The following is a 72,089-nucleotide window of genomic DNA, read 5'->3' as shown; positions in this document are numbered from 1 at the left end:
AAATATTGGCAGTTATTAAAGAGGTTGTGTTTCAAAGAGAAGAGAAATTAATGTTGCATGCAATGCATTAAATGCTTCTCAACATTTAAAACTCACCAGACATAAGCATAAGAAAACAAATACAATGAAGAGGTTTCAAAGTTGAATGTGTGATAAGTGCCTAATTTTTGTAATATTTCATATTGAAATATAGGCATCTATGAGTATTAATTTCTAATTTATATATAAAATAATCCTTAATTTATGAATTTATATCTTTTACATTTTTTATGATCTTTAATTGAATAAGAGCATTTTATTCTCAAATTTGGTGTCAATTGCAGGTTTCTAGAGAAGAATGGAGATTTGGACTAAATAAGAATGATATATGCTAAAATGAGAAAGTTGGAAGGCTCAAAATGCTTAAAAGAGAGAGAGAAAAAGTCCAACCCAACAGGGAGAATGTGTCAGATTAATTGGGCTAATTTTATGTTTTTATGAACAAGCCCAAAACGCAACGTGGGAAGTCACCTAACCCTAGCAAATTAGGTTAAACAGGGGGCTATATGCACAACCCTAGTGTGCCATATTGAGACGAAAACATCATTGAGTGAATTGTAACCAAATGGGATAATGGAAGGTGCTAGACGTATGTGTGGCTAATTGTATTCTTTGGGATTGGGAGTAATTTGTTCAAACCCTTATGTATTGAGGTGATATTTAATTATGATATAATATTTTGTTCTTGATTGATTATTGATATTGTTGTTTTGCTTTTAAATATTTGTGACATGTTTGAGGATCTTAAATCTGTCTCGGAAGTATTTTTAGAGTTTTGACCTAAACCATAATACTTAACATATGTGAGTGCTAGGAATAGAATTGAAATGTTAATTGCTATTAACATCTGAGCTTGATTCTAAGTTGTTCTTATAATTATGTGAGGGATCGTTATTTAGGAAAAATTATTTAGAATTTTATATGCGAGTAATCAATATAAATGACTTTTATACGAGCATTAATTTCAATAAAAGAACATAATGTTAACATGTTAATCAAAATACGTAAGAGTGAGACAGATGAAACTTAATCCCTATTTTTCCAACTTGAAGCAACCAATTCTTTGTCTGTTTTCTTATTGATCATCGCCAACACAACCACTTTCAACACACTTTTTATTGTTTTGTTTTATGTTTAGCAATTATTATACACTACAAGAAAATCATGAAATAGAAACCAATTTTTAGAGACCAAAATAATTAGTTGCAATAGTAACTAAATTAGAGACCATTTTAGAAACTAAAAACAAATTGATTTCTAAATTAGTTTCTATTATTGTTAAATAGTTTCTAAATTGGTATCTAATTAACAACCAAAGTTTTTGCTACCAAATTTAGAAACTAAATAATTGGTAGTTAAAACCTTGGTTGCTAATTAGATACTAATTTAGAAACTATTTAACAATAATATAAACTAATTTAGAAACCATTTTTTTTAGTTTCTGAATTGGTCTCTGATTTAGTTACTATTGCAACTAATTATTTTGGTCTCTAAAAATTGGTTTCTATTTCATGATTTTCTTGTAGTGATACTTGATAATTCACTGTTCTTTGTGGGATCGATATCTGTCATTCGAAATAAATTATTACTTCTGACAACACGATGGTGCATTTATCGTAGAAAGTCATCCAGTTTTTGGCACGTTGCCAGGGAACAAGTTTGAATTTTTTAGTAAAAATTCCTAAATATTGTTAATATTCTAACTATTTTTATTTTTTTGTTAGTAGTTCTTAAATTGTTTATATTTTTTTATTGTGTTTATATTTTGTTACTATTTTTATTTTGCTTTATATACAAATTTTGTTTTATTTGATCAGATTTCATTTTCTTTTAATTTGTGGATTTATTTTTAATATTTTAATCTTTATTTTTGAATTTATTTACTTTTATTTGTTTTTATTTATTTTCATATATATTCAGCTTTTAAGTTATTTTTAGATTTTTGAATTTATTTTTATTTTATTTTATTTTCATATTTATTTTATTTTATTTTTCCAAAAAGAAAGAGAAAGTTAATTTTTGCATGTGAATATTTTTAAAGTTTTTTTAATATGTTTTTTAATTGTTTTTATGTTAATATTTTTTAAAAAAAATTGTTTTGTTTACCGTATTCATTTTATTTTATTTTGTTTTTTGGTTTTATTTTGATTTTGATTGTGATTTTGATTTTGATTTTATTTTGTTATGTGTATTTTTATTTTTTGTGAATATTTTTCTTATTTTTTTTTTATTTGTTTTCAAAATTATTTTATTTTATTTGTTTTTAACTTTTTTTAAAAGAAAAAAAATATACTCTATTTTTTTCACTAATATTTTTAGGAAGAAAACAACATGACAGAATAACAAGCACCACCTCCTAGGAGGACACTTGGAGATTATGTCATGTACCAAGGGACAAGGCATTTTTCTAGTATTGCAATACCTGCTACCGTCAAGGCTTTGGAAATAGAACCCGATTTTCTCACTCTCACTAGTTCCTTTGAATTTATAGCAATGGATCATGAGGATCCATATTCACATTTGTATACATTTTATGAATTGGTGGGAACAATGGGCTCTCAATCAGGTGATCTTGAAAATGTTTATATGCACTTGTTTCCTTTTTCATTGGCAGGAAAGGCTAAATAATGGCTCAAATCACTTCCAAATCAGAGTCTCACTAGCTGGGAAGATGTAGAGGAAAAATTTCTACAAATATTTTTCCCAATTTCTTATCATCTATGAGACGATGCATTTGTATAATTCGATCTCTATCTTATTAGATGTAGCTACATGCCTTATTGGTTTAAACACTTTAATAAAAAAAATGCACGATGTTGGACTTTTACTCTAACACTTCATAATAGATGACACAAATTAAGAAACTTACAAGAAATATTACTCTCAGATGAAAGGCTAAAGTGGAAAAGTAAATATATTAAATATAACAAAAATAGTGGATAAAAAACATAACAATGAGGGAAGTTTTGTAATGGAAAAAGATGTGACAAAGAAGTGTACACTTATTTTATTTATCAAAATGTGTATCGTACTCACAAAATATCATAATAACATTTTTAAAAAAAGATTAAAGTCCACTATCTTAAGAATTATTACCAAGTTATAAGTTAGAGAAAATTACTTATATGAGTGATCATGGTTTGGAATTTTCAAAATTCAAGCTAAAGTTAATCCAAATCTATATGGATTGGATTTAAAATCTAGATACATTTTAACTATATCAAATTGATTTTAATTTTTTCAATCTAATTTAAATTAGATTAAAATTAGCTTGCACAATTTTTGAAATTGGATTTAAATTTATATTTTAATTGACTCGATTTGGACAGACATAACTTAACATGAGTTAGCATTGTTAAACAAAGTCTAGCATGGGCTTAACTTAATCCATTGTGACATAGGGTGAACCTAACACATCATGACTCGGGCTCACCTTGACCCATCATGACTTGGACTCAGCTTAACCCATCATGACTTGGGTTAGGCATGATGTAGCCTAACATGGGTTTAGCTTGACCCAACCTAACCCAATTTTGTCCATCCCCAACCTAACATGTTTGGGCCCAACTTTCATTGGGCGTCACCCAACTTGCATTGCGCTTCACCCAACCTGACCTAACCTTACATGACTTTGATCCAACTCTACCTTTCTTGATTTAAACCTTACTTGACCTAACTCAATTTGACCTGGCTTGGACTAAATCGACTTAATATAGCCCTTATTTGACTCAGTTAACGTGGAACCAACCTAATTTGGCCCAATGTGCCCTAACGTGAACCCAACATGATTTGGCCCAACATATAATTGATCCTACTCGGCCTTACATGGGCTCACCCTAACTCGCCCTGACGTGGACTCACATCGACTTTGCCCAACATGGACCTAGGCTTAACCCGTTTCTAATTACATAAAATGTATAAACAACTTCGAAGGTCCAATAAAGACACAATACAAATTCTAGTCTCAAGTCTTCTTCTTGGTATTTAATTCATGCACACATCAAAAAGAACTTTTTTCAAAGTATTCTGGTGGCAAATGAAGTTATTGAAGATGTATAAAGGGAAATAAAAGGTTGATCAGTATTTGAAGTGAATTATGAGAAGGTGTTTAACATGTGAACTGTAACTTTTTACTCAAAATGCTAAAGAGATTATTATTTTTTTGAAAAATGGAGAACATGGATCAAGGGGGTGCTCAGATTCTAACATATTATCAGTTTCATTAAACAAGAGTCTCATTAAACAATTTGTAATGTATATAGGCTTGAGGTAAGGAGATCCACTAGCCTCCCTACTTTCCACAATTTCAAGAGATGAGCTGAGTAAGTTGATGTGAGAAGTAATAAGATACACTTTAGGTACAAAGTAGGGATGAATAAGGTTGTAGTGGATATACTACAATACATAAACAACACCTTTGGGAGGTGGTACAATGGAAAATGTGGTTCACATGAATCTTTGAAGTAGTTTTAGGGTTGAAAGTAAATTGATTAAGTGTTTGTTCGAAGACATGAGAACTATTAAACACTTTGATGACATGTTAAATTACATAATTACGAAAATTCCCTTATAGATATTTGGGGTCAACCCAAGAAAGAAGAGTTATGGAAACCCATTATTAAAAAATCTAATAATAAACTATATGAGTGGAAGCATAATTTTGAGCGAGAGAGAGAGGGAGATGTGCATACTCTTGAGCAACCCACTCAAGAGTCTTTCACTAACAAATATTCTACACCTCTTTAGGTCACAAGTACTCTCAACATCTTCAGGTTCTTCAAGTATTCTCTACCTCACACAATATTTTTAACCTTTGTATCTTTAGAAATTATTTTAACCTCTCTAGATACAATGTCTGAATCTCCCCTTGAGATAAAGGACCTCTCAATACAATGGAAAAAACTTGTGTTTAGAGAGAGCAATGAAAGCTCACTAGGTATACTTTACAATGGTGAAGAATTTACAATGGTTTAGCACACTACACAATTCTTACATGTTGCTCTCAATTAGTAGATAAGAAATTGTATACTCACTTCTAAGACATAACTACAAAAAGCTTTTACGTACACTTGAGTATTTTGTATGATGCACGCAGGAACACTGTTTTTGTGTTCTTCACCCGTGATGTCTTTTTATAGACTTCTGGAATGTGTATGTCGCAACTTTTAGGGTTTCTTCAATTTTTCATATAGTCATTAGACGTTTGCTATAAAAATAACTTCTTTGATTGATCTTTGTGTTTAAGGCTTTTCAGTATATGCTCAATTTGTCACATTATTCTTTCTTCTTCAATGCCCTAAACGCTGGATATGCAATTTTCTATTCTGATCCTATATGCGCCTTTTGAAACTCCTGAAATATTTTAAAATGTTTCTTTACTCGCATTGATGTGAACGTTGACGCTGAATCAACCTTTGGATATTCTTTTTCTTATTTCGTTAACCATTTTTAACGTGTTAGATGCTCAATAAAGAAATTTTGGCTTTAATGACATCTTCATGTTTGTATGTTGTATTTGAATTTCAAATACTTTCTTCATTAGTATGAACTCTATCTGTTGAGTTTTGACTATCTCTGGACTTGTATATATCCATTATGCACTATTCATCTTCTTCTTTGTAGTAGACGCACAATATGAAATGTTCTAATATTAGCTTTCATTGCATTTTTCCACGTGTTTGTGTTTTGAAAAATCTTTCTTTCTAAATGGCTTTGTTTTATATTCTTGATATTCCTTTATATTCATTCATGTGATTTATGTTTGTCAACTTCTTCTTCTCCTTCTAGCTTTGTGCTTGTCTTCAAGTCCCTTTAATAATTTATGGGAACAAATAAGTATCAATGAATAATAAATCTTACCATTTAAATCATAGGTATCACAAAAACAATATCTCTTGATTATATAAAATTTCTATGACAGTTAACTTTGTGTTTAGAAACATTCGAAGTTAACATTGATTAAGAACGTTGAAGCACAATTAATTTTGACTTGGATATTATTCCATTAATCAAATTTTGGAAAACCTTTGATAAAGAAATAATTTAATTTCTATTTTTTTGAAAGCTTTTACAATAATAAACTCTTTAATCAAATTTATTCTAAAACATTTAATCCATTAATCTTATTTGAAAATAATGTTTCCTAAAATAAAAAATGTCAAATAAGATTTGGAAAACATAACCGCAATGTCATAAAATATTCCAAAAATGTAAAAAATTAAGCATAAAATTTTTCCTATTTATAACATTCCATGTGACGCTTGGATAATACGTATATCGTCTTATATGTGTATTTTTCAACATGCGTCTGATACTTATAGGTGTATGCATCTGCTATGTGTTGCTTCTAAAGTGTTTCAACACTTGGATCATCTAGTATGATCATACTTTAGCTTCATTGTCTAATGCAATTTCTCCACGAGCTTCGTCTGATATCTCTTTTGTCTTGATAAGCGTTTCATCGTATGTGATGCTATTACATCTGATTAACTTTTATGCACAACGATATTTTTTTTCGATGTTCTCTTTGGGTGAATCATTTATTTCAAGGATGAACATAAAGAGTGGATCATTTAATAAGTTTTTATCAATGTTTCATCTAATAGCCTTTTTCTCTTGTTGTATTGTCTAGTGAGTCTTGCTCACTTTCTCTTTTACCTTTTTCTAATCTTGTACTACACATGAATGGGATTTTTCATATCACGTTACACCTTACAGTGCCCCAAAGCTTTGTATAAACATTGTTGTGTTCAAACCAACAAACTAGGAGAGTGAACTTAAATCATTGTATACGTTGAAAGACATTATCGTCTTTAGTGAGAAAAATTGTGATAATTTAATCACTCAGACATTGAATTTGTCTTGAGCGAGAAGTGACTTGTTTAAAGAATACTTAGTTAAGTCAAGAGTGACTTGTGGTAAATAATACTTGAACGAGGTTAGTTAGGACTGACTGAAAGACAAACAAATACTCGGGTTATGTCAGGAATGATTTGTGAAAGAATACTTGGGTTGAGAAAGAAATATCTTTGTGAAAAAAATGCTTGTGTGTACTTCACAACGATAGTCTACCTAGTAGAACTTGAACAGTAAGAATTGAACGTAGTTTATGTAATTAGACAAACCGATATAAAAATATCGAGTATCTTTTCATTTTCAAATTTGTTGTATTACATGTTATAATGGTTAAACTAATAAATAGAAGAAATAAGCTTTTAAAATTAATCTTGCAAATTTTTTTGACAAATCATCTCATTTTCATTCACGTATTGTTTGTCCTTACATGATCAGACGATACAAGCGAAAAACTATGAATTTTTAGAAAACACAATTGATGTAGGACCATCAAGCCACAATAACTTTTGGCTAAGAAGATAAAAGAAAATAGAGCTTTGATTAAAACATCAATTTCCAATAGTCTTTTTCATTTTCTTAGTCTTGTAAATTTGTATAGAGTAGTATAGGTTTATTTTGGCTTGTAAATTTGTATAGGTTTATTTTGGTCATGTATTGAACTTATTTTGGGTCATATATTGGACCAAGTATAGTAGGATGTAAATAGGATATGAGAGTCTAGCTAGGGTTACATTTGGGTCTCTTTGGGCCCAAAGCAACCCTAAACCGTCTAGGGTAAAGGAGGAGACACATGGACGTGATTTGGCACAATGTTGAAAGCGTGGCAGCTAGTTGGATGGAGGCGTGGACAACATGCATGTACACTTGGCAACACACCAATGAGAGTTTTCTCATCCATTCACAAAATGTCACTTGTATCTCCATAAATGGAGAGGATTTGCTCCAATTAGAGAATGTCACTTGTCACCATCCTATGAGTGGATAAGTTTTTTCTTAAATTTGACACCAATTAGCACTATAAATAGAGGCGTTAATCACTTTTGAAGGAGCTTAGAATTGATATAGAAGTACTTTCAAATTTTTAGCACACTTATCTTTTAACTCTCTCCTAATTAGCACCATTGTGAGTGTTTAACTCACCTCTTCTAAGCCTTAACTTTCGTACTCCAATTCATCTTCTCCACACGATTTTCTTCCTCCATTGAAGCCACAACAAACTTCCATCAAACCACAGCAAGACAACAAAATCAAAAGACACGTGCTGATGCAACTAGGAATTTCATCAACAATTCAACTCTTCTTTCTTATATTATTTCCCAGTTTATTATCATTGATTTCTCTCACTTTTTATTTTTATTCTCATTGTTTATTGTTGTATTTTTTTTATACTTTTACGAAGGAAGTAAAAATCGAACACTAGACGATTAGAATAATGATCTCATTAGCATAATGTTTAACATTTTTATTTTAATATTCTATATTTTGTTTAGAGATTATATTGAATAAATATTTCTTTATATATATATATATTATTTGGAATGTTAGAAATTGATTCATAGAATGTGTTAGAAAGAATATGATATTGTTAAAAACGATTGATGTGTCAAAGAGTTAAGCCAAATAACTATGAAGAATGTTAAATAAGAATTGAATTTTGACTTTAATACATAAGAATGGAATTTTAACTTTAATAAGATGCTTATTTATTTTACATCTAATATGTTAATTGTGTCAAATTATTAGTGCAAAGTGAAACAATAAGAAAGGGTGAATTGTTTTTTAAAGGGTATTTTACATTTAAAAGTAATTTTGCATGTGAACTTAACTTTTGAAAAAACAAAAAATAGAAAAATAATACTGTATTTTTATACTAGTTTGTTTCTACCGCTATTATGTTTATATATGCTTTAATCAAACTATCAAATTTCATTATTGCTTAAATCGAGTATAATTCTTCTTCTTAAATTATGACTTTGAGCCTAATTTGAATATTCTTTCACTCACTTCTTCAAACAAATTACTAAATCATTCTGTCATAATAATCTGTTCCTGGACACTATCCTAGGAAATGAAGATTGTTTGCTTGTTATATGTTTCTGCAAGACGGACATGAATATTGCTTAGAAGTTTTAAACTTACTGTACCAATTTATTGAACAACAAAAAAAAAAATTAAAAGAATATATTTATTAGAACTCAGTTCCAGGTAACAAAATAAACTATCAACCATCTTAAAAAAAATACATAAACCAAATACGGGCAAATTGAAATAATAATAAATGAATAATTAAACAAAAATGTTTTTATTTTTATTTTATTTTTTATTTATTTTTTAAATGTTTTTATTTACATTCTTCGTCTTTTTTTGTTTTATAATATTTTTTATTTTTATCAATCTTATTTAACTTTTTTTTCTCTCTGCAGAATATTTTTGTTTGACTTGGTAATTTAATCTTATTCATTTTGTCATTTGATTACCATATTTTCATTTTTCTTGAAAAATATAAGAATCTAAAATGAGACAATTTCCCCCATCATATATTTTTTTTATATGCATAAACTTTTAAATCCAACTTTAACTTGAGACATATTTGCTTACGGATGTCAATATCTAAAAGTCATATTTGTCTATGGATATTTATATTTGGAAGTGTCCGCTCTTTGTCTATGGATATTGTATATGGAAATGTCATGTTTGCCTACGGATATTGTCATCCGAAATTATACTCTTTGACTACAAATATCTTTATCTGGAAGGCATCATCATGCTTCTAGATATACATATCCGTAAGCCAAACATCCTCAGCTTTTATTTTTTGACAGTTTGATGATTTTGGTACTTTTAATGGATTAAAACCCCCTAAATTAAATCAATTTAAAGAATATACATAAAATCAACATTAAAAGGTATCTATAATTTCAACTTCTTCTTGTTCAATATAATCTTCAAAGTCCTCATTTGGAACCACAACGCCTTCTTCTCACAAGTGCAGTTCGTCGCACACGGTCCACATTAGAAGATCCTTCTCCTCTAATTCTCACCATGTTTCTAATCATAAAATACCATCAAATCAAAAACCAAAATCGCACATACACTGACTTCTGGATTTCACATCTGGAACGACTTGAAAACACTACCTTCCGGATTTTCTCATCCGAAACTAATACGGATATCCATATCCAGAAGCAATAAATCACAAATAACATTTCAGACATAACCATCCAGAACCCCTCTGGATATACACTTCCAAAACACAAAAAACACTTCCGGACATACATATCCAGAAGTCAAAGAATTTATGAAACTTTCATGTTCTGCACTGCGTATCCTTTACCGTTCTGCACTGCATATCCTCCTCCGTTAACGACACATCCTTCTCGCTACGCTGCCACTCTCCGTCGTTGTCGTGCCTCAAGGAACTCTAGTGTGTGTATAGACTTCCGGATGGATATGTTGAGTTATACCCTAGCCTCAATTATCCAGAAGAATGAATTTCCTACGGTGTTGGGTGCATCTTAAATTTAACCTAATTTTTACTTCATTAAGGGTAAGACTGTCATTTCACGTGAACCTATTGAGTGCCAATCTGAAATGATATGGTGCAGGGAGAATTTGCCCTAAAATGATTTCATTTGAACCATTTAACATATAGTATCACTTATGACCAAATGAATTGCTTTTGGCACCTTCAATGCTTTTTTCCGCACCTTTATGGATTTGAAAATTTTCAATCTTTTTCTATCAAATAACGATGTAGATTCATGTAAGCATTGATAGTTTGTGTTATTGTCTTGAGTCTTCATAAAGTAGCTATGGAGAACTACATTTTGACACAACATTCAGGTGGAACGAGATTGATAAATGCTTGAGTTTTACTCTTTCTGTTTTGGTTTTGTGCAATTTCAGACTTCTGGTTTGAAGTTCTTTCTAGATTATGCAAACTAGAGACTTATAAAATCCATAAGTTTTGTGTAATGTGTATTATGTAAGCAAAAAATGACTTCTTTTGAATTATGAAATCTATAACGATAATTTGGTATTCAAAATTGTATTTTAGATTGTGTAATCTAGAATACAATTTTGACTTTCAAAATGTGTAATTCATAATTTAAAATTGTTTTATAAACCGAAAGTTTATTATGGATTCCATAATCTAAAGAATTTTTTTTGTATAAAAAAAACCTCTCTAATTTGCGCAATGCAGAATAAACTTTTCTGAATTTGGAAGGAGTTTTTAACTAAAAGCCTTATGGATGGTAAGATTCGTAACTAATTCATGAATTGTACAATCTAAAAAATTCTTGGATCAAACAATCCAGAGTATACACCAAACAGAGAACAGAAAAGAAACTAACGATATGAACCTCACACATTCATCTTTCACAACATTAACAACGAGAATGGTGATAGGGGTGGTCGATAACGACAATAACGAGAATGGAAGAGACAATAAGCGTAGTGGTGACAATGGGTGTAGTGGCGGCACTCAAAACTAGTGTGAGAGAGTCTGGGAAAGATGAGAGAACCTCCGTGACAACGAGAATAGGAAACATGAAATGGAGTTAGGTTTTTAATTTTACTTAATGTCTTTTTTTTTTTACACACTCCACATAAGAAAATCATGGGGTGAAAAAAGGAATTCACTTTATCCAAATGCTAACTCCATTTTTTTTTTTCACAAAATAGTAACTCTGGAAATCTCATTTAGGCTATTTCTTCTTTCACCTCCATACCTTCTTTTGACACCCCATAACTTATTTAATTCCATAAATACTCTTATGTAAAATAGTTAAATTTTATGGAGTTTTTTGTTGTCAAGGTGAGTGGGGTAAGTGCATGAAGAGCTTGGTAAGGCCTTGGAGGTTGCTTTCGTCGTGAGTTGTAAGGTGGTTCATGGTTGTTTGTCGTGGTGGTAATAGTCGAAGATGTACATTTATGGTAGATTTTTTCATTTTTGGTATAGGTTCTCATGTGGTTTTGATTGAAAAAAACACATTCTAGATTGGAGAATCTGGAACCTATTCCCAAATTTAGAAACGACTTTTGGATTCTTCAATTTGGGATGTAATTGTTAAAAAATGCATTCCTAATTATAGAATTCAAAAGTTATTCCTGAATCAGTAAAAGACTTTCAGATTTTAGAATCCATAATGTATATAGAATTTGGAAGTCTTTTCTGAAATGTATTTGTTAAAAACTATATTTCGAACTCTAGAATCTGAAAGCCTTTTCCAAATCTAGAAAAACTTCCAAAATATGTTTAAAAAATGAAAAAAACGATAGGAAATTGAAAAAACCAATCAAATACTAGTGAAAAATCAATCTTTTCTTACATAAAACTAACACAAATCTCCAATATATAATGATTATACAATGACCTACAAAACGCTCTCATACACTCTAAAAAAATCACCACAAAACTTCAACGAACACAAATGAGGTGATGGGGCGCCTGGGTGCTGCAGGGTGAATGAGGGGAAGAATGTGGGATTAAGGATTTTTTATTTTTTTATTTAAGGAAAAAAATGTCTTTTCATATAACCTATGGCGATGACAAAAAGAATATGAAGGTGCAGGAAGAACCTTCTCATTTAACTTCATAACCTTGGCCCAATACCTATCTATTTTGACTCTTTCTTCCTACACCTCCATACCTTCTTGTGCCACCCCCATACTAAATATGAAAATACCATTTTATCCTTTTTTTTCACCCCTTGGATTTGAAATAATTAGCCTATGGATTATGTAATCCGGATAAATTCTGGATTACATAATTCGGAAGTCAATTTCATATTCAGAAAAGACTTCCGGTTATGTAATCCGGAAGCTAATAACACATCTGAAAAAAAAACTTCTGGATTACATAATCCAGAAACTAATCTTATGTATAGAAAAGACTTCCGGATTATGTAATCCGGAAGCTAATCACAAAAGACTTCAGGATTACATAATCCAGAAGCTAATTTTGAATCTAAAAAAAGACTTCCGGATTATGTAATCCGGAATATTGAAAAGGGTATTTTTGGAATAAGAAAAATTTATGGGGGTGGCACAAGAAGGTATGGAGGTGCAGGAAGAAGCAGCCTCTATTTTTAGTGAATAATATTTGGATTTAACAAAAATTAATACCCAACCGATTTTAAAACAGGTTTGTATCATATTTTGAGTCGTCATCTAAACCCATTATAATGTTATACACTTTCTTAAAATGTATATTTTTGAAAAATTATGCATCATATTAATAATGAAAGTTCTTGGCATAATAAATAATATTTACGCAACATAATGTTATGTTTATGTTTAATTATAGTTGTATATTTTAAATTTTATAATATACTTATTTACCATGTTATAATTAATATATTAAACCAAAAGGTTGAATTAATTTGGCTTTATCTCAAATATTATTGGATTTTAATTGATTTGATTTTAAACTTATATAATTGACGTATCAAAATTTGACGTAAATAATCCAAATAGGAATGCTCAATAAAAAATGAGGATAGTGTGTAAAAAGCTAAGGATCATATTGAAACAGTCTCACAATATTGTAATAAAAGCTGGTGGTTGAAATGAATAAAAGAGAGAAAAAAACATGTGATCGACTCAATTAATTGGTGGTTGAGTGATGTTGCTTCTAATTATGTCAAAACATTATAATTGATGTAACTACAAAGGAAAAGAGAAATAAAGAAAAACTTAAAGTAAATATAAAATTGAAAGTACATTTTATCTTATAAATAACCCAGCTTTAATTTTTATTTTTTTTAAATATGGTATAAAAAACCAGGTTTGACAAAAAATATTGAATTTGTCAATTGAAGTAGGGAGTGAGTTTTGCTTTTAAATAAATGGCTATTATACTCTCTTTTTTTTTATTAAATTTAGTTTTCATGAATTTAGTATTTAGTTTTGGTTTGCGTCTAAAGGGGTGGTAAAATTTTGTTCATATTATTTTACCAATAAATGCAAAATATAAAATGTTATAATTATTCATAAATATAATTTATGAAAAATAAAAAATTGAACAAATAAACCCAAACTATGCATTAAATTTTATTAAAATAATTTAAATATCTCCTTAACAATCTCAATAAATACCTTTCTTTTCCTTCTTTTTGGTATAGTCATGTAATAGTTGATATATTGTTTTTTGACATGAAAGGAGACTATTGGACCTGGTCATCTACCCGAAGGGGAGATAGATGAACTAAATAGAAAGTGTTTATAATAATGTATTTTTCTGGAATAATTTTTTTAAAAAAAAAATTTAAAAAAGTTTTCCAAAATAAGAACAAATTAGTTGAGATATTTTGATTGTTTTCTCTATTTGATGGAGTGTGAAAAAAAAACACCCTACAAAGAGTTGATTTATTCTAATAGTTTTTAGTACACTCAATACAGTTAGTATATATCATCAATTTCTGTCAAAAACAAAATTCCACTCGGTTCACATTTTACTAAATAAACTAATTTATCAGGTTAAAACTATGAAATTTTGTATCATTTCTTTTACTTATCAATTTCAGTTAAAAACTTACCTTAAGCCCAAAAAGAAATTAACAATTAACAAGTCAGGAACTTTCTTCTTTATCTCCATAGTATCTCCTCTCACTCTCATAATAAACAAAAATGACTAATAAGTCCTTAACATAATTATCTTAAATACATTTTGAATTATACCATCTTATTTGAAATATAATTTTGAATCACGTAATTTAAAATAAAATTCTAAATTAAATAATTAAAAATAAGATTATATAATCCATAATATATTTCTAGATTACATAATTTAAAATAATTTAGAATGTAATTAATCTGAAACAAATTAACCTTATATAATTTCAAATTACATAATCTGGAAATATTTTAAATTATAAATTTCAGAATATATTTTGTAAATGATTAAGGTGTTATAACAATAGTATGTGATCCGATCGGTCATCGGTAGTCGATGACGTCAGCATCAGAGAACCACGTGGACCACTCGCAGGGTGACACGTGGACCAGGTGGCAGAGAGGTAGGGGGACGATCGCCAAGAGAGGTGATCGGTGGTCAGTAACCAAGTTACCACCGACAGATCAGGCGGCAGAGAGGTCGGGGGATAGATCACCCAGAATGGTGATCGGTGGTCAGTAGCCAAGTGACCACCAGCAGACCAGTTCCCAGACTCGCGCCTGGAGGCAGAGCGCGAGTAGCGAATAAACACTGATCAGTCATCGGGTGTATTGTCATCGGGGTCTCGTGTTACACGCAATTAAACTGGGACTAAGGTTCCCAGCGAGAGCGTTACGCATGGACCTCGCATGAGCACACCTCAAGGAATCATGCACGAGAGTGGCCTGAGGGAACTAGTAAGCCAGTCGGTGATTGGTGATTCCCTCAACCCATTACGTGCGTGTCATCCTGAAGGGTAAGTCGCCTACGCAGAGAGTAACGTTTGGTGAGTGCGCCTAGACCAGCCACACCCGACGCTCTCCAAAGAGTATGCAATTTACCCAGATAAGAGAAGCATCCTAAGTTACTCCGCAAGGGCGTAACTTAGGCAGACAAAGAGAGGCGCTAGAGCCCTTCCAGTAAGTGACACGTGTGTGGTTAGATGTGAGTTGCAGGCCTCCACGTGTCATCATCTGAGAGGGGTGCGGTCCAGACAAAAGAGCACTCCGTACCGCTAAAGGTACAGACAGGCGCAGCCAAGCGCAGACATGCGCAGACTCTCACGCTCCCCATTGCTGATTCTGAAGGTACGCTTTCTCTGAAAAGCATGACAGGGTTCTGACACATGCCAGAAAAGCATAACAGAATTTTGTTATGCCCAGAAGCAGGGAAAGGGAGATAAAAGGCAGAATCAGAGTGAGAGTGAGGGGAGAGAAAAAAGATAGACGAAAAACAGAGTGCAAGTTTTTTCTCACACACACATTACTAGTTCCCAGTTTCTGGTGGTTCTGTTGGACTAACTTGATCGTCGGAGTGCAAACGGCCGCTAGAGGCGCCGTCTGTGTATTTTGTAGGTCACACTTTGAAGACATCTGAGAGAAAGTTCAGAGCGTGATTCTTCAGGAGACACAGTCGCGAAGACAGGGCTGAGAGTGTTACGAAGCGATTCACCCACGTTCGAGTTGCCGGCAGGATCATTTGGCGCCCACCGTGGGGCCCGAGTGAATCGTTGTCCCATATATACCACAGTTTTAAAGCTCACCAGAGTTTTATCAGTTTCTTTGATAGAGAAGATGCCTAGAAACAGACAACCATCACCTGCGCCATCCGCTGATGAAGGAGCTGTGACAATGGCGCAGGTCCTGGAAATGGTGCGCACGCTGCAGGATAACGCTGCAGCGTCGAAAGTCGAACAAGAAAGGATGCAGACGGAGTTGGCTGCGTCGCAAAGCAGGAACGACGAACTGAATCGTGTCAACGAAGAGTTGAGAAGAACGCTGCAGGCGCAGAGGGAGCACGTTGTTGACGAAAGGGTGTCTAGGCAGCCCTCACCTCCAAGGGCATTTCCCATGCCATTCTCCCCTGAGATCATGGGAACCATGGTGCCTCCCAACTTGGTGGGGGTAAAAGCGTCGTTCAAGGGGGTAGAAGACCCGGAGGCGCATCTGACGGCATTCCACACCCAGATGATGTTGTCTGGGGGCTCAGACGCTGTATACTGCAAGATGTTCATGAGCACATTGAGCGGAATCGCCATGGAGTGGTTCGTGAGTTTACCAGAAGGGCATATCACGTCTTTCTCTCAGTTCTCGAAGCTCTTCACTGAACAATACATCGTCAACAAGGCACCTGCAGTGGTGTCCTACGACCTGTTCGACGTGCGCCAATACCAGGGGGAGTCGCTGAAGGACTACCTCAACCGCTTTGGGGCACAAGTGGTTAGACTACCCAGCAAAGATGAAGATATGCTTGTGCACGCGTTTAAGAAGTGAGTGCTGCCTGGCCCTTTCAGCGAGTCTCTCATCAGGAGCCATCCCAGCACCTTTGCAGAGATCCAACAACGTGCGGTGGCGCACATAGTGGCAGAAACAGAGGTTTCTGAGAAGAGGGGAAGTGTTGCACCACCCAGACCGCGTGGAGGGCAAGGAAAACCACAGCAAGCAAGGGTGCATGAGGCCAAAGAGGGGAAGAAGGTGCGGGAAAAACCTCGTCCCTATGCACCAGGCAAAGACCAGAGTAAGGGGCGTGCAAGGGAGAATAACGCGCCCCCGAGATACAACTTCATGGTGGGATTGGCGGATCTCATCGCCCTTCCTGCCGTAGCAGCAAGACTACGAGTACCAGAGAAGACAAATAAGGTACTCGGAAGGAAGAAGAATGAATGGTGTGAGTTTCATCAGGCCTTTGGCCATACACTTCATTCCTGTTTGGCGCTGGGACACCAACTGGCAGAGTTGGTGAAGTCTGGTTTTCTAGCAGATTACCTGCGTGAGCCGCAGGGTGATCGCGCGTCAGGATCCCAAACTGGAGAGCAACAGCATGAAGTCCCTGTGCATGGGGAGGTGCAGACGATCGTTGGAGGCTTCTCTGGTGGGGGATGCACAGCTTCACAAAGAAGGAGATACACTCGATCTGTGATGGCGGTAGATGTAGTGAATGAGAGTCATTACCCTGAGGTGGACATTATCTTCAGGAAAGCTGACCTACGGGACGTTGTCCCGCACGACAACGACCCTGTGGTCATTTCTCTCATCACAGCAGGAAGACGGGTGCATAGGGTACTCGTAGATCAAGGAAGCTCGGCGGACGTCATATTCTGGCCAACATTCAACAAGCTGCAGTTGTCCCCTGATCAGTTAAGACCGTATACTGGTTGTCTCTACGGTTTTGCAGGGGATCAGGTAGAAGTGCGGGGATACATCGAGCTGAGGACAACGTTCACTGACGGAACGACAGCCCGCACTGAAAAGATAAAGTACCTGGTGGTGAACGCCCCTTCTGCGTACAATGTCCTGTTGGGGAGGCCAACGCTCAATAGACTGGGCGCAATACCATCAATGAGGCACATGAAGTTGAAACTACCGTCGATGGAGGGAACCGTGATAACCATCAAGTCGGATCAGGCTGAGGCAAGACGCTGTTATGAGAACAGCTTGAAGCAGAAAAGAAGTGTATGTCATGTCACCACGAAACCACCACCAGGCGTGCGCGAAGAGCGATCGGTGGTCAGGGAGACACAGGGCGCTCAGAGGATGAAGGATGCTGCGGTGGGGGGCTCCCAGGTAGTCCAAGTCGAAGAAGAAGAGGAAGGCGCGATCACCCCTCGCGAGTCAGGGATCGCGAGGGCGGTCATCGCCAGCGAGAGAAGGCCCCACCCAGCTGAGGGATGGGTCGAAGTGGACGTCGGGGGAAGAAAGTTCAAGTTAGGGGGATCCCTCGCTGAAGAAGAGCGAATGCTGATCATGGGTGTGATTGAGAAGCACATGAATGCCTTTGCATGGTCAGCATCCGACATGCCAGGAATCGACCCCGATTTCCTCTGCCATCGTCTATCGATGGACCCCATGGTTCGACCGGTGCGACAGAGAAGAAGGAAATTCAACGAGGAGAAGAGGAAGGTGATCCACGACGAAGCGCAGAAGCTCCTTGTCGCAGGGCATATCAGAGAAATCCAGTACCCCGAGTGGCTAGCGAATGTGGTACTGGTGCAGAAGGCCAGCGGCAAGTGGAGAATGTGCGTGGACTTCACTGACCTCAACAAGGCGTGCCCCAAGGATTCTTACCCCCTACCCAGTATAGATGCTCTAGTTGATAGCGCCTCGGGGGGAAAGCTACTCAGCTTCTTGGACGCTTTCTCAGGGTATAACCAGATCAGGATGCACCCAATGGACGAATGCAAGACCGCGTTTATGACGGAACGGTCTTGCTATTGCTACAAGGTCATGCCATTTGGGTTGAAGAATGCGGGGGCTACCTACCAGAGGCTCATGGATAGGGTGCTCTCGCCCATGCTGGGAAGGAACGTACACGCCTATGTAGATGACAAGGTGGTTACATCCCAAGAGAAGAAGCATCATGCAGCTGATCTGGAAGAGCTATTCACCACCATTGCCAAGTACAGGCTGAAGCTCAACCCTGAGAAATGCATATTCGGTGTGGAGGCTGGGAAGTTCTTGGGTTTCCTCTTAACAGAGCGGGGAATCGAAGCTAACCCGGAGAAGTGCGCAGCAATTGTGGCAATGAGGAGCCCAACGACGGTAAAGGAAGTGCAGCAGCTCACCAGTCGCTTGGCAGCCTTGTCCCGGTTTATGTCCGCTGGAGGGGAGAAAGGTCACCCATACTTCCAGTGTCTCAAGCGCAACAGCAGATTTCTCTGGACGCAGGAGTGCGAGGAGGCCTTCATTAAGTTGAAGGGGTATCTGGCAAGCCCACCAGTCTTGCGAAAGCCCCAGGTAGGCATCCCTCTTCGTCTATACTTTGCTGTTACGGAGAGGGCAGTCAGTTCAGTCCTGGTGCAAGAGCAGGACCAGGCCCAGAGGCCTGTTTACTTCGTAAGTAAGGTGCTGCAAGGCCCTGAAACAAGGTACCAGGCCCTCGAGAAGGCTGCTCTGGCGGTGGTATTCTCAGCCAGAAGACTCAGGCATTATTTCCACAGCTTCACAGTGGTGGTGATGACCGATCTGCCTATCCAGAATGTATTGAAGAAACCTGATGTGGCAGGAAGGATGGTCAAATGGGCAGTAGAATTGTCAGAATTTGACATTCAGTACGAACCCCGAGGACCGATCAAGGGGCAGGTGTTCGCGGACTTTGTAGTCGAGCTATCACCCATCGCGACACCTGCAGAAGGGCTAGATTTCCGATGGGTGTTATCGGTGGATGGCTCCTCTAATCAGCAGGGAAGCGGCGCTGGAGTCATCCTGGAAGGACCAAACGGGGTACTGATCGAGCAGTCCCTCCGTTTCGCCTTCAAAGCTAGCAACAATCAGGCGGAGTATGAGGCCCTGATCGCAGGAATGTTGCTAGCAAGGGAAATGGGAGCAAGAAATCTGCTGGCCAAGAGCGATTCGTTACTGGTCACCGGGCAGGTTACCGGGGAGTTCCAAGCAAAGGACCCCCAGATGGCAGCCTACCTGGAGTATGTGCAGCTCCTGAAGACGTCCTTCGCCGAGTTTGAGTTAGTGCATGTGCCAAGAGAGCAAAACGCCCGAGCAGACCTGCTTGCCAAGCTGGCCAGCTCAGGCAAGGGGGGGAAGCAGAGGACTGTCATTCAGGAGACCCTGAAGGTGCCGCGCGCGTTTGTATCAGACAACCAGGTGCTTCATGTATACAAGTCAATGGAGTGTCCAACGATCGGTCATCGGTCGTTGACTCAAGAGACGCTAAGAGCACCGAGGGTGAGATCGCGACCCTCAAAGATCGGTGAGTCGATGGAGGTCCACGCGGAGTAGGAACCCCACACCTGGATGACGCCATACCGGCTATACTTAGAAGATGGTGTACTCCCGCTCGATCTGGCAGAGGCAAAAAGAATAAAGAGGGGTTCAAGTAAGTTCACTCTTATAGATGGAAGCCTATTTAGATTTAGATTTTCTCACCCTGTGCAGATCTGTGTACACGGCAAGCAATGCACCAGACTCATGTCTGAGCTGCACGAGGGGGTGTGCAGAAGCCATGTGGGTGGTCGCGCTTTGGCAAGTAGAGTACTCCGCGCGGGGTACTACTGGCCAAAGCTGAAGGAAGATTGCATAAGGTTTGCTCAGCGATGCAAACAATGTCAGCTGCATGCAGATTGGCACAAGGCACCCCCTGAGGAGTTGAGGTCCATCCATAGCCCGTGGCCATTCCATACATGGGGGATTGACATCCTAGGACCTTTTCCCCTGGCGACAAGGCAGATGAAGTTCCTCATTGTGGCCATCGAATATTTCACTAAGTGGGTGGAGGTAGAGCCAGTTGCACACATCACCGCACAGAAAGTCGAACACTTCGTCTGGAAGAATATTGTCTGCCGCTTCGGAATACCCAAGAGGCTGGTTTCCGACAATGGCACCCAGTTCACCAGTCATCAGTTGAGGAAGATGTGTGAAGAGCTAAAGATACAACAGGTTTTCGCTTCAGTGGAGCACCCACAAACAAATGGGCAGGTGGAGTCAGCAAATCGAGTGCTGCTCAGGGGGCTGAAGCGAAGACTAGACAAGGCCAAAGGAGGCTGGGCAGAGGAGGTCCCCAGAATTGTGTGGTCTTATCACACCACCCCACAGTCCAGCACCCATGAGACACCCTTCAGCCTTGTCTATGGGACAGACGCCATGATTCCTGTAGAGATACAGGAGAGCTCCCCCAGATTCTTGAACTTCGTTGCTGAAGAGTCCAATGAAGAGCGTAAGGTGAATCTGGATCTGCTAGACGAAGTGCGAGAAGAGGCCAGAGTCAGTGCTGAAGCTGTGAAGAGGAGAGTAGAGCGGAGGCACAACTCTAAAGTGAGGCCCAGGCGCTTCCAGGAAGGTGATCTGGTGATGAGAAAGGCGCATCAGAATGACATGCAGAACAAGTTATCCCCAAAGTGGACAGGCCCGTACAGAGTGGTGGAGACATTAGAGAACGGAGCCTATCGCCTAGAGACTTTGGAAGGAGGAGCAATCCCCAGAACGTGGAACGCCACCCATTTAAAATTTTATTTCAGTTAAAGTTGTACAGTAATGGCGTTCTCGCGCTAAAAGACACATGCTTTGTATGTGGTGGAAACAGTTGAACAGACAAGGGGGCACTCTTTTCCCTAAAGAGGGTTTTTAACGAGGCCACCCAATTAAAGAAAAATTTCCAGCATATCAAGTGTGCTCAAGTATTAAAGTTAAAATCCTCCTTGCCCCAGGTGCAAGTGCAGGTGATTGGTTAGGCCCTACTTGCCCTAGGCGCAAGTACTGGCACCGATCTAAGTCTTCCTCACCCCAGGTGTGAGCGCAAGCAGTTAAAGGTTTGAAAAGCCAGGGGTGCTAGTAAGACCAAGGGAGGGAAAGGAAAGGTTTTGACAAAACGTCCTTACCCACTTGGCATACACCAATATTGGCCCAGTAAGACTCTTAGTCAGAAACCTTTCTCACCCCAGGAGTGAGACAGGGAATGAGCGACTCAACCCGCCAAAGGGTGATGACCTTGGGGAAAGGAAAAGGGGTTAGCGAGAAACACTTTCTTTCCCCAAGAAGAGGCATCACTTTGAGCGATCGATGTCAAAGTCCTTTATGCACTTAGCGCTAGAGCGACAGAGGAAGCTAAGTAAAGACTAAAGAGCGATCACTGATGAGTTGTCGGTAATTGGCTAGTAGTGCAAAGCAGCGCACGAGGACTGTTAAACACCAAGCTGAGGGAATAGCCAGTCGTGATCAAGCAGATCGCGCTAAGCCTAAGCTGGTCAACGCTTAGTCGCGCGCAAAGAGTAAGAGAAGCAGATCGCGCTAAGCCTAAGCTGGTTAACACTTAGTCGCGCGCAAAGAGTAAGAGAAGCAGATCGCGCTAAGCCTAAGCTGGTTAACACTTAGTCGTGCGCAAAGTAAAAGACGAAGCTTAAGATCGCGCTAAGCCTAAGCTGGTTAACACTTAGTCGTGTGCGAAAGGAAAGGTAAAGCCCAAGATCGCGCTGAACCTAAACTAGCTAACAATTAGTCGCGCACATAAAGATAAGTGAAGTTCAAAGAAAATACAAAGAGAAATTGAGCAGTTAAAATCAAGGTATATCACCAGAGATGTTCATACAATTGTCAGTTACAATGAGTTGAATGGTGCAGAAACGTAAGGTTACAGAATGAAGCTTTGTACAGAAGAAGTCAAATTTACAAAAAGGAAGAGATTCAGGGAGTAGGAGGCCTAAGTTTTCCATCTACCACCGAGTGATGAATGCTGAATTGTGAAAGGTCCAGTTCTGGGAGGACGCATCGGACTTGCTCGAGCGCCAGCTCGAATCCATCAATGAGGGAATCAGCGCCCACGTTCATCAAGTCCTCTTTCTCCGCCTCCAGACTTCGCCTCGAAACCTCTGCAGCATCCCTCTGCGTGGTGAGGGCAGCAAGGGAGGAGGCAGCTTCAGACAGCTTGCCCACTGCCTCCTCAAGCTTCCTTTCAGCAGCAGCAGTTGCCTCTTTGGCAGACTTGAGCATCTCCACCCGCTGAGAATCCTGTTGGCGTAGGGAGGCGTTCTCAGCCTGTAACTCCTCCACCATCTAACTCCGTTCGCGCAAGGAAGAATTCTCAGCCTGTAGCTCCGCCACCTTGCAGTCCAGAGGACTAACAGTCTGCCCCATCAAGATCTCCATCTTGATGGTCTCCTGGACCTGCATCAAATACTCCCTCCTGGCCTTCTCCACCATGCCTCGCATCAGCTCAACAGACCCCTGAGCGGCTTCAAGGTCACTTTGCAGCGACTCCTTGTCGTGCTCAAGTTCCTTCACCCTTTTTTCTAGGGCCTTCTGCTTGCGATGCTGGGTGGAGAACTCCAGCGAGAGCACCACCTGCTTGGCAAGGTGTGCATCTATCTCCTCCCCGCTCCAGTCGACGAGCTCCCCGTTGCTGATGTGCTGTCGCACCATGGAGATAACTCTGCTGAAGTTCTCATGGTTGGCTCCAGTGTTGCTTGGGCGCGAGCCAGACCCACCATGTTCAGCATTTGCGGTGGAGATTGTTAGTGGAGGCGGGGCACACTCGTTTTGAGCAGAAACACCCCCAGCAGGGTGAGCGGATGGACCAGGTGATTGGCCTGCTGGGGGGGAAGTTGGCGGTTGAGAGATTGGGGGCGATTGTTGGCAAGGAGAAGGTGGGCATGCGGGCTCTGGGGCAGGTCGAGTAGAGGGAGGGGGAGGTGGTGAACCTTCCTCTACCTCCACCACCTCGATCTCTCCAGGCTGGAGAGACGAGACCCCCTCAACCACTGGTTTCTTCCTCTGGCGGTGAATGAGGGGGGAGCCAGAGCTTTCCTCTTCCACTGAGGCAGCAGCAGCAGCAGGTACAAGCGAAGAAGCCTTCACCAGTCTTTTCCTTTTCTTCCCTTGCTCGGGGCCTCCGGCTGGCGCGACCGAGAGTGGAGGGGCTTCAATTGGCTCAGTGGTGGAAGAGGAAGAGCCAGTCCCTTTGGCCGCTCGGCGTTTAGCAAGCTCTAACACCGCCAACCTCCTATCTTTCCCTGACATTGAATCTGCATAGGCAAGAAAGGGGAAAATTAGACAGCTAAGAGACGCAAGCAAGGTGAAGCGTATAAGAGCATGCATGAGGAGGTATAAGTGTCCTAAGGGGCGGCAGAGAAAGAACTACCTATATATTTCTTCAGGGAAACCACATCAAACTCATCCTTGATGAGGCGAGCGGAGTCATACTTAGCCCCCAGGAGCAGCCCACACAGCTCGCGCTCGTAGGGGGCCATGGTCTCGAGGTCCTTGGGTTTTTTAAATTGAACCTGGGGGACCCAGTAGAGGGGGTACCCCTCGAGCAGATGAGGGCTTTGTGGGGTGGCGGATATCATGTAAAACCTGCCCTTCCAGTCTTTGAAGGATTGCTGGTACAGGCCCAGAAGCACCCGTCCAGCAACCCCGTTCAGGCTGACCCAAAACCTATCCCCTGGTTTCTTCGCCTCAAAGAAGTAAAGGAACACCTCCACCGAGGCGTTGTGCCCAAAGTGGTTGCACAGGATCTGAAACGCCCGGATGAAGGCCCAGGCGTTGGGGTGGAGTTGGCAGGGCGCGACGTTCAACTCCATCATCAGCTCTTTCTCGAAGAAGGTGAAGGGGAGTCGCAGCTTCAACCTTTTGAAGATCGCGGAGTAAACAAAAACGAAGGGCACCCCATTGGTGGCCCTGTCGTCAGCGCAAATGGGCATCCCTCGGGGAGGGATGCGGACTCGGATGTGGAAGTCGTTTTCCCTGTCTATGGAACACGAGGGTTCGTCCGGGTCGTGGCTCAGAAGTGAGTTAAGATGGTCCGCAGGTAGCAAGATGGACGTTTCAGATAGCAACGCCAGAGGGGCCCAGTCATAGACCTTGGCGTTGTCACGGAATGAGGTGACAACAGGCGGTGGCGAAGCTGGTGCACTCGCGGAGGGCTGTGCACCAGAAGAAGAGGCAATGACACGAGCGGTCTGCTTCAAGCGAGCCATCGAGAGATAGCTGCAATGGAGGAAAACGAAGGGTCAGAAATAGAAAGGGAGAGAGTGATGGATGGTTCGGTGAAAAACAGAGAGAGGGAATGAGGAAGAAATGCCCAGGTAAAGGAGAAAGAAGGGGAGGCAGAAGTCAAAGCGGAAACACGAGAAAAACCCTAGCGCGGGTTGAGAAGAAGAAAAACAGGGAAGATGGATGCATGATAACTAGAATGATAAATGCAATCGGTAAAGATGACCAAAAAGGGGCCAGGGAAAAGAAAAACCATACCTTTGAATGATCGCAAGAGATTGGGAAGCAGAGAATTTGAAGAAAGATGGGTGCGCAGAAGAGAAGTTCGCAGAGAGTCTGGGAGTCGAATGAAGAAGATGAAGGAACAGTGGAAGGGCGCGCCAATTTGAATGAAAGAAGCGCTAGCGACGCACAACGCTGGCCGTCGATGGCGCCACGTGTCGCGAGATTAAGAGAGGGAGTCCAAACGTTAAAGAAGCAGCACGTGAGGTGGCACGTGAGGCGGCCCCACTTGCCACGTGGACTGAAGGCACGACCACTTAGTCTCTTCACTGAGAACGAGTTCTCGACTCGAGACTGGGGGGCTTGTGATCCGATCGGTCATCGGTAGTCGATGACGTCAGCATCAGAGAACCACGTGGACCACTCGTAGGGTGACACGTGGACCAGGTGGCAGAGAGGTAGGGGGACGATCGCCAAGAGAGGTGATCGGTGGTCAGTAACCAAGTTACCACCGACAGATCAGGCGGCAGAGAGGTCGGGGGATAGATCACCCAGAATGGTGATCGGTGGTCAGTAGCCAAGTGACCACCAGCAGACCAGTTCCCAGACTCGCGCCTGGAGGCAGAGCGCGAGTAGCGAATAAACACTGATCAGTCATCGGGTGTATTGTCATCGGGGTCTCGTGTTACACGCAGTTAAACTGGGACTAAGGTTCCCAGCGAGAGCGTTACGCATGGACCTCACATGAGCAAACCTCAAGGAATCATGCACGAGAGTGGCCTGAGGGAACTAGTAAGCCAGTCGGTGATTGGTGATTCCCTCAACCCATTACGTGCGTGTCATCCTGAAGGGTAAGTCGCCTACGCAGAGAGTAACGTTTGGTGAGTGCGCCTAGACCAGCCACACCCGACGCTCTCCTAAGAGTATGCAATTTACCCAGATAAGAGAAGCATCCTAAGTTACTCCGCAAGGGCGTAACTTAGGCAGACAAAGAGAGGCGCTAGAGCCCTTCCAGTAAGTGACACGTGTGTGGTTAGATGTGAGTTGCAGGCCTCCACGTGTCATCATCTGAGAGGGGTGCGGTCCAGACAAAAGAGCACTCCGTACCGCTAAAGGTACAGACAGGCGCAGCCAAGCGCAGACATGCGCAGACTCTCACGCTCCCCATTGCTGATTCTGAAGGTACGCTTTCTCTGAAAAGCATGACAGGGTTCTGACACATGCCAGAAAAGCATGACAGAATTCTGTTATGCCCAGAAGCAGGGAAAGGGAGATAAAAGGCAGAATCAGAGTGAGAGTGAGGGGAGAGAAAAAAGATAGACGAAAAACAGAGTGCAAGTTTTTTCTCACACACACATTACTAGTTCCCAGTTTCTGGTGGTTCTGTTGGACTAACTTGATCGTCGGAGTGCAAACGGCCGCTAGAGGCGCCGTCTGTGTATTTTGTAGGTCACACTTTGAAGACATCTGAGAGAAAGTTCAGAGCGTGATTCTTCAGGAGACACAGTCGCGAAGACAGGGCTGAGAGTGTTACGAAGCGATTCACCCACGTTCGAGTTGCCGGCAGGATCAGTATGTTATGTTGATAATTCTATATATTATAGGGTGGAAGAAGAAATTATGAGAGTCAGAAAAAAAAAATTCAACAAAGCAACGGGTTATCAAGATTCAACTTCACAGTCTATGGAAATTGGACCGATACGGGAGTTACTCATAAACATTAAAATTGGGCCTAGGCCCAGTTATTTGCTCTAACAAGTTTTCAGCCTGACACAAAAGTAAAATAATATTTTGTTTAAGTTGTAAACAAGTAGTGAAAATGTGTTTAATTTTTCTGACATAATAAATTGAAGTTTAAATTTTTGTTATACTTTCCTCCAAAATAAAATGCATACGAGAAAAAAATATTATGCAACAAGAACAACAAAAGAAATATTATATATGAGATGCATGCTTTTACCATAAAAACATCAATAATCCGGGTACTGTTTTAAACCAGTAAATCGGTTCTGCATTTATATTTGTTAACATTAAAATAATTAAGAAAAAGTTATTATTTTGCGGGACTAAATTAATATCACGCGATCATACAAAAATTTCATTTGAAGTTCATTGCACTTGTTGTTTTAAATCTCACATTTATAATTATGTCTCTGTAGTTTTTCAGTAATGGACTGATATCTATTACGTTTCTTTTTTAAAAAAAAGTTACAACTAAATATTTTAAATAAAATTTCTGCTGAAATATTTTAGTACAAAAGTTAATTAAAATATACTTATTAAGTGTGATAAAGTTACTCGTATTCGAGGTTTAATACTTAAAAAAGTTTTTTTCACTTTGTTTTATTTCGACAGGTAAAGTGAATTAGAAAAAAAAAATGTAAAGACAATGTTAGTAAACAATTCATTAGTACCCATGTAAGTATTTCAGCCTTGATCTCCTTAAACCTTTGACATCACTTTTTGTAACAAAAGAGTTATGGTTGGAAAATTAACAAATTATACTCAATAGGATGATTAATCACTAATTATTGAATGTACTCATAGAAATATATAAGTGAGAGATAGGATGAATAAAAATAAAAGCATGAGATTAGTGTGTTTAATTTAAGAGAAAGTAAAAATAAAAAAATTATATTTATTAGAATTGAACAACTATTAAATCTCGATATCAGATATGGATCAACCGATATATATATGTAAAATACATCAAAATAAAAAGGATAATTAATATACACCCAACTATATAAAAAAATCAAGAATACACTCTTAATCATAATTATATTTAATAAGTACAGTACAATAATAACACACTTATATATAAAAATAATTGTCTAATATAGATAAAAATTAGAAGAAAAACAAAAGTATATAATTTAGGAAAAAAAGATAATTGTAGGTGATGAATCTGGCAAACATATTGTTTATTTCTTGCTCTGGTATTTTTGTGTGATAAAAAAGTGGGTAGGTTTTCTTTTGGAAGGCTGACAGTGATATGATGAAGATAAATATGTGTTGCAGAGAGTTTCCATCACTCCTTCTTTACAGAGTCACTACAATGTGTGTTGCCTGGCTGCACACAAACAAAGGGAATCATGCTTACCATAACATGACAAGTTTCTACACACACACACACCTTTTCTTTCACTTTTTCTGCGTTTACTTTTCTTTCCTCCTATCTCATCCCTTTTCTCTTTCTCCCTTACATTCAATCATTTCCATCACCACATTGCCTAATATTTCTATTTTTTTAATCAACACATTTTTATTTTATTTTTTATTAATATGTTAGGCTAAATCGAATTTGATTAATGATAAGCTTAGAATTTGATTTTTGACTTTTTAGAATGTAAGATAATTTAAATTAAAAAAGAAATAAGACGGGTGAGGGAGTAATTGATGCGTTATCAATCTCATTATCCAAACAGAAATAATGGTATTTTTTAATTTGAGTTTGTTTTGTTATTTATAGTAAATTATTATTTGTAGTGTGGTTCATAAACGGCGCAGAATCCGCGTCATTAATAAAATTGGTGGTGGTGCGGTTGTGAATTCAATTATTGGCAAAAATTCAACCAACCAATTTGAATTAAAATGATTATGAAAGAATATTGAGATCCTCGTCATTAAACAGTATATTGTGTTCTTTTGTTCTCTGTTTCTAGCCATCGACATAGCTTCATCTGCTATTGTTTCCGAATCTCACTGCAGATGTCACCATGTGGTTCATCTGCCCCCCGCAAAAAATAATAACATTATTTAATTAGCTATCTATCACTGATTTCAGCTTTTAAACAAACTAATTCATAAAAGTACTCACACTAGTGTTTACCAATGATTATCCCAACTTCAAAATATAATTTATTAGAAGCATGATTTGACGAAAAAGAAAACCAACCAAATGAAGTTAATTTTTATGAGTTAGATCAGACATCAAATTTCTTTCCACACCTAACTTCAATTCATATCCGATCAAACTCGGATTGTATTAAAAGGTTTTTTTTTAGCAAACAATAAATAAATATAAATATAAAAGGAATAAAAGGGTGTTCCAACTCTTATATAAGAAAGAATCCAGACAACATTTCTGAGCGCTCTAAGTAAAGGTAGACATGAAAAAACAAAGCACAAAAAACTCCTACCTTCATGAAAAGTACCATGTAAAACAAAAAACGTTAAACGACTCCACAACAAAGGAGAATTTAGCCTCTCAAACAAGGAACCAAAAACCAAAGCATGACAAGAAACAGAACGTGCACCTACCGGGCCAAGCAAAAGGAACAAAAGACCAACCTCTAAATCCACGCGACTATCAACGTTTTGCTGCCATAATAATACAAGTAGTTGGGTTATGACCCAATCTGAAAAGGAGAAATACATCCTTGGAACCTTGTTTTTTAACCAAGCTCACGACTGTACTTGAACCATAGAGAAGATTTCACTTGCATCCACTTTTGCTTGGTTAAACACAATCTCATTCCTATGTTTCCAAATGCACCAAATGATGGAAACCCACATATCTTTCCACGACTTGTTACCTTCTTTGCTAAACCAAGTACAATGAAATTGTTCAAAGTGTTCATTCATAGCAAAATGGTTTACAGAGTTGACCCCGATCCAATTGTGACATGAATTCCAAACAACATTCGTAATTGGACAAGATATCAGTAAGTGGGAGGTTGTTTCCTCCTCGCAACCACAGAAAACACTGAGAATCTACAACGTGAACTGACCTTCTAAGCAAATTTTATTTTGTAGTTATCATGTCTTATAATGCCCTCCAAGCAAAGCATTATGCCGAGGGTGGAATCAACAAACCCCACAGGACACTAAACATAACATTAAAAGCACCTGTGGTAGAACTAGAAATGGTTTCATATGCAGATTTGACATAATACTTACTATTTTGTGGATCTCTTCATAGCCATTTGTCGTCCCAACCAGATTTCAAGGTTTGACCTTCCAGAATAGACATGAATTCATCTACTTGGTCCTTCTCCCACTCAAACCATTCTCTTCTCCACCTGAAATCCCAACTTCAGGTGTCGTTATGCCATTTGTCAAAGCAACATAGGGAGCTATCAATGGTGAGGGAATTATTAAACAATCTTGAAATCACACTTTTAGTTGGGAGTTATCAACCCAAACGTCTTCCCGCAATTTGATTTTTTCACCGGACCCTACTGCCCAATCCGTATTAGAATCAAACCAATTGATACCCTGTCCATCCTCACATGCTTTATTTAAGTCACACCACCATCTAGATGCATGCCTTAAGGTTGTAGGATCAGATAGGTTCCTCCATGAGCCATATTTAGAGACAAGAATATCTTTCCATAAACCGTGCTCAAAAGACCCAAGTGTCCATTTCCATTTACCAAGTACGGCTTTGATGAAAGAATCTAATTGTTTTATGCCTAACCCTCCCTCCACTTTAGGTTTGCATATGTTATCCCATTTAATCCAAGCAACTTTATTGCCCTCAGAATCCCAACCCCAAAAAAAATTGCGTTGAAGCTTTGTAATCTTTTTACAAATAGAGGATGGGACTTTAAAGAACGAAAGATAATACTAAGGAATAACATTCAATACAAAACGAATCAAGCAGACACGATCAACAAATGATAGAGTTTCACCTTTGTAATCACCGGGTCCCGAAAGTTAGCTTTAGAAGGGTTCCCCCCAATAGGAAATCCAAGATAAACAAACGGTAAATTCATAATGGTGCAATGGAGTACCTCAGAGAACATTTCTAACACATTTTTATCCACTCCAATAGCACCGATTTTACTCTTAAAGAAGTTAATTTTAAGCCCATAGCAAATTTCGAAAAAACGAAGCATAGCTTTAAAAACACAAAAATTATGGATACTCAGATCACACATGATCAACGTGTCATCTACGAACTAAAGAAGCTTCACCTCCACTTTTTTGGCACCGATTTTCAGACTAGAGAATAACCCCTTTCTAGCAGCATGATTTACTAAACCTGAGAGCCCTTGAGCAACAATAAGAAATAAAATGGTGCAATTGGGTCCCCTTGTCTGAGACCAGTCAGTTTGAAATCCTTAGTTGGGCTTCCATTAACTAAGATAGAGATAGAATAAGATTCCAAGCACTCTTTGATTCAATGCACCCATTTTTCGCAAAAACCCATAATAGTCATCATGTAATACAGAAAATTCCAACTGACATAGTCATATGCTTTTTCGAATTCAATTTTTATAATCACCCCACTCTTATTTTTCCTCTTCAATTCGTCCACAACCTCATTGGCAAGAAGAACATTGTCTAACAAACCTCTCTGAGATAAAAAAAAAAAAAAAAAAAGCTAACTGCGATGAGTCAATCACATTCTCCTGAACTTTCTTGATTCTGATAGACAAAATCTTAGCAACAACATTGTAGATGCTTACAACAAAAGAAATGGGTTTATACTCATCCAAAGATTGAGGATTGGAAGATTTGGGAATGAGATAGATCAAATAAGCATTACAGCCTTTTGGGAAACAACCGTGGGCATGGAAGTCTTCGATTGCCTCAATAAAATCCTTTTTAATTATATGCCCAAAGTGCTTTATGAAACTAAAACTTAGCCCATTCGGTCAAGGCTTTTGTCACTCCCACATTTCCATACAATTTCCTTGATTTCTAGTTCCTCGAAAGGTGCAATCAGCATGCAATTCTCATATTCTGTTATCTTTTGAAACGGTACATTATCGAAACTGACTACAAAATCGTCGAATGCTGACATCCTATCGGAGAAGAACTTTAGAACTTCATTTTTTACTGTGCTTGGTTCTTCAATCCACTTATCTTGGCAAAGCACCCCATGAATACCACTTTTCCTTCTTCTCCATCTTATCATAGCATGGAATAACTTAGAATTAGAATCCCCGTGCTTAAACCACTGAGACCTGGATTTTTGTTGGAGAAGGGATTCATTGATTACTTGTAACTAACTCAAGATTTCCAAGCGATCCTCATTCTCAAAGTTAGCAAGAAAGTTGTTGTCATCCTTCTGATCCAGCACTTGTATTTTATTCAGGAGCTCCTTTCTTATTGTTTCCGTATAACCAAACACCTCTTTATTCCACTTACTAAGGTCACCTTTAAGCATTTTGAACTTATTTCTTAGACCCAGAACTTGATTACCTTTCACCACGTACTTCTCGCACTTTTATTTCACAAAGCCATTGAACCTCTTGTCCTCCTTCCAGATGTCTAAAAACCTGAAGGGTTTAGGGCCTCAGTCCACCACGTGAGATTTCAGAATTAAGGTACAATGGTCCGATAATTGTCGCCCTATAACATATTGTTTACTATCTGGCCAAATTTGTAACCATTCATTTGAAACTAAGAATACGTCAATCTTGCTCTTTGTCTTGCCATTTGGTTTGTACCAAGTGAACTTTCTCCCTACACAAGGGATATCAAGCAACTCCATCCCCTCAATGAAACTATTGAAACTACATATCTCCCTACTATCACATCTTCCATAACAAGCTCCCATACGTTCTTCCTTCTCCCGGATTTGTATACTTTACATTTCTATCACAATATTCATAAAAATAAAAAATAACTTTTTGATAAATAAAAATGAAAAATATCTAACATTAAAAAAAATCATTTTTACATTAGGAGACACTGATTTAAATATGATTTAAATAGGAGAGAAACCAAGTATTAGAGCTAAAACAAGAGATAGATAGAAGAAATTTAAATAGGAAGTATGGGGATGAATGGACACGGAAGGGTGATGGACAAAAAGTGTATTATGTGAAGTATGCTTATAAGAGTACATACCATAGTTTTGGAAAATAAAAACAATACCATTTGCATATCTTTTTTTTTTGGAGAGTAATACAAAATATGGTACCTACTAGGGATAACTTACTGATACAATTCAAGTAGCCAAGAAGATGACCAAAGACTCAAGAGACAATTCACATTGTGAGCAGTCATCTCAGCAATCAAGTCAAGATCCCACTAAATATCAGACGAACCTCACTTGAAGAAGAACTTGGCATAAACCAAAATATCAACTGTTATTTCTTCTGTTCTTCTTAAAAGACAAAAACATGGTTGTAAATAAATTTCTAACTCTACCCACCTCGTGAAAAAAAATCAAAGAGAGATTCAACAACTAAAAGAAAGATCGATTAATTTTGGCTCACTTTTAGGGTTCAAATAGCAAAATAGGCTAGAGTAGGTTCTCATAGCATAAAAGGGAGTGTACTTAGCAAAATGGGCTTGTACCAAGCCCATTTTTTCAAGATACGACACCTAAAATTAGTGTTTTTAACCTACCTTCTAGAAGTTATGCCTAAAGGTGCGGTTTTGACCATGGTCAACACCCTAGGAAACCCCTCTCCCTTGCCATTTCTACCCTTCACCCATCTTGCCCACTAAGGCACCCCTTCCTATAAATAGGGTGTCTTGCCTCATGTATTTTCAATTTGATTTTGAAATAGAAAAGAAAATCTGCAAAAATTGTGAGTGAGACTTGTGAGCTCTCATGTTGGGTCTTATCTTGGGTAGGTATTATCTCAAGTGGCGGCTCAAGTTATATAGGTCTTAACTTGAGTGAGTAATATCTCAAGTGGTGACACTTGCATCACTCATCTTAGAGCCTCTTTGCTCCAAGTGGCGTGACTTTCTTTCTTTCCATAAGATCTCTTCATCCCTTCCTCTTTTATCTTTTATTTACAACTCCTTCCATTCCATACATGTCTTCTTGTAATCTTTAATTTGTCCTTTGCTTTGTTATTCTTCTTTACTTATTTCTTGTCTTAATTTCCACTACATCATTTGTCACCATATTATTGTCTTTTTCTCTTTGCCCTTCTGAAGTGAACATTCACACTTACTTAACCACTTGGTTAAGTTCGTGTCCAATGGGAATCTTCTTAGGATTCTCACCTTAAATTGCTAAATCAAAATCATAAACAAGAGCAACCAATTAAAATGTGCAATCCTAAAATCAACTCACATCACTTACATAGCGGAGGGGTTCAACTAGGTAATAAGATATGTCTTTTCTGTGATATAAATAACGAAACAATTAGCCATCTTTTCTTAACTTCCTGAGTCATAAGAAGTGTGTGGGAGTAGTACAATGTATGAGTTTGATTCACCTTAATTAAAAAAAGAGAACAATATATGAGTGGGAATCACTGCAACACTACTTACCAAAGAATGGCTTTAATCATTTCAACTTGCTTGAACTGAATTGTACTTGTATGGACTAGTATGACCTATATAACACCTGGAATCGATTAAACAATTGTTGAGTTGTCGGTTGCTCATTGTTCTTCAATACTTCACTCCTTTATATTTCAAAGCTCTTTTTCCTTAATGTCGTAGCACTCGGTAAGGGTTGACCTGCAAAAGGTACTCCGACGATCAAGTAAGTACTATGTATAGAAAGAATATAGTGAGAACTAATTAAAAAACGCACCTTACTCCAATGTAAAGGGTTTATTTATGGCATTTAGCCATGTGTCATCTAAATGATAAGCCGAATCTATCATGTATCAGTGTTAACTAATTTCTAGGATGACTATCCTGATTTCTCAGACATTATCCGGATTTAAAGGGATGTGATCCTGATTCTTAGGGAGTCTTCACAACTACTTTAACTGTTATTTATTATAATTGTGCTTTAAATATGTTTTTGACCGATCCGTCAGGCACCGAGGCCGAGTGACATGGCTCGTTCAGTAACTGACCGGTACATGAACTAAAAAGAAAACAAAGTATGGGACTATGTATGGATAGCTATTATTTGGAGTATTTGGGTGCACAGAAACAACATGGTCTTTAGGTATCGTAAGGTTGACGCCGAGGAGGTTTTTAATTTAGCCTAAGTGCATGAACATGGATAACAAACAAGTATCCAAAGGAAAAGTTTTCCTACTAGAATTTAAGCCTAATTCTATCCATTAAGTTAATGAGATAATATTCTAAAAAGATGGCAAAGGAAAAATGTTGTTGTGATACCATACAGGAATGAATTATGAGGGCTCCAAAATTATTATGAGACCATTTATGCTAAACGATGCGATTAGCTGAGGGTTAATGGATTAATACGATGAAAGTAAATAAACTTTATTAATGCAAAATAGGACATAGGGAGTTAGTACAAAAATCTTACTATAATATGCAAGATAAAAAAGATACAAGTAACAAGATGTTGAGATGTAGTTTTTGTAGTGCATGAAGTCTTGTGTGTGCTATGTTATGAGTACTATTTTTTCTATTTTCCTTCCACTGTATCAAATATAGTTACAACTACAGTTGAACATCGATAGGTTATACATAAACAAGAGCAGGTGGATAAAAGAAATTGGGAAGCAAAACAGGAAAAATTACAATGATGCTCACAAACAGGAATCTTTTCTTACAAAAGAGGAAGGTTCTAAGCTCCTAAAGGTCTCATCATCCTTGTCTCATTATATATTTTTGTTTGAAACCTTGAGGAGAATACAAGGGTTTAAAGTCTTTGATTTTCTACAAAAATAATTTTATATGTTAAAAGCTACATTTGATGTTAGTTACTATAAAAGAGGAAGATTTCAATCAAAACAAAGTACTTTTTCTATAGGAGTTTTGTTCATTTTGAGGATAAAAGTCATGGAGTGTCTGATTAAAACTCTTTTGTGTAATGTATATTGTAAAAGGGTTAAAACACCCCAAATGCTTATCTATTTACTTAATTCTTTATTTCGGAAAATAACTTTCCTACCAAACTACATGAATGGAAAGAAAACTTTATTTATATTTCTCTTATACTCCTTTTTTTTTATACTTTTCCATATAAGAATTTATCTTCCGCACTTCTTGCAGGGACAATCGGGTTCAGAAGGGGAGAAGGAGTTAAATAGAGCTTGAACTCAATTTGCGAGTCTAATAACAAAGTAAAAATAACGTCTAACATGCAAAAGGAATAGAGAAGTAGGTCCAAATTTAGATTGGTTCACTCTATCACTTGGACTACGTCCAATCCCTTTAAGCAAACAACTTAAGATATTTTCACTAATTTCATCACCTCTACAGGACAAGTATTCTACACCTCTTCAAGTACAAGTACTATACATCTATCTAAATACACGGAGTTTCAACACCTCTTCGAGAACAAGTATAAACCTCTCTAGGACAAATCATAATCTCCCATTGAGATTAAGACCTCTCAAAGTATGAGAAAAACACTCTCGAAAGAGAGAACAATATAAGTTCACAGAGTATACTTCACATTATGAAGAATTTACAATGGTTAAGCACACAACCCAACTCACTAGACGCCCTAATGTAGTAGGTACAATTTGTATAAGGCACAACTTTCTTTTATATTTTTCTTATGTATCACTTATTTGTTCTTCATCGTCGCCTTCTAGGTATCTATATACCTTTTTAGATGATGAATGTTTGAGGCATGTGTATTGTTCTTCATCATATAGTCATGAGACTTCCATTTGAAAAATTCTACATTGAAGCATTTCTTGCGCGTCTTGAACATGTGATGTAATTTGAAATATTTTTTATTTTTTACAAATGAGAACATTGATGTTTTAATTCTAATTAATTCGTAATTTGTTTGAATATGCATTGTTTCTCTTTCTTCGTGTCATTATACATTTTATAAGTAACTTCAACTTTAATGAAATATCTGCACCTTGAATAGTTAATATTACATATTTGACCTTTGAAATGTTTCTTAATTCGTAGAAAATTGAACGTTGAATAAGACATTTCAAAAGGAATCTTTTGTTGTAAAAGTTTCAATGTGTCTTGATCATTGTTTAATTTTCAAATCTTTCTATGTTTGTAAATCTTTAATTATTCAAGTTTGATTTGGCTCTCCTCACTGATTACACAAATCAAGTATTGTAGCTCATTCGTTTTTCTATTAGACGCTCTATAGGAAACTTTGAATTTAAACTATTTTATGCATCTCAAGTGATGTAAGCAATTTCTGGAAACAATTTGAACAACACAATCAATAATAATCATCATTTAAATAAATGAGTATCATTGAATCATATTCTTTTAATTTTTCAGAATCACAAATTATAAAAAAAAAACCCTTTATTTCAGAAATTTCACTATTAATATATTTTTCAAAAGGTTTCAGACTTTAATCATAATTTATTTCATCAAAACATAATTTTTCGAAAAATGTTTTAAGAATGATTTAAATATACTTTTGTTTCCCCCTTTAGTTTAACATTGTAAATTTGAAAGCTTTCTAATATTGATTTTATCTTAATCGTTAAGGTGTATCAATACATAAAATAATTTAAAATTATCATACAATATATATTCAATTACAAAATTATTAAAACAATAAAGATATACAATTTTTTAATTGCTCTATTTTACATTCAGAATATGAAAACTTTTCAGAATTAATTAATCAGTTCTTTTGAATGAAAACTTTGATTTGTATGAATTAATGTTGGCAAAAGGATGTTTGAAAATAGTCAAGCAAGGTGAGAAAGCCTTATAAGAATATTAAAATTGAGTTTAGACATTTCTCGATATGTTAGACTGTCTAACGCGTAAAGATGAAGTGATTGTTTAGTATGTAGAAAACAAAGTGTCTGCCTAATGCGTTCATGGTGACTATTTCGTCTAACTCGTCTTGTCCTTTGGAATTGTCCAACACGTTGAACATCCAAAGATTATCTAACGAGACAATTTAATGCATCTTGGTACAATGAGACCGTCTAGTAAGTCTTTTTACAATGAGACTATCTAGTGTGTTACTTTATTCCTTTGAACATATAAACTATCTAATGAACTTAATTATGAGAGATCAACTAACAGTTCTAATATTGTAAGATCGTCTAACAGGTTTAGTCTTAATAAATTGTCTGGGTAAATTTGTTAGAAATCTTAACTCACCTTATAAGATTTATTAACATCAAAACTAATAGATTATCTTAACATAAAAATGTGGCTTTAGAGTATCTATTAGGTACTCAACCGGCTAGCGTCTTAACATTTCTTTCATCTCTACATTTTTCATTTTTTTTCTCTCTTAAGAAATAAACATATACTAACTAATCTAAATGCACAAATGCGTAATGCGTCATGAAGTTTTGTTGTGTGATAAGTGAATAGAAAATAGATAAAAGAGTAGAAATAATGTAAGAAAATGAAGCATAAAAAGAAGAAGAAAAACCGATGCAAATATTTGCCTAATCTCCCGGGATTCTGTCAGATGGTTCAGTTCTTTGTTGTTGTAGTACTAAAAAGAAGTCATAAAGATTGAGAACAGAAAAAATAAACTTGGACTCCATGTATCCACACTCATCAATTTCACAACCTCAAATAATTGTGGATGATGAGATTGGATAATGTTGGTTCTTGACTTAGAACGATCGTACCTGTTTTTATGAAATCGAGAGAATATAACAGAAGGGACTAAACAACTACCCTTTTCTGCATTTCCAACAGTTTTATGGGCTAGTCTAAAAGATCCCTCAATTCCTTTTCTTTTTTTCCACAACAAAATTATATAATATTTCCATATCCTTCACCTCTGCCTTTTACGATTGCCAAACCAACTCTCTATGGATCCTTTTATACTTTCTAAAATCAACTAAATTCTATGATTTTAATTATGCATGTTTTTAAATTACTTAAATATTGATATTTTAAAATAAAATAAAATTGATTCTCTCCTCAATTTTTATACGTTTAAGTAGGTGGGTTTTTCAATAGGATACAATTTCAAATAGAAAATGATGATTTGAAAATTTTAGGTTGGAGAAAATTGGTGGAAGGACTAAATATGATTTTCAATAGGTAAGTCAATATATTCATTAAAAACATGTGAAACCTCATAAACACATGTTGACCATGCAAAGTCTGAGAACAGGGTAAACTAAACATGAAAAATTGAAAACCAAATAAAAAACATTTTGTCACAACACCCAAAACTTACTGGTTTGAATATGGCAGCACCAAAATTACTTGAAATGCTATCTTCTACCAAAATTGTCTACATTTAAATTATGTGCATCTAAATGTGTGGGGACATTAAGAATGATTAAGGTATAATACATACATAACAATTTTGATAAAAAAAAAACTTAGAAATGATTTGAAAAATACATAATGTATGTATAGATATGTATAGGTATGGTATGAGATTGGAAGTATTTTGAGAAGCAAAGGAACATCATCCATGGAGTAGCCCCCATGATGGGTTTGGATCTTCCCTTGTTCCAATTGTAATCCTTTTCGTGACAATGACGCATCATGTGCCTCTTTCTAACCTCTTATTATTCTTTTCCCTATAACTCACTTCTTCAAAGGTGATAATCTTCATTGAAACTTGTGCTTTACTTCCTCATCCATTCCTTTTCCATTACTATATTATACCACCTCTCTCTCTTGCATATTCCCCAAGTTGATTAGCCACTATAGTTAACCATCACTTTATTCCTTCTCTAATACCTCTTCAAACACTTCTCTTTCTTTACATTGCTTCATTCTTAACTTAGCTTCCCAACTTACCCTCCATCATAATCATCCACCATCACTAAACTTTTTTTCTCATTATTTTATGCCCACGCCACCTTTTAGGACACTTCGAAGAGTAAAGACAAAGAAACGTAAAAATCAAGCCATGGGATTAATTACATGCGCAGGCACAGATCCAACATCACATGCTAACTAAATTATTATTTCACATCCACTCATCATTTTCCAATCTCTACATACATTCTACGTATATATTTATAAATACACACACACACACACTAGTTACCTGAATTTAACTCTTGCACTTTCCCTTTACCAATGGGTTGCCAATGATTGAAGCAGAGAAACAAGATATTTCTATTTGTTACTTTGGAGCTGCTCTTTTTTTTCAGTTAAAAAATACGTTGCAAATTTTACATACATACTATAAAATAATTTTGATATCCTTTTGTAAACTAGAAAAAGTGGCTGGTAAAAAATGATAAGAAAATGTTACAAAAGTGTTTTCTTTTATAAAACCTATATCCTATATCACACTAGTTAGATATAGCTACAAAAAGTTTGCTTGAAAAAGGAGTTATTAGAACTTCGAAATATTTCTACAGTGAACTTTCGGATAAAAGGTTAATTGTCATCATAAATCGAACTTGGCATTACCTTTATCTAAAGAATTATAAAGAGAAGACGTTATAAATAGATGTCGTATAAAAATGAGAAGATAACGTAGACCACTGCATCGTTTAAGGCTTATTTTAAGGACATTTAGACATAGACACCACCATTAAGTTAGCTGGGCATCTCTGTAAAGTTTGTAATAATTTTGTAGTTTCATAAAAAAACATATAAATAATTTTTTCTCTTCTCTTCATGGTAATGGTAATACCCTACTGTAATATCATTCTCAGTCTCTGCTCATTAATTGTCCTTTTGTCCATGCTTGCTAGTTAAAGCAAGAACAAGATTAGTTTCACTCTCTCAATGTATTTGGCTAGTTAAATGTAAAGCTCAAGTCTATTTTGTTAATAATTCAAAAAAAAAAAATTCACAAAATATTTTATAATTGAAAATATAGATAAATTGGTCGAAGTCGATAAATATTCAAATACAAACAAGATGTGCATTGGAGAATTGTTTAAATTTTGTTTAAAAATAATTATATATTTAAATTTGATCAAATGTTATAATATATGAACTGTGTTTTAATTTTTTTTTTTCCAGCTTATCATGTTATTTGAGCCAAATATTAATCACTTTTAACACTAACTATTTTTTACTACAGAACTGAATACAGCTTGAATAAAGTCTCTTTGTCAGTTTCCCTCGAATCAATAGCATTTTTGCAACTTCACTTATTCATAAAGTTCAACACAAATTCCGGTGTAAATACCCAATAGAGAGTCTCTAAGAGTATATTTTTATAAAGTTATTTTATTCAATCATTCTTTGTACTAATTATTTTTTATTAATTCAATTGGTAAATTAAAAAAAAAAGCAAATTGAATACACAAATTTTTTAATTTTTTTAGAACTATTTGATTTTTCATTAAGTTCAATTCAGCAGACAACATTTTCTTAAATATAAATAAATTATAATAATATACTGCATAATAAAAAATAAATATATGATTTAATAAAGTTTACTGAACACTATTAAGTTAATATCTGCATCTCAAATTTGAAATAAATTTTATATTTGTATTTATGTAGTCTTATGGTTAGTATTTAGTTATATTATTTTTATACATGAACTTAAATTTCTTTAATGAAGGATCAAGTGATTAAAAGAAATTATAAAAATTTGAAGACAAGATTTACTCAATTTGTTTTAAATTAGCAACTAAATTTAATGTAATTTAACATATAAAAAACACTTTAAAGATATTAATTGTACTAAGAGTTACTTGTAAAGAAGGAAACATATATATTCTTGCTATTATCTTATAAAAGTCCTAAGTGTTTTTAATAAATATAAATTGTTTGAAAAAAAATATCAATTGATATCGAGTGTGAATTTTACACTTATACACTTAATAACTCTCACTATAACATAATCCCAATCAATTCAACTATTGACTAATATAAAATTACACGTCTGATCATATAGGTCGAATTTCATTTAAAGGAGATATTGGTTAGCTATATGTTTTTAGGAAAAAGTTTCTTATATTTCAAATAAGATATTGTTAATCAAAATAGAATAAAAATATTTGTATAAAATTTGAATTCAACAGTTGGATTAATTAATTTTACACTGTATAATAGATATGTATAACGCCTTTTTTTAAAATACCAAAAACCCATGTATAAATAAAACATATGTACACCTATTCGCGCACACACTAGTTTATAAAATATTTTATACGCGTATAATATTCTATTTACAAATAATTTGTATAATCGTAGTTAGGTGGTATATGATGTAACATAATAACTTATGTAGAAGTTTAATCGCATTCTAAAGTTTTGGAGGAATATGTCTGAATTTGTATATTTTAACTTCAATATATATATAACCAAATCATTTTTGTTGCAGAAAAAAGTTCAGGTAAGTATATAAGGACTCGAGATCTCACCAAAATTAGAACATATCTCATGGTCTTAATTATACTTACAAACTAACAAAATTTTAAATTGACAAGGAAATGTGAACTGTTATGAAATACGAGTCTAATCTATCTTCCGTATACATAAATAAACGAGAGAGAGAGAGAGAGAGAAATAATTCACATAATTAAGAATTATATAAGTGTGATTTCCTTCTCCGTTTAAAATTGAAATATTATGAGGTCAATATTTGTTTACGTAAAGCAAACTAGTTTACCCATATCGAGAAAAGTAGTGTTAGCTTAAAAATATTATTAGCATGAGATTTTATTGATATGGGGATCTTAAAAGAAATATTAAAAAGAAAATGAAACAGAAGAAATGTTTTAGTTATTGGGTGATGAGGTGGAGATGAAATGACTTAGTAACGAAAAAAAAGAAAACAAAAAGAGTCTCCCAGCTTGACGAGATGACAGTAAATCCTCCAGTGGGGTGCGAAATATGTAAGAAAAAAATGATTGAATTCCACGCTTAGTGATAGAATTCAAATATGGCGTCTAATAAATATAATTGGGATATATAGTGGGAGAAAATTAGAATTAATTTGTTATAAAAAGACAAAAAAAAAAGGTAAGAGTTAAAAAAAATAACAAGTCTCACCGCTTTCTCTTGGATCTCCTGTTATTTATTCCATTCCTCAATCTGTATCGCAGACAAAATAAAAACTTCTTTCATCAATCCCAAAGCTGTAGCAAATACTTGACCTTATTGTACACATTCATGCATAATTGTCAGACCACATACGCACATAGGTAATTTCTCAACCCTATCCAACTAGCACTCATCAATTCCATTACGTAACACAACCCACCCACCTCATCTACTCTGTCTTCTTCCACTTTCCCTAACATTCATTTCCACCCATTCAATTAATCTAACACTTTCTTCAATCAACCCACAACATTCATCCTCCACACCGCCAACAATTCAACCCCAAATTCGCTCAATTCTCGCTTCTATTTCTTCGATCAACACCGATCATTCACCAGATTCGTATATAAGAAAAAAAAAATTAAAATAATCCACACAGACAAGAACGGAAATCCCATCAAACCAAACCATGAAATCGAATTAAAAGGAAAGCAATTGCAGATTGTAAAAATTGGAGGATTGCAGAGAATTCAACGCTATGTTGATTGGATTAATGAACATATACGATTTGGGGATCCAATATTTCACATCTTATACAAAGTGAAATATATATAACATATAAAAAAACCAAAATTAAAAAAAAAAAAGGAAAGAAAAGAAGGAAGAAATTGACCAAAGAAGTGGGAATTGGATAAAAAAAATTGTGTAATTTACGGAGTTTGGCAGGGTCCGAGGTGTGGGAGTTCGAGGAAGCTAAGGTTGAAGTGTTCATGTACAAGTGCAGCTCCTCTTGGGAAAAGTGGATCTGAAAAACGCGTCCATGTCCTCCTTATTCGTCACATCGAAGAACTGAAAGTCGTCAAAAAGCTTTCTTTTGCAGGAGGCGAAGGCCTTGGGCTTCCGCGGCGCCGGCGGGCACGTCATGATCGCCGGAATTTTGCTCTCCTTCGATGTCGGAGTACGGTAGCTCTCGTCTTCTTCGGCGACGGCGGCAGCGGCGGTGACGGCGACGGTTTCCTCTTCGTGGCTTTCGTTCTCCTCTCGCGTGACGACGGAGGAGACGAGGGCGTCGAGGTGGTGGTCGGAGGGGACGTCTTCGATTTTGACGGCGGCGATTCGGAGCTTGGGCAAGTCGTGGTGGAGGTGGAAGTCGGTGGACATGGTTTCGATGTTGGTGGGAAAGCGGATGAGAAAAAAATTTACTAAACGTGAAGTGCGTGAAACTGCGTTTGTTGGTGTTTATATAGATAGGGTTGGGGGTTGAAAAACTTTACGGAAAGCTTTCAAAGCGTGCATTAGAAGGGTTTGAAGAGAAGTAAGAGAGAGAGAGAGAGACGGGTAGGATTAGAGCGAGAAACACAGTAAAGAATGGTAGGAAGAGAAAGAGAGTGATAAGTGTTTTTGGTTGGGGTGGGGTAAGCCTAATGGGGTATCTCCATCACTAACTCCTTTAATTTCACACTCACGCAACTTTATTACAGATATTATTTTATTATTCACCACTTTTATCTCACTCTTTTACCCTCAACTTCTAAAATCACTCTCTTCTCATTTAATTGCTTTTCACTAACTCTTCCCTAAATTAAACTCCACCACTTTCTTCTCTCTTCTCTCTTCCACTCTCGTTTTTTTCATTATCTACGTTAGGTTGGACAATTAATGGTTTAGCCATGTGAACCTAGAGTTAGAGACTTGCCAAACTACACGCAAATTAAACCACCCTTAACTAATCTCATTTATCGTCAATTAATATTCTACACTAATAACTCTTAAGTGCATCTAATCACTTCCTTAAATCCCCCTATAGGGAATATATATTTTTTCATAAAATACAACCTCTACTTTCTATGTAAAACCCACTTTAACAAGGAGGTTAATTACAACAATAATGAGGTTCAATTGTGTTGCTTTATTTGGATACATTAATAATAATTTTAAATAAAAGAAATCGTGTTTGATTCTTGAAATGATATCCTCCAGGACTTGTTACCATTTTTACCACCACGAATAAACTTGTTTCTTTCTTTTCTGGCCTTCATACCTTGTAAGAAAAAATTCACAGGTGGGGGCATTTTTATGTTCCTTGAAATAGCAGATAATTTGGTGAAGGACAAATGGAAATGCTCCGCGTGTAAATATTTGAGCCTTTTGGACAATGATACCCTTTTGTATTATATATATTCGATAGTGTTGGGTGCAGGAGATAAAACAGAGTTTCCTGAACGGATGTCACGGCCCATTGCTTTTACGAATAGTGAATAGTGGAACGTACATGTTACGTTATAGGCAAAAGGATAGGTATTGTCGCATGGCCCCGTCACCACGCTCTTTCCAAGGCGCGTCATCAACAACCTCCACTCGTTTTCCTTTTTATTTCTCTGCTTAGTTTTTAGGCAAAGTGTTGAGGGTACGCTGTCCGTTTTTCTTTTACTTTTGAGTTCCATCATTATTCACACTCATGCTTATTAAGCTACATATATATTTTTTTAAAATATAAGGGTCTTTTCAATATTGGAAATAGAAGATCCTCATAAACAAATGTCTACATTTAGATTATATCAAAACTCAATTGTACTCTTTTATAAACGGGGACTTCATAATATAGACCACATCAAGTAATAAACATCACAATCAATCAATTTTTTACATCTGTTTTCCTTCATTTTTCACATTTCTAAACACCCAAATCGTCCATTATGTAATTTATAAAAATTGTATTTCTCATTTCAACACTAGTCTTCATTAGATACACTTGATTTCCAAATTTTAATCCCTCAGCCTTAACTTTTATTGGAGTGAGAGGGGAGATGAGTAAATATAATCATACATACCTCTGTCATTCAATCTTTGTTTAAATTAGTTTTATATTAGCCATCCGTTTAAATTCTACATTCAAATTTCTTCATCTCTCATTTAACAAACTTTTCCTTTCTTTCGTCTTAGAAAATAAACTCTTTTTTTCATTTGTACTTACAATTGGATTAGACTACAATTTTTTAATTGTCATTTAGTTACCCATTGTCTGATAATTGATTGCTTTTCTATTTACGGTAAAAATTATATATGGATTCATTTCTAATTAGCTTCCAATGAAATGATACTAATATAGTTGTGTATTTCTGTTATATTAGTTAGTTTATTTTTTTTCTTTGTATTTTTCTATATAAGTTGGTGTATATGAGATTTATGACTTAATGAAGATCAATTCTTTTATTTTTTTTAATATGTAACAAAAATTCTGGGTTTTATTATAATTTTTTTCTTGTTCTTTTACAATATACTCTAAAAAAATGTACCCCTCCTCTTTATTTATTCACACTTTCAATACTTTCATGTTCATCAAATTAGATGAAGATAACTTTCTAATTTGGGAACAACAAGTGTTTGTCACTGTTAGAAGCTTGAAGTTTACCAAGTTCTTGAAAACTTAAAATTACCCTCCCAAATTTATTTCTAGTGACTGCTCTCAGTAATGTCATTAACCAGAAGTTTCTTTAGCATGAACAGTAAGACTAGTTGCTCGTTGGGTGATTGCTGACTTCCATAACTACTTTGTTTCTTATTAAAATGGTTGGTCTCACCACTTCTTTTCATATATGGACTAAACTTTGTGTCTACTATGTTATTCAAAATAGAGTCAAGATCAAGAAACTCATGATTCAAATGAGAACATTCAATAAGGATAAATTTATATTTATCTATTCACTTTATATAAAGAAAAATGTGGATGCATTTGTTGCCCATAGTTCCACTCATGATTATGTTGAGGCCATTTTAGATGACTTATTTGAAGAATATGATAACTTTGTCACTTTTGTCCTCTTTAGGGTTGATTCATATACTGTAGAAACGGAAGCTCTTTTATTATCTCAAGAAGAAATATTTGATAAATACAAGACGAGTAAGCACTACATTATTCAAGTCAATTATGCCTTAGGTTCTTGGTCTTCTCAACATCAATAAAACCACAAATCAAGATTCAATGGTTCCTTTAACAAAAGAAATCAAAACTCCTAAAAAACAATGTTTCGAACAAGTACTCACGTAATAAGACTCTGTCAAACACCTCTAGTTCTTGGCAAAATAATAAACTCGGGTGTTAGATTTGTGGCAAAATAGGACATTTTTCTCTCACTTGTTGGCATGTGTATGATAAGGAACCTCGATCCGCTATTTCTATTAGTCATTCTAAATTTTCAAATACAAATGGTGATGATAATACTCATTGAATTCTTGGAGCACCCTCCACTATTCAAGATATTATTTGGTATCCTGATATTGGTGTCTCACACCACATGATGTCTTATTTGTTAGATACTCGTACAATGGCCATGAAATTATCAAGCTTGGCAACATTACATGTATGGAAATTAAAGTTTTTGCCTCTGCAATGTATTTTGATACATATAATTCTACTAAATTCTTATTAAAATATTTTAGGTGTTCCTAACATTAACAAAAATATTTTTAAGTGTATCTAAATTTTCTCATTACAATAATATCATATTTGAATTTCAGTTTAATGCTTGTTATTGTTGAAAACCAGGTTACAAATGAAAAAAATGAAAAATTTCACTTAGCACAGCATACGACATCAAATAATTTATCCACGCACAAATGAAAAAAATGACTCAATGGAATGCAAGCACTATCACATTGTTAACACAAGTTTGACTCTTTTAGGTGGTGTTTCTCTCCTACATAAGTTTTGAGGTGAAATGTTTAATGCAGTCGTTCACATAATTAATGTGTTACCAACACAAGTTTTAAATGGTTCTTCTACTCAAACAATTTTATTCAAAACTAAACCCGATTATTTTGTCTATAAAGCATTTGGATGTGCATGTTTTTCTTTGTTATGCTCATGTAATATGAATACTTTTTTTATGCTCTTCTACGTGCCTTTTTCTTGGATAAAGTTATCAAAATAAAGGCTATATCTACTTATCCCCCCAGTGGTAAGATCTGCATCTCTCACCATGTAATCTTTAATGAATTTTGATTTCCTTAAGCTAGATCTACTAATCCTTTTTTTTTTTTGCAGCAATTTACTTTACAATCACAAATGACCTCAAATAGCAATTTTCCTATAAATGTGACAACACCTACAACTATACCTACAACTCCTAAATCGACCTTACCCTTACCCTTACTTGATCCTATGATACATCCTAATAACATACAAACCACTATTTACGCTCACCGTCTGCTCAACCAATTATAACTATGCAACCAACTCCTTTATCTATATGTAATATTGTTGTTGTTTCTCCATCGATTAACAACAAGCACCACATGCTTACACGGTTAAAAACATGTATATTCAAACTCAAAATATATACTTCTATTACATTTGAACCTACTAAACCAAATTCTTTAAAGGAAGTCTTAGCTAATAAGTCTTGGCCAAACCTATGAAACTTGAATTTGATGTTCTTTTTTCAAAATAACACTTTGACACTAATTTATCTTTCCTCTGGTTGTAACATGGTTCGACGCAAATGACAAGTCAGTACATGAATTAGCCTCAAGAGCATCATTGGAAAGCACTCAAAGGGATCCTACACTATCTTACTGGAATAATTCATCATGGCATACTCCTTCACAAATCTTCAAATTCATTTATCATTAACTTCAATGATGCAGATTTGGGATCAAACTTGGATGATAAGAAGTCTATTATAGAATTTTTTGTCTATGTTGCCTCCGATATTATCTCTTGAGGATCTCATAAACAATGGTTGATATCTAGAAGCATTATTGAAGTTGAATATAGTATTACAATTGCAGAAACTATGTTTATCGTGTCTCTTCTTAATGAATTTTAAATTTCCTTTGATACTCCAATAGTCTATTCATATAATCTTGGAGTTGTTCTTGTTGCTGCCATTTTTGTTTCACACTCCAAATCTATACACTTTGAGCTTGATTTACATTTTGTATGTGATCAAGTTTAACAAAAGTTGATTTTGTAAGTACATATTCCTAATTGTTATCAAATGAATGACATTCTTACCAATACCTTTCATTTCTTTCTCACATGAAAGAACTAAATATAATTTAACTTTGACAATAGACATACTTTACAAACTAATTCGTTATCACCCTCTCATTACATGTTCGTTTTCTTGTGTATCAAATTAAAGTAGGTTAATCAGGTTAATAGTATAAAATTAAGAAAAAACTCATTTTATTATTATTAGATTGTTAAAATGAATCAAACTCATTTTTTTTTATTTCTAGCCGGTCATATCAAAGTAAGTTAAAAGTTTTATTCAACACTACAAAAGGTTATAAGAAAATCATTAAATAAAATTAATTTTAGAGACAAAAAATAATTAATTTCGATATTGGCTAACTTATATACTATTTTAGAGACTAACAAAATTATTGGTATATAAATTAGTTTCTATTAATGATAAATAATTTTTAAATTGATATCTAATTAGCTACTTATGTTTTAGCTACCAACTTTAGGATCCAAATAATTTGTGTCTAAAACCTAGGTAACTAATTAAATACCAATTTAAAAACTATTTATCAATAATAGAAATTAATTTAGATACCAATAATTTTTTTTAGCTTCTAAAATAGTATCTAATTTAGTCACAATAACAACTAATTATTTTTAGTCTCTAAAATTTGTTCAATTTAATGATTACCTAATACTGATCCAACAATATTTTTTAAATTCAAATCATTTTTATTATTTTTGTCTAAGCCAAAAAAAAAATATATATATATATAAACCAGTATATTTATCATATAAAAAATCTTTTTAAAATATAATTGTATAAATATTTTTAATAGATTAATTAGTATCTTTAATTAATAAATCAGTATAATTATTATTTACACTTTAAATTATAATTAATGATTAAGATTTAATTTATAAATATTGATAACTTAATTTATAACACATTATAAGAAAATTATTAGATAAAAAATATATTAACAACCAAAAGTCGACACTAATAAATAAATAACACCGGATTTGCTTCACACATGCCGTTAACTCTACAACCATTGCTGTTAATTAACTAACATAAGTTTTTGAAGATTAGGTCTATGTATCATCGGTTAAACCGACACTAATTCATAATTAATTTTTATTTAAAATAGTTTAGTGTCGATTAAGTTGATATTAAATGAGATATATTTTTAGTATTAATTTAATTTAGGTTTTTGTGACCGACGTTAATGATAGTAATTTTAAAGTTTTTTCGTACGTCTCTATTTTCGATAAAAAAAAAAGTAGTAGACAAAAAATGTGAGTGTGGAAAGTGTGAATAAAAAAGACATATATGGATAAAGAAGATGAGCGTGAGAAGATTTATATATAAAAAAATTATGTGTAAAAATATTTGTTATCTTTAAATATGAATTTTTAAATTAAAATAATCTATAATTTATATTTCTTACCAAACAAACAAATTTACAACATAACATAACTCGACCCTAACTTGAATAAATATTAAAAATATATATATATAAATATCGATTATATATATATTTAATCGATATATATATGGCAACGTTCACAACTGATTTGCTTTATTTTAGGGAAATATTTGGCAATATTACTCTCATATTTACAACAACCCCCCACATATTGCAAAAAGTAAAACATAAAGATAAAGAAAGAAAAAGAAAATTTTGGGTTCATCTAAGATGTAATGCATCATAGTTGGTATAGAAAGCTATATGAACCTGTCTTAGATTGATGAACTTAACACATAGTGTAGTTGGTATAACAAACTATATGAACCAAGACACTTAGTATGTGTTAGAAGTTTATCAATCACAATACACCCCCACATTACTTGTAGTTATCGTTGTGTTGCGCTTACTAGGTCATACACGTGCCCGATCTCATGCAAGCGACCCTACTTGACACTCATACACCACCTATAAGGGATATGAAAAATCATTAAAACTTTGTAAATCGTTAAAACTTTTTTACCTCAGAATTTTAACCACAAAGTTTATCCTCTTGATAATGCAGTATCTAGCACTTCCACACACAACATAAGAATAGAAAAAATTGATTTTAAATCAATATTAATGCTAGCAAAACTACCAAGTGACTTATTTTTACTCATATGAACCTTATTCATGGGATCTCCAATCACAAAGATTGAGTTTCTATCACTTGCTTGTTTGCAAGTGGCTGATAGTGACATTTGTTTGTGTTTGTGCTTCAGTTGTTGTTTGTAATCAGTCCAAGATTGTGGAAGCTTTTCGATCAAGATTTCAGACACGAATTCATCAGGCAATGCTATGCTTTCAACTTTGATATCTTCAAGCTACTTGTGGTATTCGTTTATCTGGATTTTTATATCTTTGTCTTTGATCATCTCCTAGTAATTTCCAATCATGAATCTGACGACGTCTTCGGTAGTGTATTTGAAGATAAGGGAATCTCAAATATCTTTTGCTTCCTTGTAAGAGCAATAGACATTGAACAGATCGTTGGATGACGCACTGAGTAAGGTGTGACGACATACTTTGTTTGCATGGATCCAAGCATCAATTTGTTTAGCAATCATGCTTGGGTAGGTTTTAGAAGTTGTAAGTGCAAAAGCGACTTCGTACATGTCCAACAGGGTGGACACGCGTTCTTGCCAACATCGAAAATTTTGACCGGTGAAGACTTCAACTTTCGAGACGTCCATAAATGATTTCACAAAAAATGGTTTGCATCGTGGAAACGACGTTTGACGTTTTCGAAGCAGAGTTGTTGTTGTCCGTATTGTCAGCCATAAGTCCTTACGATTGTAGTAAATAAGGCTTTAAAACACGAACAAAATTGATTTCCCGATGTGTGAGTGATCATTGTCCGTAAGAATTTATCCGTGGTGTATTGCGCAAGTCCCAAAGGATACAACAGGAATTTCTCAAAAATTTCCGAGAATCAGAACTGGCAAGTTACTCTTAAAAGAGTAAGAACCCAATAAACTCATAAAATATTTATAATAAAAGAAAAAGAATAAATGAAGAGAGAGGAAGATAAAAAGGTGAGAGGAAGCGTGAGTGTGGTACGGAAGATGAAAAGGCAATGAAGATCTGTGAGTAAAGTGGATGGAACCTCTCTTTATATAGAGAGGAACCAGAAAAGTTGTTACATCTCCACAACATAAATCTATTTGTTGTTGCATCTTCACAACCAATTTGACATTTTTTTCAACAACGTTCTAAAGATTTTGCAAGACCAGGCAACATTCACAACTACAGCGGAAACGAATTCCACAGGATAAGACAACCTTCACAACTACAACAATTGAAACAAGTAGGACCAGACAACGTTTACAACTTATTTGTTTTATTTTAGGAATTTTTTTGATAATATTACTCTCCGATTTACAACAATATATTTAGTTGAGCCATATAATCCTCCATTCTTTAAAGATCATATTATTTTTTCAAAGAATGTAGATGATTAAGAATTGTTCATCTTAATGTGTGTTTTATCGTTCAACGTAGACGTATACTATGAAACTTTAGATATTTGAGCAACAACTTGAATTTCATGAGACTATTCTAATTAATTTTCTAAACAATACATTCACATATGTTGGTTTGGTGTTCTTTTGGTAGTTATGCATGTTTAATACTGAGCCCACTTATTATCTCACTTTCTCTCTCATCCTTCTATCTACACAAATGAACCTCTTCACTAATTTTTCTGATCCTTGAATCATACACTAATACTTCGTTTTATTCTGTATATAGATACTGTTGCCATGTAGAAATTCAGGAGTGTTTAATATTTTATATTTTATCACAAAGAATACACACATGTAAACAATTAAATAATATACGATAAAAAAAGTAATAATTTAATCAATAAAACTGTAATTAATGTTATCTTAATTTTATAAAAGATGGTTTAAATAAAAAAAAGGAAGAATATAGTATCTTATAAAGTTGGAGAGTTAGGAATCTCCAAAAGATGGTTCATATTTGGAGTATACATAACATGAATATTTGATATATGAATTTATGAATGGTTAACGAACATGCCAATTTTTTTATCTAATTACCGAAACTTTATGAAAGAAGACAAAGGAAGGGCCAAATTTACATGATTGGACTTCTCTGTTCTGAATGCATGGAAAAATGAATTGGCAGTGTCCACATACATACATATATATACAGCATCCCTATTTTTTTTGTCCTCTAGTGCCATATGATTGACAAATGGCCACATTATATATGTATGAAAATGAGTTTTCATGTCGACTAAAATAATGTGTTTATGTTTGGTAGTGAGTAGAGGAAGAATGAGCGTAAAAAATAGACATAATTAAAAAGAAAAATAATTTTAGAAAAGTGATTAAGACAATATTTATTTTGAAGGGATGGTATAAGTGAGGTTTGAATGGGAAATAATGTTAAGGAGGTGTGATTGAGGAGATAATGTTTAGGGAAGTGTAAGGTGAAAAAAGGAGAGGGATTATAGATAGTATATAATAATAGGTAGGTGTCCCCTGTAAAATGGCATTGACATGTGTTGGTAATGTGTTTGTCTGTTGCGGAAAGATGGAAGAGAAGAGAAGAGAAGAGAGAAGAGAAGAGGGAGAGGGTGTTCGCTTTCATCCACCCCACATCAGATGCGCGTGCACATGGGCAATGCATGCAAAGAACACCGCCTATCTTTCTGTGCCTCTCTTTCTCTCTCTTGTTTTTTTTTTTTTATATGATTAGAGTGAATAGCATAGGATACCATGTTAGAGCCTTCAATACGCCCAGCTACTCCTCATTTTTCTATATTTAATATATTACAATAATATGTTGTGTATTTTGAGTGTGGATTGGGTTTACCAAATACCAACCCATCATCAAATCAATCTTTCCACGTGCACTGTCTACTTACTACACATTTATATTTATGCGCTTCCTTTTCACCTCTAATCCCATTCCTCCTTCACCTTCTACTCTCCTGTGCCTACACCTACTGCAATTCCACCAAAATATCCATTTACCATTTCAATTATCCACTCTTAACATTTCTTTTTTTACTTTTTAATCTATAAAATTCTAATTCTTCAATTTTATTTTTTATTTTCACCACATCTTTTTAATCTATAGAATTCTAAACATTTAATACAATTGTATACTTCAAACTTAAACTCTCGATTATTGACTAAACTAGAACAATCTTCAGATCTCATGTGAGTGAATCCACATGCTTAGTTGTGTCATTTCAAGCACTATAGAATTTTCCTTCATTTATAAAAAAGTTAATGTTTTGTCAATTATTTATAATATATATATTTGAGTTAATGTGTTATAATATTTTTACTTATAAGAACGGTACTTCTGATGAAATTTCATCACTCCTGATTTTTTTTTAATTATCAAAATAGCATCTCTTGTGCTGAAAAACGAAACAGCACGAACAAATATCATGTAAAATATTGGGAGTTTGTCCAAGTAACTTAAAGTAAAATCAGGGTTAAGTTATCAATCTTATCTATAATTTTTTTTTATCAGCGGTAATCTTATCTCTAATATGAATTTATTTTAATTTATCTACCTTATCTTTTGTATAGTTTTCTCTCGGATATATTTCATGTAAAGCTAAAATTTCATCCATATACATATACTTGATACAAAAAAGATACATCATATATTTTTCTTTATCACACATCTTTTGTTATTTTATTCATTCTACAACGTGATAAAATGTTTCTATTTAAAATTTTATCAAAAACATAACTACTGATTTTGGAGAGGCTGAAATATAAAGTTTTTACCCATATGAATAACTTGTGAGAAATCTGATCTTGTTGTTTTTAGAACCTAGTGCTATACTTCATCAAATTTCTTCGACAAATAAAGTATTTTAACATGATAGAAAAGAAACCGCAGTATTAATTTGACATTTATGCAAAGCTTGATAACGTCACCCACGAAATCATTTTCCCCAAAAATATATGTAATTCTTTAGTAAAAACTGCATTTGTTTACTCTGTAAAAGCTATATATGTATATAATCTTTTACAATATTTTAAACGAATATATGTCTTCATATGTATTATCTTTGCTATAAAATTACTGCAGTGTTAACTTTAAAAACAATTCTAAATTATTGACATGAATTAATGTATTACCTCTAGTTTTATACCTATTTTTAATCACTTTATGAGGATGAAATAATTTAATTAATTTGGTTACTCGTGGTAATTAGGTTTTTAAGACCTACTCTTAAAATAATTAGAATTTCATTTCCTAATCTGTTTCTATCTATATCTATTTAATTACAGTATTTTTATTCTTAAAAAAAGTAAATAATATAGTAAATATATAGTAGTAGTAGCAGTTAAGAAAGAGTTTTGTAAAAGAATAAAAAAGAAAGTTACCTAAAGAAGTCCTACAAATAAGGCCAAAGAAATTAAAGTTATTTACATTACATAATATTTTTGTTATTTGACTATTTTCCCACTATACTAATATTTATATATGTACTTGGTTTTTGACTTATACGTACATGGCTCTGGTTATGTCATTGATCCCTATGAGGATGGCTCAGGTTCGCACGTGCAGATAGGTTTTACAATGATTGTGACTGCACCCTACAGAACACTCAGGTAACTGCTTCATTACTGCATATATTTTTTTTATATACATAGGCGCCCACACACATACACAGAATCAGTAGTTACTAGAGTTTTACGAGAAAACAGACAAAACTTCAACATTCTTAGTCTTTACCTGCTTAACCACCACTTTACTCTTCACGTCAAAGTTAATCTACAATTGCGACCTTTCGTTTCTTCTATCACCTTTTCATTTTAATACTTAATGTGCTTTATTCTGTTTCTAACATATATGAACAACAAGTTGGCAGATCCAAAGAAAGGACTAGTATAAGAAGAAGAGTTCATGATACGCGTTAAGGTTTTCTTTCCAGTTTTCCAATCTGTCTTTATCTCAAGCTTCTGAATCAAGCCATGTACTATTTTTTTCTTTTGTTTATTACTCCTCACAAGGCACCTAACATGCACAATGAGGTTCTGCACAAGATCTTGTAGACACTAATTCTTTTCCCCTTTTTTTCGTTGTAAAGTATCTAACCATATATGTGTGATATATAGCTACATGCATGAAGATTATGAAGTTATTTTATATATGTAGATCCCAATCAGTAGTTATATCACCGAAACACATGAGAAAAACAAAATTAAAAAGGAAATATAGCTAGAAGACAAGTGAATATTGGGTAGCGAATTTTGTATGAGTATAATGTTGCTTGCTTGTTCACTCAACATGTTGTTTTCCAGCTGGACTATTGGCATTATATAAGGTTCATGTTTTGGCTGATATAGGATAAGCTTAAGCATGCCCATCCATCATGAATTCATGATGACGATGATGGCCTAACCATACTCCTCCATTGCTCAAAGGTATCCTAAGAAACTTCATTTTAAATATCTTACCATTTCCAACACTCTAACACCATACATAATACTCCTCTATACCTCCCAATTCACAATACCTCTTATAAGCCAAATCACAAGAATCCTTAAGTATATGCTTTTACTCTTTCAAAGTGTATCGAGTTTTTTTAATCTATATTTTTAAATACTCAGTATTTTAGGTCTCATTCCGAGGGTTCAAATATAATCGACTACATATTTATTTAAATTTCGGGTTTTAAGAATCTCAACCCCTAAGGGTACTTCATTTTGCTAGCAAAAATAGGTTGGTGGCAAGAACTTTAAATATTTTTACCTCCATGAACTAAAATGAAACGAGACAAATTTTGTATGCAAACTGCAGCTGTTTGACGAATATGAAAAAGTACTGATATATATATTCCCATAATATATGGTTCCCTACAACTATATGTGTGTTTATTTGTAGGTAGTTACATGAAAAATATTATAATTCAATTGTTTTTGTTATTTTGTATATTGAAACAGCAGAGTGTATTGGCACTCATAAAAGATGGCGATCTTCGTAACGAAATAGTCATGTTCATGCATGTGTCAGTGCTGCATAAAATTGAATACAGCCAAACAAGTTTATCATAGTTTCTTTTAAACGAACCAAACTATCATAATGGGTTATCAAAACATGAAGATATATTATTTTAATGTTGACAATAAATGAAAACCCAGTGTGTCTGTTTTGCTCTATCCCCAAGAACCTAATCCAGATGAAGTTGTTGCAAAAATTACTGAACCATAAATATCGTAAGATACATTTGGCTCGTCACCAATAATGCACCACAATTGACAAGTGACAGTTTCATATTAATTAACAGTGTCTTAATAATGTTGTTGCTTCACTGCTATTCTGCAAGTTCAATTCTACATACAAAGAATAAGTAGTGTTACTGTAAATAGAATTTTATGTCACGCAAAAACATTACTATAAAAAATTATTAAATAAAAATTAAATTTAAATAATTCTTATATTAAATAAATTAGATACTAATTTAAAATTTAGTTATTTATTATTAATAAAAATTTATAAAATTATTTTTAAATTAATATTTAAATTAATTATTCAAGTTTTATCTAATAATATTTTAAATTATTTTTTAATAAAGACTAATTTAGATAATAAAATAATAAATAGTTAAAATCTGATAATTAAATATTAATTTAAAATTATTTTATAAACTTTTATTAATAATAAAAAATAGTTTAAATATTAATAGTTTTTTAATTTATAAAATATCTTTAATTTAATAACTAATTATTTTAATTTCTAAAATTAATTTTTATTTAATGATTTTTTTATAGTGTATTATTTACTAGTTAAAAAGTTATATTATTAATATATAATAATAATTTAAAAATTAAACTGTTTAAACAGACATACGAACTGAATTCGAAAAAAAACTAAAGTTTAACATGAGCCCGTGATCAAATTCTAAATTTTTTGCGAAGTCTAAATTTTAATTTAATTAATTAATTTATTTATTATAAGTTTTAGTGTGTTAATATCTGTGTTAACTTTGAGGTTTTTGAGGAGTTGGAAGCAAAGACCGACATACCATTTGTCAGTTTTTGTTTGATTAAAGTGTATATGTGGTATTAGCTGTATTTAAGTAAGCCACGTATCATATGTTTCAGGAGCAAATCACGTTCACGCTGTAGTTTTCAATATTTTAAAGTCTGCACTTCATCCCAAAGGAATCCAATGAAGCTACCAATTCAAACAAAAAAAAGATAATTACTTCAAAACCCCAATAAACCAACAAATTTACCAAATTAAAAATCACGTTGCTTAATTAAAGTAGTCGGCGTTTGTTTTATATCTCTTAAAAGTACAGAAAATTCAAATTATAAATAAATATCGACCTATATATTCTATGTATATAAAGTTTCTGAAAAAAAAAAATCAATCCCGTGTTCACGGGTCATTTAGCAGAATTTTTTTTATCAATAATACAAAATTAATTTAGAAAAATATATGGAACCAGAAAGAAAACATTAATGACTGTAATATGTTATTATTATATGTTACTTTTGTATTTCTCACGGGTCATTACTTTTTGTTATTGCACAAACTTTCTTATGATATTTTTTGTTGGTTTTTATATAATTCTAAAATCATAATAAATACAGTATTTTAATGTAAAAATTATATTATAATTAAATTTTGTAATGATTAAATATATCTTAATATATAAATTATTTTCTACTTTTATAATGTATGCTTTTTTCTAATAAACCAATAAAAAAGTATATTATACAGGTAAACAAAAGTACCCAAATCCATAAAATAAAAGGCACAAATTCTACAATTAAATCCCATGTACAAATATACCACGTCCAACTTGTTTTTTCGTATTCAAAATATAGATTAGGGTTAAATAAGTATCTAACAGGTCAAATTCAAATGTCTTGTCCATCAACCATCTAGGATATAAGTAGACAAAATTTTGATGTCCTTATAATTGGAGTATGACTGTATAATCTTCTTTATCAGTTTTCCTTTACTCTATGAAAATATGATTGAAAAAGGAAAGTACCTGATATTTTGAAAATATATAATGTGTTTAGTTATTTTTCTAATTATAGTAGTTGGGTGATTTATAAAATGTAAATAATGTATGTATCTAAAAAATAATTAAAAAATGACGCTCTCGTCTAATTATTAGTCATTTACCCTACCTTAACTGCATTAAAGTTGTCATATTTTTTAATTGATTAATACTACATATTTTTAAAGGAATATTGCATAAAAAGGATAAATAGGAATTTAAAAGTATTCTTATACATTAATTACATTAGCTGCGACATACAGCAGCCAAAAATCAAAGAAATCCAACCAAATTTATGTTATCCTTAAGGGTTTTATGAAGATAATAAAAAAACCTTAGGATTTTAATGAAGACTATATATGTCAATGTATGTTAGGAATTTATCGAGGTTACGGAGGAGTTTCAAGCAATCCCAACAAAACTGTACGAATTTTGGCACTAACACAATTTTGCAGAAACAAACAAAGCTACAACTTGTCTGGTCTTTATCTTCTTAACTTTTATATTATGATTAACGTGAAACTTCTTTTACCTCCCACAATTTGTTCCACTGTTTTTGTTTTTATATTCTGGGCGTTACTTTGTTCTATCCTATAAAGGAGAATTTGCTACCTAAATATGAAGATAGCTTAATTGGTCTTTAGACAAAGTTGAGGTACTTAATAACTGGGTAAGGGAGGATTTAATATAGAGTATCATATGCTAAAACAATAGTAAAATTTAAAAGATGCACTTAAAAAATTAATAAAAAAATATTTTTAAAGATAGAAAATAATTAATTATTATATTGATTAAATTAAATATTATTTTAAAAATTAAAAAATATTAATATTTAAAATATTTTTACTATTAATAAATATTTTCTAAATTAATATAATTTTTTATTGAATTTTAATTATCAATTACTTTAAATTTTAGAGTTTGGTGGTTAAAACTTTAACTAATTATATATCAAATTAGCAACTAATTTATAAATTTTATTAATAATAAAAATTATTTAAATATTAATAATTTATTAATTTCTAAAATAATATTTAATTTAATTAATATAATAATTAATTATTTTTGTTTTTAAAATTAATTTTTATTTAATAATTTTTTATAATGATACTTATATTTTTCAAAAAAAAGGATCAGACGCTTTATAATGTTTCTTCTATTGTGGAAGCACATTTAGAACATAGTTTAACCATATTATACTTGTACTTCTGTAGATAACAAACGTTGTTAACTCCATTAGTTATTAAGGTAAAAACAAATATGTTATACAGCTTCTGTTAAGGTTAAAAATTTCACCATTTGTCTTCATTGTGCATTAAATCGAATTGCCTCAAACTGATAACCTATATTGGAAGATGTATTTTTCTTCTTTTTTTTCCACTATCAATATCCAAATAAACTTTCACTTTTTTGCAAATTTTCACCAAAATTCATCTTTTTCAACTCTAACTCTATTTTAGTTCCTTCCCCACAATAATATAACAATTGGATAACTAACGAAAACACTTTGGAAGTCACCAATTTTCACCAAACTCACCTATCTTTGGAGTTTAGACTTTGTGACCACACTTGGCATGGATCCAATGCTGCAACCTACTTCTTGGGGTTGGAAAATTAAAGTGCACTGACAACACACCACATTTCGTATAAAATATAATTTTTGTTACAATGAGGTGTGAGGTAGATTTTGAATGAGGTTTAAAGTCTGTGGCGTGGAGTGCAAGAAATTAAGACCAACAATTTTGTTTCCACAATTAATATTAAAATGGTTTCCAATGGTAAGACCATAAACTACATAAACTAGCAGAAGGTGCAGAGGTAGATTGTTGAACCTAATTTATGTAATGATGGGGTTGAGTTTGGACTTTATGAATGCATAGAGGTCACACGTGCACAACATTTCTTTACCAAGATTGAGTCCAAATAAATTGGTGGCTTTCACGGAACACTATGATACGTGCATGGTTGACTAGAGCCATTCAGGTGTTACCAATTTTGGTTCAAGCAAACAAAAGCATAGTCTTTGCCTCCTTAGCTACCAATATGGAAAACCTCTTTTTTACCAACTTTGACTTTTTCTCATTTTCGTTCCTATTTTCTTTTCAAACTTATTATATTTCCTAACTAGCATCGGTCAAAGTGAAAATTCAAATCTCACTAACTCGGTTATAACAAAATTAATCAACTTATTCCAATTAAAAGAGGTCAATACATGGTTTTCTTAATAAATGGTTTATGAATTTTATCAGCTAAAGTCCTTCAATTATTTTCAAGATAAAATGTTTCGTTAGTGGAGGTTGAATTTAACAAAAGTTAGCATCGGCTTTAATGTGACAATTCAAAAGCTTTGAATTTTCATTGAAAATAGGTATTCATATTCTTATTGGGAAATGGAAATAGAGGAATCAAAGTAAATATTGATCACTTCCATGGTTTGAAAGGATGAAGGGATAGAGAATAAGAAAAAAATGAATTTCAAAGAAAATTTTGTTCTCTCCATAGGTTTGTTGAAATAAATTGTATCATGCAATTTATATTTTTTTTGCAATTCTTTTGCAGTGGTTTTATCTATTTGTGTAATTGTAATAATTTATTTAAGAGGGCTAAATACGCATGTTTTTATTATGATTTTTTTATCACAAATTTTTATTCCGGACAAAAAATATAGCTTATGTACAGAGTATAAGTGAAAAATAAAAAATTTTATATAGGAGACGTTTTATAAACTAATTCATAAATTTAATTTTAACTTATTGAAAAGTTAATTTATTATTTTTCCTCCTTCACAAAGAATTAATTTATGTCTATTAAAAAAATAGATATTGATTATTCTTAGACTATATTTATTTGGGTTACATATATATATATATTTTTTTTGTTATGTCGCGAAATTGATTTTTGTTCTTATCCAAATTTTAGGTTTATGGAGTATTTGTGGTAAGGAAGCTATTTATAATGAGTCATAACTAGTGTTTTTTTATGTAATAAATGAATTTTCAGTGTATCCTAGTCCACACTAGAAATTTGTTTGTCAGGTCAAAAAAACATTGCAATAGTTTTCTTATTACAAGTAATCAGGTGGTATAAAGTTTGGATTACAAATAAAAATAAATTTTGCAAATGGAAGTAGAGGACGAAAAATATATTTAATCCTATCTATTTTGAATTATTTAAAATGGTTTAATTGAGATCTTTGACCAAACCTTAAAACAAGTTTATATTTTTTATAACTGTGTTGGGATTGATAAAGAAATTTGTGGGGATTTTAAGGAATGAATGTTTGAGAATTTGAGAGAGAAGTCGGAAAAAAGTAAGTGAGTTTATATTGAAATATGTTAAAGTGAATATGTGAGGAAAGTTTGTTGGAATTTGTGACTGATAACTGGTAGAAAATTTATAACTTTTATAAAAAGTGTAAAAATATAAATTTACAATTTTACCCTTATAATAAAAAAATATAAATAATAAAATACGAGAGATTTATTGTATATATAAGTTAATTATAATTTTGTAAATTATTTTCACGTATAGTTGAATAATTATTTTAAATAAAAGTATAATTCTTTATCATTTTCATAATATGAAATTTTTTCATAAAAATAAGTTTGCGAGTGATGTGATTATTATGATTGATTTTTTTTAATTAATAAAAAAATAAGATTACAAATTTATCTTTATATATAAAAAAACTAATTAACTTCTTTATATATTAATTTTTATTATATTATTATGTTATAATTTTTAAATTATTAATTATTCTTATTTAATTTATTATTAAATATTTGATACAAATAAAATAAAAATAATTATTAATAATAAATTTATTTAATTATTGTTAATTTTTTAAAATTATATTTATTATCATTATTTTTAAAATTTATTTTAATTAATATTATTTTTTTTTGTAATTTTATTATTATTTTATAAACTAATTTTAAAATATTATTATTTTAATATTATATTTTTAATTATTATAAATATAAAATATATTTATTTTATTATTATATTATTATAATTAATTATATTATAAAATTTATGTACATAATCGATCATCTATATTATAATATTATATTATAAAATTTATAAAATTTATATAATCTTTATTATAAATATGTATAATACCTTTATTTTTATCATAAATATATTTAATATTTTTATTTTATAATATAATTAATGTGTTTTGAATTTTTTTTTTCAAACTATTTATATTATTTTTTTATCATATATAATTGTTAATCAAATATCAAACATCCTCGAAAAGTAAAGGTAACCTAAGTTAAAAATGTAAATTTACAAGAAAACCATCACCCCATCCGTCCTCGTTTTTGTCGGGTAACATTTAAAAACAAACACAACATTAAAGTTTACCTATCTTGAGTAAAAAAGACAAATTGTTATATGAAGAATTTTAACTAAATACTAATTTCATAAAATTCTTATTAATTTCTACAGTGCTTTAGTTTATGTTTTAAAAATGGTATATGCTTTTTTGTATTTGAGCAAATATTTTATTTAAATGAGTTTATCTAATGAGTATTTATCATATTTATTTTTTATTTTTTTTATTTTTAAATTTAATTTAATATAAATTATAGTTACATTGAATTTCTTTATAATATTTTCATTATGTGTAATTTTCACATATCATCATATAATGAAATATTTATTACTTTAATTTGCAATGTTGATTTTTTTTATTTAAATTATATAAAATACTAAAAAATAATATATAAAACATGATGCAGTAATTAATTTTTTATGAAAAAATTAAAATAATAATAAGTAAAAAAAATATTAAAATATAAAAGAAAGTGTGAAAAAAAAATTAAAATATTCTAAAAATTAGAAATTAACTCAACTAGCTTACTTATATGTTTTTTTTATGGATGAAAATAATTTGTATAAAAATATATGTACTTACAAGCATCCTACAAGTTAATAAACTAGTCAAATAAATTACTGGTTAACTTATCGACCTTGACAAATATGTTATAGATTTAAAGATAATAAAAAAGAAAAAACTATATATATATAATTTAAAGTTCATATTATGTGCTTTTAAGATTTTATTATTCTTAAATAGAAAAAATTATCTGGTTTTTTGTTATTACTAGTTTATTGTACTAATTCAATTGATCTAATATAATAAAATAATATATAAATAAAAATTTAAAGTAAAAATTATTAAGATATTTTACATTTTAATGAAGTTTATCTATTAAAATTAACTTTGAAAAATAAATAATTTAATTGTTTTCTGTGAGTTGGCCTGCCTGGTGGACCAACACAATCTAAACCATTGGTGTATTAAGGATGGACTCTTTCGTTTTGTCCTAATAATTAGTTCTTCCAATAACCATTTTAATATAAGTTATATGTTAATCTAATTATTCAAAAGGTTTAATATTATTTAACTTAACTGTTATGCGAATCAAATTTTATGTATACAGGACATTTATAGTAATATGGCTGATATTTATTGACTTTTTAAAAGTATAAATAAGATTAAATTTAATTCATTGAATAAAATATGAATGGATTTTAAAATTTTATAAAAATAATTATAGACTTGTTTTACTTAATAATATTTTATTCAACGATTGAACTAATAATTTTTATCATAAAATATAATTAAAATTTAACTTTAATTTAATCTTGAGAATAAGTTGATAAAGACATATATATTATAATTAATATGAACCGTGTTACTTGCTTGTTTGTTTTTTTCTCGTGTTACTTGCTTGTTTGTTTTTCTCTGATATAAGGATAAGTTTTTGGAGCAATTTGATGTTTTGTTGTGCGCTTTTGCTATCAACAACACCCCAAAACCTTCACTCAGTGAATTGATATCTTGTCTTTTTCACACCATCAATTTTCCATGCTAATGCAACCTATTTTCCAAACTTTTAAAGGGCAAACACTGAACTGCACTATGCCACTGAGCATGCCTCACAAATTTGTGGGTCATCCTCCACTATTTGGATTCACCTCAATTTGTTTGCATTTGCTTACACTATGTATTTTTGTCTTGGGATTTTTAAAAAAGTTTGGATGAGTGAGGTGTTTGAAGTTTTGCGTCACTAAAACAAGTTTCTACACTCACCACCAAGATTTTTTTATTTCAATAATAACTAAACTCAAATTCACATCTTAATGGAAGGGAAGTTCAATCTTTATTGGTTAATTTTTATTGTGGGTTGTAGTCTGTCTTCTTAGTGCTATTGAAACACCAATTATTAACCTTATCTCCCATTATGTGTTGGACCAATATTCAAATTCACCGTCAAGGTATTTGAATAAGTTTTAAGCTGAAAAATGAATACGTCAAACTCTTTATAATTAATTCATGTCACTTTGACAATATTATCTTAAAGTGTCAAAAAAGTTATATCACGTTAAGACAATATCCATAATTTTTTGAAAAACAATCTTATTTTAGTAAAAATAGAAAGAAATTACCTCACTTTAGTAAAAAAACCTCAATCCTCTTTACATTTTAAGCTTGATCACCATTTGTAGTAACTCAATACAAGATTAACAATTTTACTACAAATATATAATATATGTTAAGCAATTTCCAGAGATAAACAAGCTGGACTCAGGTCCAGAACTTACTATTTTTCCACATAAGTTCATCACCGCATCCACAAAAGTCAAGAAAATGTTAATATGAATGTAGTAAAAATGGATGTGAAATATTTACAATTGTTACAAGGATCAACAATACACGTAAGTTATAAAAGCATGCTGTTCATCCCCTTTTTATGCCATTATGCATTACTTCTAATCTGACAAGTTCTTGAGCTGTTTGTCCTTTTAATAACAAAGTAGTAAGTAATCTTCATTTTTATTTTTAAACTTATCAGTTGGTTGAGAACTGGCGTTGTCAAATTCAGCAAAATTTGGGCATTAATTCAATCAGCTGCCACAGAGTTCCTCATAATAACCGTGTCTTGGTTTAAGAATTGTGAGAAATATATCTATATATACAACTTGCTTTTATAGATTAATGGTTTTGAGTGAGTACATCAACTACTAATTCAAATATCCTTCCATCACAATACTTCCATTAACACAAATAATCATCGGTTTTGGTCTTCATAAAGAGAAAACCAATCATCTGTTACATATTAATAAGAGAATTTAACAATATTTATTAGTGTAAAAGTATTCTTATGATGAGCTCCTTCATAACGATAGCTAGTGATTCATTTCATTATAGTTATGTGATTGAAAGGTCATTATGAATGTCCACTTTTTTGTTGTGCTTGTACCTGGAAATATAACGAAAACAGAGAGACCAAACATTTTAAGTTTGTTATTAAGGGTAATTAAGACTGAGAGCCATTAAGATTGGAGCCAAAAAAGTTAAGGTTGGAGCCAAGAGCAGATAGTACTTGAAATTTATTAAATGAAGACTGATCGTGTTTGGCTATATATAATGCTATGTACATATAAGAAGGATTCATAATTAGCAGATAGAAAATAATATACATGTCAGAAGATTTTTGTGAAGATTGCTTCCTAACAACTGTTTTATGAAGATAGCTGGCTGCAATTGAAGTTATTAATGAAACATCACCATTAAAACCTCTTATAATATTGGTTGCACCAAACATGTTAATATAGCCAAGATAATGAACCTAAACAGTACAGTTGTTGATGGATATCAATTGAAAATGCAGTGGATAGTTGAAGAACATTATGAATGAGTTGAACACTTTATATTGATAGCAACTAGCAGAAGCTAGTAAACCTGAAACATCAATATATACCTTGAACACTTAGGTTTTTTATATGTTCAATTTAGATACGACATAACAGACCTTTAAAGAGAGATCTAAATTAATGACTCATTCTTTCATCTTCTGATTAAACTTTGGTTAGGATGCTGCAGGGTGAAATATTATCAGGGCCAAGAAGAGGTCACCATTTTGATCCATCGATTGCTCCACTTTACTTTGTTCTGCTAAATCAAGTGATGATTAGCTGAAAAAATTGCTGTCTTTCTTGGTTACTTCATTATCTTGAATTTTTGACAACTTTAACTTATTCACTAAGTAAATTTAGCACTTACTGTCTTGTACTTGCATCCTTTACCATAACAAGTTTGTCTTCTTTTTTAGTTCTTCATCCAGATCAAGTTTCTATGTCGGTTTTGCATATGATTGCATGAGGAACCAAGTCAACAAAAGATATATAACAAGTGAAATGAGGTGCTGTTTAGTATAATATATTCAATCAAGAAACCTATATACTATGTGATGTAGGTAGAGTAAAGTTGTGTAGCTTTAAATTAAAAGGCAATAATTAAGAAAGCATTTATAAGAGTAACATGCCTTGCTTGTTGTTGCATACAAAACCAGGTTTTTCTCCAGTTGTGAACGTTGAAACTAATTTGTTTTTACAAGGGCTGTGAAGCTGGTCCATGATGATGATGATCCTAAACCATCATGATTTTTTGTTTCCTTTCTGATTCCAAAGAACACACCACTATGATTTAGCGGGTCACCAAAAATTTGCTCCACTCTGGCTACAAATAAAAAGTTTAGGTTATTCATTAATGGCAACAGAGTATCACCATGTTTCTAAACTAATCCATGACCATGCATGTGGTATACTGCTTCACAGAGAAGATATAATGCCGACCTTTAACTCCAGTAATTAAAAGAGAAACAATGACATGTTAGAGTTGAAGTTTCTTATTCAAAGTGCTCTTTAATAGGCTGAGGAAATTTACTATATAAAGCATTTTTTTTATCACACTTTCTAAGTTGAAAAACTATACTTTTTGAGACTCTAAAGTTGTATAAAAAATTATTAAAATAATAGCAGTGTTGATTGTTAAGTGGATTTAGAGAAAAAGCTGGATCTGAAATATGAAGATCCTTTTAAATTTTATGGAAAATAATAAATATCTACTGAGATTCATCGGATAAAAAAATGAAAATTATAACTTTTGTGTGAATTTAAATGGGTCTGAATCAATATTAAAAATGTATGTTAAAAGAATATATTACTAACATTTTTTTTCCTAGCATATAAAATGTCTTGCTTGTGTAAATGAAAAGAAGACAAGAAAAAAGTACATAAACTATAAACAGACAGAGTAAACAGTGGAGGTGATGATGTTAGATTGAGCCAGAATTATATAGCTTCCGTAAGCAAATGCGTTGCATGTGGATGAAATTCTATAATATAACCACTTTTTGTTGTTGTGTCTAATTACAATGACGCAGTTGTACCTTAAAAGCTACAACTCTATGAGTAGAACAGCTTCTTTTCTTTTCTCATAAATTATATTAACTGAATACTCATCCTTTTCTTTTTATCTATAAGGATTCAGCATGTTAGGTATTACAGAGAAGGTAACATCACAGATTATCTAATTATACTTGAACCTTATGCAAAAACTAGTGGCCATATTCATAATAAAAATAAAATGAATTGAAAGATGCATCTACTAAGATAAAGACACATGTTGCCATCTTGCTTGCGACAAATCTACAGCACATAGTGATGAGTGTTTAACTGATGGGTCTTGAAATCAGAAAGAAATTGAGACGCCTTTGGGTGACCCTATAAGTTTGGTTGATAAGGACTGTCAAACGCAAAAGATGGGCCAATATGTGGAAATTTATGAAAGCTTCCCCACCTGTAGTCTTGTGAAGGTGCATGAGAGCAACCCATTGCAACAAATTATGATGGAAATTTTGACAAAGAAAAAGGATTATCATGGAAACAAATGGGTATGCCGATAGTGAGAAAAGTTCAGTTTTATGTATATTTACTTTTCTTATAAAATAAATAAAGTTTAGGCCGAACTCTATGTATTATTTTTGTGTACAAAAAACCCTTTATGCTTATCTTCTTCACACCTAAACTTTGGCATATTATCTGAACATAACTTTGTTGATTCTGTGAATTAATTTACAATTTGCATTTAACTAAACAACAGCTCTCAAATTCAGCATGAAATAAGAGGGTTTTGTTTTTTGAAAGAAAAGAAGCTGAACAGTATCAAAGTGAAGAAGATGTTGATGTGGTGACCAAAGTTTGAAAGATTAAACTAGAGAAGGAAGTGGAAAAATAATTATGGGGCCAGATGTGAGCATTGAAAAGGAGGGAGACATGGTGGTTCATGTGATGTGAGATGAGAACAACCTCATGATTATTGAATTGGATGCTAGAATATATGTATAAGAGATTAACTCACTTTAATCTTGTAGTCTGTGTAAGAGCTTTTGATTATATGGAAGGAACTTTCAACAACAGAATGAAAGTTTACTCATATTGTAATGGATAAATTAATTTTGTGGAATTACTTTATGATGTGAAAGTAACCCCATGAAACTTATGAACGATGAATGGTTGTTGAATAATGCTTTGGTTTATTGACTGGTTGATTTGGGGTCTGAGTTTTGTTGGTTTGTCTTTGTAATTTTCTTGTATTCCTATTTGATTCCTAATCATGTTGTCTGCAACATGCTTGTTGCCTCCTCGGATTATATGTTTTGAAACAATGGATTTGAGATTGAATTATTGCATAGATTTTTGAATAGGTATATTGTAGTAGCCCGATCTAACTATCTATCTAAGCAAAAAAAGGTTGTTGACAAATGAGTCATATTATTGCTATATTTGACACGTGATGATTGTGAAGTGACACTATGCTTTATGTTCTTTCTGGAATTTGGAGTTAGTATTAGCCACTGTTCACTGTTACTGACTTCAATGCTAAGCAAGTGATTGTTTACAAACTAAGGGAGTTAGAACCAACAACAGAGAAATACTTGACTTTAACTTCCTACACTACTTTATAAAATTTTTATACACTTTTTATTATTATTTTGAAATCTAAATTTCATAGAGTGTACAAACAATGCCTCAGAAAAACTTGTAGTTGGTTTTCATTGAAAATCTGTGAAATTGAAGCAAACTCAATTACTCAAATTATGAAAAACAGTGTTTACAAAAAATATGAGACCATCAAATTGCAAATATCTCTTGGTATCGGTCTAAATCGTGATTGTGATGTTAAAACTTCTAATTAAAAACTTGATTCCTCTCCCTAATATTTTTCCCTTTTGGAACCTAAATGATTGCACCTCTAATGTAACTATAAATAGATAGCGTGTTCGAATTTGTGTTTTTTGTTGAAATTTTCGCATCAAATTCAATGCAGAAACAATTTTTATACAAAGGACATCAACACAAACGTAGATTAAAATACAGATCGCTAAATAGACCCATTTTCTGCATATACTTATTTTTCTTTGATTTTTTTCTTCACTGGTATTTTTTTTTTCTCTCTTTCGATTTTCTTCCTTCCTAAATAGATTAAAAATTAATATCAAAATGAGAAATATTTTTTGAAAAAAAGGCTTTAACATATTAAAAAGACGAAGTATATTTATTAGAAATTTCCCGTATTTTAACTTCTTACGAACTTAATTGATATTTGTTACCTTGTCTCTTTCATAAACAGTTTGTTCCCTACTTCTCTTAACACATAGTTCTTTCTCTTAACACACAGTTCTATAATTAGAGTGAAAATAGTTTCACTGACAAAAAATTTCGAAACTAAGAGTTTGATTTCTTTTTACACAAGTGTAAAATGATATCCCTAGTAACTCTTTATTAAAAAACTATGAATCTAATCAATAAATTGTGTGATATTCGTAATTATATACATAAACTTTAAATTATTTAAATGTTTTAGATAAGTGATTTAACTGCAAATATTTACATATATTTTAACTGTAAATTATTTAAATATTTCTATCATATATTTAACTTAGATACTTGATGAAAACTATTGACAGGGACATTTTTGTTAATATAAACAATACCAACTCCCGATATATTTAAACAGTGATGAGAAAATGCAAATAGCAAGGAACTACTTAATGCAACTATAAGCTCCATATTCAAGGTGGCCCAAGCCCAAATCATTTAATCAATGGCTTTTGTTTCCTGCGGCCCCACAATTCTCACCCAATTTAATCATCACTCAATTAAAACATAGATAAAAGAAATACCAATTTAAACATTAGAATAAATATTGTATGCACTAACAGAAGGGGATATCCTTTTGCTCTAAAAAGAACAAGACATTTATAGCCACACCTATCTTCATTTTTAATCATTTAACAACGTAATTTTTCCAGAGAGTGCATAAAAATTAAACTCTAAACATTCTGACCCTAAAAGGTATACTCTATAATTTGAAACAAAAATGCATTTCATACAATTTTCGATAATTTTAAAGATAAAAAAATCCCCTATTAGAAGTTTGTTTCGAAATATTATTCAACATTTTCGTGAAGTTTTTACTTATACTACAAGAAAATTATTAAATAAAAATTAATTTTAAAGATTAAAATAATTAGTTACTATTCACTAGTACAAAATATAAAAACAACGACCCATTATTTAATGTGTTTTTACGGACGCTGTCTTTCAAAATATGATGACCGTTTTGAAATTAACTTCATTTAAGAATGCACCTATTTGTAATAGCCGCATTCTTAAATCAAAACACTTTATTTAAGAATGCGGCTTTACCTAATAACTGCATTTTTAAAACATTTTTTACCCTGACTCTGAAGCGCGCCACACCTACGCTTTCATACTTGCTTTCTTCTTGGCGTTTCATTTTCTCTCTATTTTTGCTCGTGCTTCCTCTCGTCCTCTGTGAGCGTTCATTTTCTTCTTCGTGCCATTGTAAGTTTTGTTTCGAGCTTTCTTTCTTCTTCACCATTGGTGTTTATATATATATATTATTTTTATTTTTTCATTTTTTTATTTGTTTGTTTTCTTGCATTGGCGAAGATCACCACTGTTTCATTGCCTGCTGTTTGGATTTTTTTTGTATCGTATTTGCTCTGTCGCTGTTGCCGTCTTCGCTGCCACCTCTCTTGTCGCCGCTGTTGCTGCCTTTCACGCACAAGGTTGGTAGTGTTTAAAATATTTTAACTTTTTTTAACGTTTAGGATTTAGGGTTTAAAGTTTTATTTTTTTTAAATAAGAATGCGGCTATTTACCATAACCACATTTATAAATCGCATTTAAGAATGCGGCTAAATTAGCCGTCTACTTATCTATTTGATTTAAGACTACATGTACATCAAATATGGCTAGAAAGCTGTTGTTTTAAATTAAAAATAGCCGCCATCTTTTAACCTTT

The 72,089-nt window shown here is 33.3% G+C and overlaps 1 protein-coding gene and 1 long non-coding RNA gene across 6 annotated transcripts; both read right to left on the bottom strand.

Annotated features, from left to right (window-relative positions):
• Positions 1-43,416: 43,416 nt before the first annotated feature.
• LOC137829271 (uncharacterized) lies at positions 43,417-44,266 on the bottom strand. The gene has a single exon (XM_068636072.2). It carries the CDS (start codon positions 44,056-44,058, stop codon positions 43,666-43,668), a length of 393 nt encoding a protein of 130 aa, XP_068492173.1. The 5' UTR covers positions 44,059-44,266; the 3' UTR covers positions 43,417-43,665.
• Positions 44,267-66,609: 22,343 nt separating this feature from the next.
• LOC150025922 (uncharacterized) lies at positions 66,610-67,607 on the bottom strand. 5 transcript variants are annotated; one of them, XR_016523470.1, is made up of 3 exons: positions 67,550-67,602; positions 66,978-67,433; positions 66,610-66,866 (listed from the first exon to the last, which is right to left on the bottom strand). It is a non-coding gene; the product is annotated as an uncharacterized LOC150025922 (long non-coding RNA). The 5 variants fall into 5 exon arrangements; XR_016523468.1 differs by having other exon boundaries at positions 66,610-67,429; positions 67,550-67,607; XR_016523469.1 differs by having other exon boundaries at positions 66,610-67,433.
• Between the last annotated feature and the right edge of the window lie 4,482 nt (positions 67,608-72,089).

Source organism: Phaseolus vulgaris, chromosome 7 (genome assembly GCF_051622355.1).
Source record: "Phaseolus vulgaris cultivar YP4 chromosome 7, ASM5162235v1, whole genome shotgun sequence".
In the NCBI taxonomy this organism is placed as follows: Eukaryota; Viridiplantae; Streptophyta; class Magnoliopsida; order Fabales; family Fabaceae; genus Phaseolus; species Phaseolus vulgaris.
This window is presented reverse-complemented; position numbering and strand designations above follow the sequence as displayed.

Bases quoted from the DNA above. Each gene is read 5' to 3' on its own strand.
- LOC137829271 (XM_068636072.2), bottom strand. From the start codon at position 44,058: ATGTCCACCGACTTCCACCTCCACCACGACTTGCCCAAGCTCCGAATC.